At 42.3% G+C, this 72,089-nt stretch overlaps 1 protein-coding gene across 2 annotated transcripts; it reads right to left on the reverse strand.

Moving 5' to 3' along the window:
• Positions 1–19,115: 19,115 nt before the first annotated feature.
• On the reverse strand, positions 19,116–37,940 carry Tars1 (threonyl-tRNA synthetase 1). 2 transcript variants are annotated; one of them, NM_001399216.1, is made up of 19 exons: positions 37,779–37,940; positions 35,790–35,870; positions 32,885–33,075; positions 31,869–31,992; positions 31,524–31,645; positions 30,967–31,084; positions 30,707–30,771; positions 30,551–30,629; positions 29,816–29,962; positions 29,111–29,209; positions 27,618–27,784; positions 26,007–26,169; positions 25,788–25,925; positions 25,410–25,487; positions 25,182–25,282; positions 24,988–25,092; positions 23,568–23,640; positions 21,571–21,685; positions 19,116–19,566 (listed from the first exon to the last, which is right to left on the reverse strand). In NM_001399216.1, exons 1-19 carry the CDS (start codon positions 37,830–37,832, stop codon positions 19,418–19,420), a joined length of 2,169 nt encoding a protein of 722 aa, NP_001386145.1. In that variant the 5' UTR covers positions 37,833–37,940; the 3' UTR covers positions 19,116–19,417. The 2 variants fall into 2 exon arrangements, with proteins under 2 accessions (NP_001386145.1, NP_001006977.1); NM_001006976.2 differs by lacking the exon at positions 35,790–35,870.
• Positions 37,941–72,089: the final 34,149 nt, after the last annotated feature.

Here is a 72,089-nt window from a genome sequence, read left to right on the forward strand (position 1 = left end):
CACCTATGGTCACTTGATTTTTGACAAAGGAGCCAAAACCATCCAATGGAAAAAAGATAGTATTTTCAGCAAATGGTGCTGGTTCAACTGGAGGGCAACATGTAGAAGAATGCAGATCGATCCATCCTTATCACCCTGTACAAAGCTTAAGTCCAAGTGGATCAAGGACCTCCACATCAAACCAGACACACTCAAACTAATAGAAGAAAAACTAGGGAAGCATCTGGAACACATGGGCACTGGAAAAAATTTCCTGAACAAAACACCAATGGCTTATGCTCTAAGATCAAGAATCGACAAATGGGATCTCATAAAACTGCAAAGCTTCTGTAAGGCAAAGGACACTGTGGTTAGGACAAAACGGCAACCAACAGATTGGGAAAAGATCTTTACCAATCCTACAACAGATAGAGGCCTTATTTCCAAAATATACAAAGAACTCAAAAAGTTAGACCGCAGGGAAACAAATAACCCTATTAAAAAATGGGGTTCAGAGCTAAACAAAGAATTCACAGCTGAGGAATGCCGAATGGCTGAAAAACACCTAAAGAAATGTTCAACATCTTTAGTCATAAGGGAAATGCAAATCAAAACAACCCTGAGATTTCACCTCACACCAGTGCGATTGGCTAAGATCAAAAACTCAGGTGACAGCAGATGCTGGCGAGGATGTGGAGAAAGAGGAACACTCCTCCATTGTTGGTGGGATTGCAGACTGGTACAACCATTCTGGAAATCAGTCTGGAGGTTCCTCAGAAAATTGGACATTGAACTGCCTGATGATCCAGCTATACCTCTCTTGGGCATATACCCAAAAGATGCCTCAACATATAAAAGAGACACGTGCTCCACTATGTTCATCGCAGCCTTATTTATAATAGCCAGAAAATGGAAAGAACCCAGATGCCCTTCAACAGAGGAATGGATACAGAAAACGTGGTACATCTACACAATGGAATATTACTCAGCTATCAAAAACAACGAGTTTATGAAATTCGTAGGCAAATGGTTGGAACTGGAAAATATCATCCTGAGTGAGCTAACCCAATCACAGAAAGACATACATGGTATGCACTCATTGATAAGTGGCTATTAGCCCAAATGCTTGAATTACCCTAGATCCCTAGAACAAACGAAACTCAAGACGGATGATCAAAATGTGAATGCTTCACTCCTTCTTTAAATGAGGAAAAAGAATACCCTTGGCAGGGAAGGGAGAGGCAAAGATTAAAACAGAGACTGAAGGAACACCCATTCAGAGCCTGCCCCACATGTGGCCCATACATATACAGCCACCCAATTAGACAAGATGGATGAAGCAAAGAAGTGCAGACCGACAGGAGCCGGATGTAGATCGCTCCTGAGAGACACAGCCAGAATACAGCAAATATAGAGGCGAATGCCAGCAGCTAACCACTGAACTGAGAATAGGTCCCCTATTGAAGGAATCAGAGAAAGAACTGGAAGAGCTTGAAGGGGCTCGAGACCCCAAAAGTACAACAATGCCAAGCAACCAGAGCTTCCAGGGACTAAGCCACTACCTAAAGACTATACATGGACTGACCCTGGACTCTGACCCCATAGGTAGCAATGAATATCCTAGTAAGAGCACCAGTGGAAGGGGAAGCCCTGGGTCCTGCTAAGACTGAACCCACAGTGAACTAGTCTATGGGGGGAGGGCGGCAATGGGGGGAGGGTTGGGAGGGGAACACCCATAAGGAAGGGGAGGGGGGAGGGGGATGTTTGCCGGGAAACCGGGAAAGGGAATAACACTCGAAATGTATATAAGAAATACTCAAGTTAATAAAAAAAAAAAAAAAAGTGAAACATCAAAAAAAAAAAAAAAGGAGGAACTTTCTAGAAATAAAGGCTAATTAGAAGTCAAGCCTGTCTTCTAAATGGCAAATTCGAGGAGCTGGAAAGTTGAAAGCATCTTTGTCAACGATTTTCTGTTAATTAGCCTCATTGTTTTGCTTGCTACACTTCACTGTCCATATCACAGATATGGTGACAGTGTCTTCACAGAACAAATGACAATCTTTTGATTATTTTCCAGTATCTCTGGGTTAAAGGTTATAAGATTCCCATTCATATTAATCAACCAGGAACATTTCAGACTCAAGAAAGCACTTACCCCTTGAGCTAGGAGTTGTGAGCCCATCCTTGGTTCTTTGTGTTTGTTCATATGGTCCATTGGCTTTGAGTGACATTGAGAACCTCTATTCACCCCTAATTCTATCATGCCATCATCTACCCACCTCTCATTTGTCCTGGGCCAGTTTCCATTGCTCAGTGATCATTAACTCCCCCAATTTCCACACTGGAACTCCAGGAAAAGAAAGAACATATAAGTGGGCGAAAAGTACCCAAAAGTTAAATTTCTAAACTGAGATATTCTTGATGGTTTTCACTAATTGTGAACTAAGACCATCATATTTATTATTTACTTATGTGTACATGTGTGTATGTCGGAATGTGTGCATGTGCCTTGGGTTTAAGGAAACCCCTGGAGCCAGAGTTACAAGCAGGTATGAGGTGCCTGATGTGGGTGCTGGGAATGGAACTTGGGCCCTCTGCCAAATGAATCCATGTTCTTAACCATCGAGCCATTTCCCCAGCCCCACTGCTTATAAAAAGGCTAGCAATACCCAAAAATTAAGTTCCCAAACTCTGCTTTCACTAACTGTGAATGAACGGCATTGTTTAAAAGAATTGCTGCTTTTAAGTTGACTAACACATGCTGACCACATAGAATTGATCTATCTGGTCAAAGTGCGTCTTAGGAACCAATGCAATCCACCTATGCCAGCTGACAGCCTACAGCCCCATGAATGACAGGATGAGATGTCTTTTCCTCTCATTGAGCACTTGCACATAAAAGAGCTAGGAATCCATCCAACACCTCATCCCACTCCAGCTCACCAGAGGCCCCACTGCCCTTGTCAGAGCAGCTCAGTTTCTCTCACCTAAGCATTGTCATCTGCACTGTGAGTCCAGATATACGGTCCAAGCATCTCAATACGCCAGGCACAATAAGGTTCCCCATCCTTACCATTTATTAGGACACAGCTTTCGGCTGTTTGTTCTTTCCTGTCTGTTCTCTGACATGTGTGACATTTGGCTTTCAGACTAACATCCAATCCCCAAGACATTTTAAAAAATCTTACAACATACTGACTTCCATCAAGCTAGAGGGGCTAGTAGATCTTTGCACTTGTATGAGTGTTACCAGAATCAAAGTGGAGTCATCTGTGTCTATGTCAACCCTATCAAGGAAAAGTAAACACAGCAGGGGATTATAAGGAAGGATTCTTATCCACCATTGCCTGGTAATACCCATCACACAGTTCTAAAACCACAAGCTTATGTAGAGGTCCTCTGGACCTGTACACAAAGCACAAAGCAGAGAGACATCTGCCCACCAGCTGTCCAACTTCAAACTGACTGTACTCTTCCTATTACACTGTAACATTGTGGACAAAAACTATTGTTTCAAAATATCTGTTGCAGTTCTCTTCGTTTTGATCTTCAAAATGTTCACATCTGTAATCCAGCATTTACAAGGCTGAGCTGGGAAGACTGTTGCAAATTCCATGCCAGCATGAATACGAAATTAAGACACTGTCGAGAAAAAAAAAAGGTAGTCTTGATAGCACTTTACCTTTAATCTTAGCCTTCAGGAGACAGAGACAGGTAGATCTCTGTGAGTTCAAGCCCAGCCTTACCTACACACTAGGTTCAGAGCTAGCTAAGTGAGACCCTGCCTTAACAAACTTTTTCTTGCCGGGGGCTTCTTTAAATGTGGCTACAGATAATCCTGTCTAATGCCCTGCTATTTCAAAATGCCAGTATCCTCTGGGGGATGATTGTTTGTAGTATCAAAACAATGCCAAGATCTTTTTCAACCTTGTCAGTAAATCCTTCTACTCTCATTTCAAGTAACCTCCATTCAATGATTTTGCCACTCCAGGTCTGGAAGGTGTCAACGTTAGCAAGGAATGACTAAAGGTGAAGAATGTGGGTGTGGGCAGGAGGAAGCAGTGAGTGAGAAGGAGCCAAGGGAAGCTTTTCCCAGTTAGCTTTTGGTGCTCAAATTAGAGGACCTTGTCTGGAATTCCATCTCTGCTCCTTGTTCTGTGCTCTTAAATGTTCTGTTCCTCAGTTTCAGCACCTTTAAAATGGATATGTAACTACTTTATGATAATACTGACCTATTTATTAATATAGCATGTTATAATAAGATCTGAGGTCTACTGAACACTTGTTGATATTATTATTACTATTATTATTATTACTGTTATTATTATTACTACAACTATTATTTTTTTTTCTGTGTTACATTCTAAATCTCCAGGGAAAGAGGAGCCTGAGCTGGAACACTTTCTTGCAGTTGTAGAGCATTCCCTCTTCGGGTGTTGCTGTGAACACGGAACTCCCTTTGTACATGCATTTAAACCAGAAAACAAGCGAGAATAATCAGACAGTTCACCAGAAAGTAAACCATGTGGCTTGGAAAGCTATGAGAGCCAGTGCCCTGGGATGTCTATAAAACCAGCAGAGCTTGGGCACAATGTATATCATAGGACCCGGTATGAGGTCACTTGAGGTAATGTTTTCTAAGAACATTAGAAATGAGGCGGCGTGCTGAGGCTGTCGCTCAGCAGTGAAGTGCTTTCCTGACATGAGCAATACCTTGCGTTGAAGCCCCACCCCTCAAGGGGAATAGAACTCTAGTGAGGGAGCTGCTGAGATGCCATGAGAGAGACAGCTTCGGCATAGCCTGTTCTGCTTTCATCCAGTGCACTCAGGTCCATGCAGAAGACCCCAGTGAACGACTCTTGTTCTCATCAAAATCTGTGCAGAGCCTTGAAGGTTCCATCAGCCTTGGGGCATTCCTCATTAGGGTATCGGCTCCAGGGCTAGGCAGCTCTCAGAGTGCTTTGTGTGCCACCTTGAGAGATGCAATCTTCACGGGGAAAGAGCCCCAGAGGATAAGTTCTGTGCACTCTGTTGAATCGAGTTCCCCTGGCGTCAGCCCCTTCTCCAAAAAAAGAGGCCAAGTGACTATGAGACAGCAGAAAGCATGACTGCCTGCACTCTGTCACCCTTAGCAGACCAACCTCGTTGACCTTCAGTTAGCAACAACACGGATTTCTTCAGCTGTTGTCAAGAATAAGGACAAGTATCGAGCACTAACGCCTTGTATTAAATTTGGTTTGATTTCACTTTCCTCAGCAGGCTCTGTTTGCAGGAGAGCAGTGAGGGTGAGCGTGCTGGCTGGCTACTCTTGGTGGTCACCTTGACTCTATCTGGAATTAACTATAATCCAAACATGATAGGAACATCAGTGAGAGCATCTTGCCTGATAGAAGATAGGAAGATCCACTTCTAATCCATATCTTGAGGCAGAATGACACATACCTCTAATCTGGGCCACATCTTTTGCTGGAAGCCTATATAAGTACTTGGAAGAAGGAAGTTCTTGCTCCCTGTTTGCCTTCGCCTTGCTAGCAAGTTCATTCCTTCCCTGGCATTAGAGACTGCTTCTTTGGGATTCCAGTGTGTACTGAAAAACAGCTGAGATATCCAGCCTCATAAACACAGCAACTACTAGATTCTTAGAGTATTGGTTCACAGCCAGTCATTGTTGGAGCACAGCCTGTAAGCCATTCTAATAAACTCCCTTTGCCGAGGTCCAGTCTCAGAGTGAGGAGGTTCCTGGGAATGGGGTGGGTGGGAGCAGCGTTGATTCAATGATGACTCGAGTCAGTAGTGGATGCAGGATGTCAATTCAAGTGCTCTCTCATTGGCTGGTCATTCTCATTATTCTCACCCAAGATCCTGAACCCGGTGTTTCCTTTACTAAAGCTTCATCATCAAGGCTTTAACCATGGTTAATAGCCTTATAAAGCCCTTAATTTACAAAAGTTCTAAAAATCCCAGATCATTATCCCCAACCCCCAATTTCTTAAAATAAAACTGAACACAAGGCAGCAGCACATTTCCTCAAAGTCTTTACACAGCCTGCTCTTCCTCACGGGCAGCTGGGCACAGCACTTGAGTGTCCTGGTGCAGCAGACAGCAGACATCACAGTGACTGTTTTCATGCAAGAACAGAAAGGTAACAAACTGCTGAGTTTACAATAATGTCTTACGAAGTTTTAGAATTTATGAAAGTAAAGCAGCTAACTCACTCTCTGATATCTCTCTACACATTGTCATTCCCTTCAAGTAGCCAGGAGAGCGAAGTACTAACTTTTTATAGGCTTGTAGATCATCGTTTAAGTTCTCTAATCTTTGTTTCCTTATCCTAGCAATTCCACGGCCTCGTGTCCAAGATTGACAGTCTTGATAAACGTTAGCTTAGTTCACTAGCCCTGTCCTTTCCCACTAAACCATACATACTCCCTTTCTAATACTATTTGTTTCTTGGATCATATATAAGTCTTTCTTCTATAAGATAAACTCATTTATCATTTGCTTGGTCTCTGTTGTTAGTTTTTGTTTTGTTTTTGTTTGTTTGTTTTTATAGATTCCTCCTTCTTTTCTTATCCATGCCTTTTCTTCTTCTTTTTTTTTTTTTTTTTTTTTTTTTTTTGGAGCTGGGGACTGAACCCAGGGCCTTGCGCTTGCTAGGCAAGTGCTCTACCACTGAGCCAAATCCCCAACCCCTTGCCTTTTCTTCTTGAGTCCACTTTAACTCTCTAACTTTGATGTCCCCAAGTTCACCCTGGCTAATTGATGCAGCAGTCATTGGACTGGAGGATGTGTATCTCCTCATATAATTTCAAATTTAAGGCTGAGTCATTTAATGAGCAATTTCTATAAAGAGCCATCTTGGGGTTTTAGGGGTTTTGAGGTTTTTGGGGGGGTTTGGAGGGGGCTCTGTGGTTATGTTGTCTCGGTCCTTTCCCATGGCTCTAAGGGCCAAGCAGAAGGCCTGTTCCTCATCCCCCACAGCCTCATGACCACCTCCAAACAGATGAGAATCACATCTGTTTCATTTATTATGGAGTGATTAGGTCTGAGTAATGGGAGAGATATATTTCCCAGAGAGAGAGATTGAAAGCAAAACAAATAGAAGAGACAGCAGCTCCACTTCAGGGCAACAGCAACCATTAGTACACATGGGGCTCTACAGCTTGACAATGTTCCAGGGGCAGGAACTGCGTCATGCTCCCTGTTACACAGCCATGTCAGGCCCGGTGCCCCTTTCTATGTACACATAGATAGATTCATTCCGTAAGTTCCGTTTTCTGGAGAACCCTGACTAATACAGTGAGCGAGTGGGCATCTGGAAAGAGGAACAGCCATTGCGTCATCTCCCCAGCTAATGCATCTGTACTTCCTGGAATTTCTGTCTGCCTGGATGCAACATTTTGATTACCCTGACAAGTCTGCATTCTTCATGAACCTTAGACTAATTCATTCCAATCTTTGGTGCCAAATTAAATTGCCCTCATTATGATTATATAGAATGATAATCACAACTTGAAGAGCTGGGACAGTCCAGGCAGTCTGAAGGGTGCATCCTGTAGCAACATCCACTGGGATAGTAAGAAAAGTCGAGATATCTACCCCCAACCCAGAGCGCTGGATTAGTGGCCTTTGCAAGAGCCTGATGCCCAAAAACCTTTAAGAAAGGGGGTTTCTAAAGAGTTCCTAATGGGAAGAGTTGATGACGTACTTTCCTTGAAGAAAGGTGACTTTCAAGTTTCAAAAAAAAAATGCAATAGAACATGACCTTGACGCCCCACCCATACTGAGGAGTTGCTGGCAGTAGGTCATTGCTGGGTGAGGGAGATTTTTTTTTTTTTTGACGATGTGGACACTTTGTCGGTTTCCCACGCTTCATTACAAGGCCCCACATGTATATACCTCTGTGCAACACCAACTTAGTAGGTTATCAAATAAGAAACACATGAAGTCTAGAGGGGTGTGATGGAGATTTGGGGAGATTTGAAGGAACAAATAGGATATGATCATATTTCATTGTATTCATTGTGAAAAGTTCAAAAGTAAAGAAAAGTTTAAAAAGAAATAAATTCCAGTTAAAGACTAAAGCCCAGAAGTTGGAAAGCAATCCCTAATCTCAGTTCTAAAAAGACAATGATTTACTGGCTTAAGTAAGAGGCTGTGCTCTGACTGTGGCTATTTACCTAGAAAATTACTGAGCATTAATGACCACTAGGAAATGTTAGGCATATGAAACTCAAATGTATTCATAAAAGAAAGGTGTTTCACTGTAGAATTTGTGAGCCGAGTATCTATATTCCCATGTGAAGTAATTGTTTTGTTTTGTTCTGTTTTTTGTTTCTGTAAATGGAAGAAATCATGTAAGGACCTTGTTAAAAATAATTTGCAGAGTTATCTCCCAGATATTAATTTTTTATGTCAAGGATCAGCTTATAATTTGAAGAAGAATATAAAGTGATTTAGAAATGGTGGTTTAGGGGTTGGGGATTTAGCTCAGTGGTAGAGCGCTTGCCTAGGAAGCGCAAGGCCCTGGGTTCGGTCCCCAGCTCCGAAAAAAAGAACCAAAAAAAAAAAAAAAAAAAGAAAAAGAAAAAAAGAAACGGTGGTTTAAAGGACCACCATTTGGAAGACATTTGAGAAGGGCCTGACATTGTCCAGCCACCTCCCTTTGTCATCCCAAGAGCATCTCACTGATTAGCCTGTCTAACTGAATTCATAGTCAGGGACCAACTCTACGCTATGTCCAGTTTCACAGCAATGCTCAAAGCAAGGATTGTACTTTCCAGGTTGGATTTTTGGAAAGTTATTATTTACTAAGGGATGGTTGATGGCAAATTAACACAGGGTGACCCTCTGACCCAGGATGTGCTAGTTCAGGTGTGTGAATCAAGTGCATCCAGTAGTGTGTTGAATTTCAGTGTCCTGGAAGATGAGCACGTGTCCCATGTTTCTAATTCCATTGCATGTGCAGAGCCGGCCCAGACACATAATAAGACCTGGGTCTCCAGCTGGGAGTGGTTGCCATTTTCATAGCTTCTCTATGTGTTTCTACATTCCTCCTACAGATTGTGTCCTTTCCTCTTCTCTTTTGAAATTATTTATTTATTTATTTATCCAATCAAAGAAAGATTTGTGGCTTCAAAGTTGAAAAGAATTTCAGAACTAGCCAGTATTGGGAAGCAGAGCTGGGATTTTTTATTAAAGATATTTTAATACAGTCTTAATCATGAAGATTAAGAGAAAGAGAGACTCTTAGAAGAAATTAAGATGTGTCTGAGAGTTTGAGCTTTCCAATAGGTCACAGAAAGTAAGATGTGCCCCAGTGTGAGTACAGGTTAGTTTTTGTAAACTTGACACAAACGCTAGTCACCTGGGATATGGAAACCTCAAATGAGGAATTGCCTCTATCAGACTGACCTATAGGCATATCTGTGGTGTGCTGATTAATGATTAATATGGCTAGTCCACTGTGGGTAGTGTCATCCCTACGCAGATGATCCTGAATTATATAAGAAAGCAGGCTGAGCAAGTCATGGGGAGCAAGCCAGGACATAGTGTTCCTCAATGGCTCCCATCTCTTCCCCTGCTTAAGTTCATGCCATGAATTCTCTCAGTGATAGACTGATTCAACCTGTCAGTCAAATAAACCCTTTCCTTGCCACCCCCCAGTTCTTTTTTGTCATAATATTTTTCATAGCAATTGGAAACAAACCAGGAAAGAGAATAAACAGTTGTGTTAGCATTGGCCCCATATACCCTTTTGGCAGCTCACAGGTTCCTAAGATCTTTCCCTTCATGGTAAGAGGAATACAAGGTTGCTCCAGGAATACTTTGAATGGAATTAAAAACTGCCGAAATATAACTGGAAGGTATTGGGGTTATACAGGAGGTTTTAGTTCATGTCCTTTCTCTGTAAATAGAATTTCGGCTGACATTTCTAAACAATGGCAAGTTCATGGCTGGGAAGGGAAAGGGACCCCAAGCAGCTGCCGATTATTCTTCTTATACCAATGCCAAAGGTTTCAGTTAGATCCATAGAATGGTGTCTCTCTGCTTTTTCTCTTTTCATGACCCCCCCAAATTGCCTTTCTTTTTTTTTTTTTATAGCTTTACCCACTGTTATATCCTTCATTCTATACAGGAAATGAAAGGAAGGGAGAGGATCCAACTGCTTATACGTGGGACAGAGGGGGACTTGGGAGGTCAGATCTATACCCTCAGCTTCAGCGACCCCCCTTTTTTCGTGCCCATGAGACATTGACAGAATATGGCCTCCGTGAAGATTTAACCACGAAAGTGTTGGTTTCTTCCATTGATCTTTGAGTGATGTCAAGGCATGTTAGCATAAACATTGACTCATTCCAGATTACATAAGCAAAGGCCTTGGGCTACTGTTAACATGACCAGTTGTGAGTGCTTAGATCCAGATGTAGAAGCTTTCAAAATTAGTGGCTTCTAGGAAAAAAAAAAAAAAAACAAACCAAGGTGACATTTTGACCCTTTCAGCTGCATCAGCAGAACCACCCCTAAAGTCATCTCAATCCTATGAAGCACTAAAGGCAACAGGAAAGACAGGAGTGGGATAAGTAGTGCTCCTCAGGGAAGAGTGGGCCAACTGTTTATCCAATGCCAAACTGTAGGCTCCAAAAGCATACCTGTCAGTAACGTTCTACAAACTGAACAGGTTGTATTTAGAGATAAAGATGCATATATACGTATATATAATGTATGTGTGTATGAATATCCATATGTGTGCGTGTACATAACAACAATAAAAGCAGAGGTCATGAATTTGAAAGAGAGCAAGTAAAGGAATGATATGCAGCTGGGTTCAGAGAGATTAAAAAAGACGACTAAATGATGTAACTATTTCATAATCCCAAAAATAAAAGAAGTAACTATAAAAAGAATGGAACATACTCACTATTTACACCTCTGGGCTTGGTAAGGTCTTTCTCTTCAGAATGTTATCTTGTCTCTCTCCTCATCTCCTGCCTGGATCTTGACCTTCTGGTCCCAGATCTTCATTGTCTTTTTACATAGACTATTTTCATATGAATATGAAGAGAAAATAACAGGTGAAAAGGGGTGTCTTTGGAAAAAGAGAGAGTTAAGGAAGAAATAACTGGGAGGGCAGGAGAAACTAAAGCTCTCAGTTTATCATCTCCCATCCTTTGTCTTCCTTCAAAATGAAAATCCACTCTGGACATTTCCTATACATTTATAGTTCTAGAATAGGTATGTATGGTTTCTGCCTGTGCTACCCTATTACTGGTGGTCATTTTCCCTCTGTGTGCATGGGGTATAAAGTGACAGCTCTGTTAATTTGGCTCATCTGCAGTGACTCATGGTAGAACTGCACGGGGGTTGCTTAAATGGAAGGTCCTGACAGAAAGAAATATGGGCAGGGTTGGATGGTTACTCGAAGAGGGGCCAGGATGTCTTCAGTGGGCTGGTAACTGAAAGTACAAAAGCATTAGGGAGGGTCAGGGGGCTACAGGAGGCAGTTCCAGATGAATACATGCTATAATTATATACAAACTTATGAAAATGTTTCTGACCTGTGAGGTTGGTTGATCTGCAGAAAGCTAAGTGAATGTGCGACACCTCTCTCTGTGTGTGTGTGTGTGTGTGTGTGTGTGTGTGTGTGCGTGGGGTGTGTGTGTGTGTGTGTGTGTGTGTGTGTGTGTGTGTGTGTGTATGTGTTGGTTTCATGCCCAGGAAAGGGGGAGAAAGCAGTGATTTACTGAACTAGAGTCCATTGTGTTCTTATAAAACTCTCTACAGCTCCATCTCTATCTAGGTTGTCCCCAAACACTGATCCTATTAGCCACTTATTTAACTAAAGTGAACACACTGAAATATCCTTGCAAGTTCTCTGAGCAGTGGGGCATTGTGACCCCTCCTTAGAGGATGATGGTTTTTAAATACAGTCAATATTTTCTTCCAGTTAGCAGTATTATGTATCACAAACATTTGTACGACCTGCTATATTTTTCTGTGCAAGATGAAAATCAGCTGGCATTGTTCTTCTTCCAGGTGTGTGCCCATGTGAGGTGTGGGAGCTGCACACCAGGGTAGAGCCTGGTACCCAGGGTGTGTGGATGAACGCTCACATCCCGCAGTGTCCACCCAGGAGGAACCTCCTTACTCCACTAGGATTATGCCAGGCAGGGAGGCTGGGGACATAGTGCAGATCACTCCCTGTTGCCCCCCTTCCTGACAGCAATCCATCATAAATATCAGACTCTAAGAACAGCCATGTTCCTGACATCTCTTGTCTGATGATTGGAATTGAGTAAAAATAACAGAGAGACTTTTTTTTTTTTTTTGGACCAAATGGTTTCAAGCCCTAACAGATCAAGTTAAAACCAAAGCAGAGGCACTTAGACTAGATATTCCTTCACCTCTTGAAATTGCTTATATGGTTGTAGAGAAAATCAGGATTATCATTTAATAGCCAGTTTTCCTAAACAGATCAGAGGGAGTTGTCAGGGTAACCGAGTTCCCGCCACCTGAATCCTTACCTGGAAGGTAGTTTCCTTTTGTTCTGATTCCTATGCTGACCTTACAAGAAACTTAACACTGAGATGAGCCTTCTGTTTTCTGTTTCAGCCTTTGTCTGTCTATAGACTCGAGCCTTCCTCCTTGTCTTATTTATTCTGTTTTATGAAATGAACTGCTGCTAAGTCTAGACTAAAAGAAATGCTAAAATATCTTTAAATGAAATTTTTGTGATTTTTTTGTTCTATAATTGTAGTAACATATATACATTTCTGTCACTCAGCATGTTTGTTTTATGTCACAGTATTAAATACTTAGTGTAGGGCTGGAGAGATGGCTCAGCAGTTAAGATCACTGACTGCTCTTCCCGAGGTCCTGAGTTCAATTCCCAGCAACCACATGGTGGCTCACAACCATCTGTAATGGGGTTGGGTGTGTCTGAAGACAGCTACAGTGTGTTTATATACATTAAGTAAATAAATAAATCTTTAAAAAATACTTAGTGTAACTGGTTCTTGGTACCTTTTACTTCTGATTGGGAAAGTAGGTTTTGTTTGGGAAATGATCCATTAGTAGCATTTGTGAGCAAGTGGAACAAAGGCACTCTGCCACGAATTTATCAGACCATCTGTTTTAGTCACTGTTCTGTTCCCATGAAGAGAAACCATGACCAAGACAACTCTTAGAAAGAATTTTTTTTCTTTATTAACTTGAGTATTTCTTATTTACATTTTGATTGTTATTCCCTTTCCTGGTTTCCAGGCCAACATCCCCTAATCCCTCCCCCTCCCCTTCTCTATGGGTGTTCCCCTCCCCATCCTCCCCCATTACCGCCCTCCCCCCAACAATCTAGTTCACTGGGGGTTCAGTCTTAGCAGGACCAAGGGCTTCCCCTTCCACTGGTGCTCTTACTAGGCTATTCATTGCTACCTATGAGGTTGGAGCCCAGGGTCAGTCCATGTATAGTCTTTGGGTAGTGGCTTAGTCCCTGGAAGCTCTGGTTGGTTGGCATTGTTGTTCATAAGGGGGTCTCGAGCCCCTTCAAGCTCTTCCAGTCCTTTCTTAAAAAGAATTTAATGATGGGCTTGCTTACGGTTTCAGAGAGTTAGTCCATTAGTATCATGGTGGGGGCGCAGTGGAGCAGGGCAGCCCTCAGCTCTGGAACAGTAGCTGAGAGCTACATCCTTTGCAGGCAGAAAGAGCAAGACCAGGCTTAGCCCATCTCCAGTGACACACTTCCTCCACCAAGGCCACACCTTCTAATCCTTCTCAAACAGATGCAGTCCCTGATGACTAAGCAGTCAAATCTATGGCCTTATAGGTGTCATTCTTATTCAAACCGCCATATCATGTAAGATAGAGCTTACAAAACTAAAAAGAATGATATCTTTCTAACCTCGCAATCCCACTTCTGTGGAACTATTCTTTGTAAGTGAGGGGAATTACATAGGAATGCATGAAGCATAGTTTGTAGAGCAACAAAAGCAAAATCACAAAGAACAGGAGCCAAAAAAAAAAAAATGCCAACTTGAAGTTCCCAATAGTTTCTGAATTAAGCTATGATAAAGTCATAGAATAGAATTTTTGTGCAGCTAATTTTTAAAAACCCAGTTATATCCATTAACCTGAAAGTTGTGCCCTCTTTTACTCCATTATGAGAGCTGTGCCCGCAATGAGACAGAGCTCAATCTTAATCAACCATGAACAGCTTAGGGAGACCCTGAAAACAATGGTCCTCAAGGTTCAGCCGAAGCGTAAGCACACGCTCCTAGCCATCTGAGAGGAGGCTGAGGCAGGAAGGTTACATGTTTGAGATATGCCGTTGGTATAGAGCAAGCTCAAGGCTAGCCTCTGCAAGCTAATGAGACACTGTCTCAAAGCAAAAAGTGGGCTAGAGGATAGCTCACCGGTGCATGGGTAGTAGGCAAGGGGCCCTAGGCAAGGGGCCCTAGTTTCAAACTAATCCCACCCCCAAAAGGTGGGGTGGTGGTGTGGAAAAAAATATTTTATTCTAGTGGAGAACAGAGACCTTTGAACTTGTCATCTGAATGTTTCATTGTGTAGATTCCTATGTTTTTGCGGCAATCGGTACTACAAGTGCTCTGCTGGACAGGATCCAGATAATTCACTGTTAGCACTCCACAGACCTCCGAAAATAGGCCTCTCTGCTGGACTATTTTCACCGAATGACACAGCATTCTTCCTGGGATCCTTTGTCACTGTTAACTGTTGCATCTCTATATTCTGTGACAGCTTTGCTCCTATGAACTGAGCACCAGGTTTATTCTGCAGATGCATTTGCTTCTCTGCTTACAAACCACTGTCCCTGGACCCCTGCTATACCACTCTCCTTCATCCATGACACGTCAGAAGGGACAGGAACAGTCCCAGTGCCCTTACCTTCTCTTTGTTGCCTCTTAAGTGCTTTCCGTGGTTGATGATGGTGAGAGGCTACTGAGAGTGATCGGAGAAAGCCCCAATTCAAGCTATAAACATGATACAACGATGAGTCCGTTACTCATCTCCAGTGAGTGGACAAGGCAGTTCGAGCTAATTAAACTAATTAGGTAATTTTAAACTGATTGCACCAACCTTGTTTGGTGCCAGCATCTATCTGGCTAAAGAGGGCAAGACTGCCCTCTGCTGTCTGAAGGTAAGCTTTACATTAATTTATTTTTTAATACCTAATCGCTCAGGGTCCCTGATGCTGGATATCAGTAGCCAGAGTACAGAGTACTTAAATTAATTACAGCTTAATGTTGCTGTAGATACCTAACACACTTCAAAAATTATTCCCTGGGAAGCCAGCTTTACTGAAGCCTCCAGTAAAGAACTTCATGTTTCTAAATCAACACACATCCAGTCTGCCGTGAATCTGATCAGAATCACGTTTTCTCTTTGGCACTGAGCTCCCCATTCTTTTGCTTAGTCTGCTCATCCCACCAGACCCACGGCGGCTTGTGTTCCACTGGTCCAGGTACCTCTCCCCTGGACACCTCTCAGTCCATTCCTCCCAGCCTCCATGCTCCCACCACAGCCAACGCTCACTCCTGAGAACTAGGCCTTGGGATTGCAAGTGCTTTGGGGTCTTTTTCCTCCTCGGATGAGCAAGGATCACACCCAACTCGTTCACTGTCAAGACCAGTTCTGTTGTCAGAGCCTGAGCTTTCAGTGCAATGAACACACAGGATCTTTTGGGTCTTTGGAAAGCAGGGTTTGAGTGGTTTTTATGCAAGCTGATTTCAGAACGCTAACAGAAACTGAATGTACTAGAGAAAAAAGATGATAGTACTTTGAGTTCCGAGGTCAGCAGCAGTGGAGAAGCTGACATGCAGGGGAGAAGTACAGGTGCAGGAGTAACACACAGCTGGAAGACTTGTCATAACACTTACACGCCATAGGATATAGTGTGCACATCTGACAAGCGCTAAGAGCTCAGAGGAATGGATACAGAAAATGTGGTACGTCTACACAATGGAATATTACTCAGCTATCAAAACAACGAGTTTATGAAATTCGTAGGCAAATGGTTGGAACTGGAAAATATCATCCTGAGTGAGCTAACCCAATCACAGAAAGACACACATGGTATGCACTCATTGATAAGTGGCTATTAGCCCAAATGCTTGAATTACCCTAGATCCCTAGAACAAACGAAACTCAAGACAGATGATCAAAATGTGAATGCTTCACTCCTTCTTTAAATGAGGAAAAAGAATACCCTTGGCAGGGAAGGGAGAGGCAAAGATTAAAACAGAGACTGAAGGAACACCCATTCAGAGCCTGCCCCACATGTGGCCCATACATATACAGCCACCCAATTAGACAAGATGGATGAAGCAAAGAAGTGCAGACCGACAGGAGCCGGATGTAGATCGCTCCTGAGAGACACAGCCAGAATACGGCGAATACAGAGGCGAATGCCAGCAGCAAACCACTGAACTGAGAATAGGACCCCCGTTGAAGGAATCAGAGAAAGAACTGGAAGAGCTTGAAGGTGCTCGAGACCCCATATGTACAACAATGCCAAGCAACCAGAGCTTCCAGGGACTAAGCCACTACCTAAAGACTATACATGGACTGACCCTGGACTCTGACCCCATAGGTAGCAATGAATATCCTAGTAAGAGCACCAGTGGAAGGGGAAGCCCTGGGTCCTGCTAAGACTGAACCCCCAGTGAACGTGATTGTTGGGGGGAGGGCAGCAATGGGGGGAGGATGGGGAGGGGAATAGCTATAAGGAAGGGGAGGGGGAGGGATTAGGGGAGGTTGGCCTGGAAACCGGGAAAGGGAATAACATTTGAAATGTAAGTAAGAAATACCCAATTTAATAAAGATGGGGAAAAAAAAAAAAAAAAAAAGAGGCTCAGAGGAGTTACATGTGTTCAGGGTCATTCAGCTGGAAGTTGCAGTTAGAATAGCAACCTGCAGATCATAACTGTGAGTCTGTGTCATAAGGCCAGGAGCTTTCAAATGGTTAGCTTTAAAAGGATGAAAAGTAGCATCAGTATGAGCTACATTTAAGGCATTAAGCCAAGTCAGTTGATGGAGCACAGAAAGTATGAAGATTTGAAGATGTACTCCTCAGTGAGTCTTGAGCTATACCTGTGGGATATACCAGGAGCTGCTGGGAGTGGCGATCACCAAAGAAAGTGGCTTCAATTCTTCCCACTCCGTACAGCACTTTTCTCACCCAGGACTGGTCTCTTACCTTTAGGACGGGAAAAAAAATGATGACTATTTATCCAATAGGATAAGGAGGACACACACGCAAAATGAATTTTGGTGGAAAGGTCTATCGATAAGAAGAGCCAGGGGTAGGAAATGCTGAGAGGTGAAATTAGGAAGCTAAACTTCTGTGAGATCCAACAGCACATAAAAGCAGGAAGACAGAAGGCAGAAAAGTGGCCATCTTTAATGAAGCCGTGTGTGTAAGCAGGGACCAAACCAGCAATCTGGCCACAGTAATTTAATTAAATGGACTTCCCATGTGTTCCCTCTGCCCCACAGTTAGGCAGGCCACACAAGTTCATCAAGACCATCAAATACGTTGCCTGTTTTTAGAATCTCACTGTTGCCCACATGGGTCAAGCTTGTGCGGTCCTCCTGTCCCTACCCATGGGACTACACGCATGCACATGCCAGTGCACACAGCTGACCCAAATGCCTGTATCTCCTCACTGCATTAACATGCCTTTCATTTTCACAGCCAATTCAAGATTGCAACAAGTTTGCCAGACTACTTCCTATGCACACATAAGGCAGCAAGCATAGCAGGAAAAGGACAAATTCTTTCAAGTCTCACGCACAAGGTGGTAAAACTACTTATTGTTTTGGTGGGCAAGCAGCCACAAACAATACCTGAAAGGAGGGCAGTGTGCTATGGAGTCACACAGTATCTAAACTAATAAACACAATTGTCTTTATGAACGTCCCAGAACACTAGAAATCAGTGTTTCTTCTAGTTTCATGCCTATGGAAAATCAAGTAAATAAATTTAAAACCTGAGAACATGGAGAAGAAATTAAATGTCATCAGTTCCATTGGTAAATATGTATTTTCTTAATAGAGCTGAAACCGTACAAACAGAGAGCATGCTTAGGCCTACAAAACTAAGGAGTGTGTCAAGTTTTTAAAGTTCCACACAGAGGCTTCTGCTTTTATCTGGCCATCCAGATCATTCTTCAAGTGTTCCTCGGCACACCAGCTCCTTCGATAGAATGTAAGCTGAGGAAGTTGACTGTGGGAAGGAGTCTGACACACCACACTGTCACTCAGTCACACATGGAAGGGAAAGGGAACCAGTGAGCGCTCTGCCAGGCCCATAGAGACCAACAGCAAACCATTTGCTGGAAGGTTCACAACAGGCAGAGCAGACTGGTCCAGAGGAAAAGTGTGCATGCCCCCAGCATTCATCCTCAGCTCTGAACACCAACTTTTTAATAATCAGACTGAACAAAGACAAATCAATAAACAGACCAGAAAATGGTGGCTTCACACAATATGAAATGTTTTAAATGTTAAGTTTTGTCAAGAGACACAGAAATAAATTCCAAGCCAACCACAAGGTGACCGCTAAGGTACTTGGGAGTGTGGCAGATGAAGTTTCAAAGAACAAACTAAGAGCAAAGGTATTTTCTCCTTCATTAGGGATAAACCTGTGTAAAACAGCTTCCCTTTGACGTAACCATTACCAGCAAACTTTCTGGGGTTGCTATAGACCTGAACATCTTCGTTGACTTCTGAAAATGACTATAAAATCATGCAAGAAATCCCTTTCTTATGTTATTCTCCATAAAGTAATTTGCTAGTAAAGATATTTGAAAATTATTCACCACCATATAGATTATTTAACACGGAATAGTCTTCCGTACACAGCTATTTCATTGAAGACACATCCTTAAAAGTTTGAGTATCATTGTTTTAAGTTATTTTAAACCTGTCTTCCCCCAAAAGAAATAAAAATGTTACTAAAAAGCCACTACCCAGCTCCCATTTTGATTAGGGAACCAGCACATGCTATGACCTCAGACGGAGACTGAAGGGTACAATGGACCACTGCTTCTATAGAAACATGAGTACAGAGGTCTTGATACCTATAGTATCAAATTTAAATTCTTATCATAATTCAACTCTTTTTTTTTTTAGGCACATTTAAAATTTTTTTATTTTCTAATTGATTGAATTCATACAAAATAACCTGGGTACAGAAAACATCCTCCATGATTTTCCATTTTGGAGAGAGACATTTAATGGTTCTCTTCTTAGCCCCCATCTAACAGCATTCTCTAAGACTTGTCCAGACCAGAAAGGCTGATCCACAAAGACTCGGCAGAACCACTCCTTGCTCATCATGAAGCCATGTTTCCCAGTGCACAAGGTCACGTGATGGGCACCCATCTTCCTCTACACTGAGCCAGCTCGGGCCATGTGCCTGTTAAAACTCCTCCTCTGCCTGCTTACTGCGCAACTGCTTGAGCTGCTGCAGCCGCTCCACTGTTTCCCCCACAGTCCGCTCTCCGTGGACCTTGTTGTCTCTCGTGCGGATGTTCACAGTGCCACTGGCTTTCTCTTTTTCACCAACAACTGAAACAAAGACACAAAGCTCTGTGAGACTTAGGCTGATGGACCTGGGAGGATTTGTCCTGAGCAACGGAAGTGATCCCAATAAACCCACACCTCTCTGAAGAGACACTGAGATAGACAAATGATCACATACATTCCGGCTTATAACACATTCTAGTTATTTTTAAAACGGACCTACTGTAAGTACCTAAAACTTTTGTCCCGAGTAGTTAAGGGAGTGAACCTAATAAAAAAATCATCATATAAAGGCAATTCTGTGTAGGGAGACATCGAACTGCCCTTCAGCAGTTTTCCCATCCACAAACTGCCCTACCATGTAAAGTGAGCACACTGAACATTTAAAATCAATCTCACAGGAACCCAGCAAGTGCATCACTGGGCCCAAGTCCCAGGGCTGCAAAAGTTTAAGAAAAAAACACAAAGAAAGAGGAGCACTCCTCCACTGTTGGAGGGATTGCAGACTGGTACAACCTCTCTGGAAATCAGTCTGGAGATTCCTCAGAAAAATTGGACATTGAACTACCTGAGGACCCAGCTATACCTCTCTTGGGCATATACCCAAAAGATGCTCCAACATACAACAAAGACACGTGTTCCACTATGTTCATAGCAGCCTTATTTATAATAGCCAGAAGCTGGAAAGAACCCAGATACCCTTCTACAGAGGAATGAATTCAGAAAATGTGGTACATCTACACAACTATCAAAAACAATGACTTTATGAAATTCATAGGCAAATGGAATCAACTAGAAAATATCATCCTGAGTGAGATAACACAATCACAGAAAAACACACATGGTATGCACTCATTGATAAATGGATATTAGCCCAAAAACTCAAATTACCTAAGATGCAATCCATAGACCACAGGAAGCTCAAGAAGAAGGATGACTAAAATGTGGATGCTTCCACTCCTTGTTAAAAGGGGAAAAAAAATCCATAGGAGGGGATATGGAAGCAAAGTTTAGAGCAGCAACTCAAGGAATGGCCATTCAGATTCTCCCCCACATGTGGCCCATACATATACTGCCACCAAAACTAGAAGATTGATAAAGCTAAGAAGAGCATGCTGACAGGGACTGAATATAAATCTCTCCTGAGAGACACATCCAGAGCATGTCAAATACAGAGGTCAATGCTAGCAGCAAACCACTGAACTGAGAATGGGACCCCCTTTGGGGGAATTAGAGAAAGGATTGCAAGAACTGAAGGGAACAACAATGCCAACCAACCAGAGCTTTCAGGGACTAAACCACTACCAAAAGAGTAAGCATGGACTAACCCTGGGCTCCAACTGCATATGTAGCAGAGGATGGCCCTGTTGGGTACCAATGGAAGGGGAAGCCCTTGGTCCTGCCAAGGTTGGACCCCCAGTGCAGGGGAACGTCAGGGGAGTGGTGAGGGGGGTTAAGGGAGGGCAGATGGGTGGGAAACACCCTTATGGGGGAGGGGGAGGGGATAGGGGCTTATGGACAGGAAACCAGGAAAGGGGATAACATTTGAAATGTAAATAAATATATCAAATAAAAATAAGTAAGTAAATAAATAAAAAAGAAAAGAAAAAATACAAGAAGGAACTGTGTGGTTTTTGATTGCTTGGCCCCCAGGTAGTAACAGTGTTTGGGAAGGATTAGAAGGTGTGGCCTTGGAGGAGGCGTGTCACTTGAGGTTGGCTTTGAGCTTTCAAAAGCCAACATCAGCTGTCTCCCTCTCTACCCAACTTGTGGATCAGATTTAAGGTTTCAGCTATTGCAGTGCCTGCCTGCCTGCCCACCCACTCTTCCCTGCTCTGATGACCACAGACTAAGACTCTGAAACTGTAACCAAGCCTCTGGTTAAATGCTTTCTTTTCTAAGTTATCCTGGTCATGGTGTCTTCTCACAGCAGTGACCAGCAATAGTGCCTAAGACAGGAACTGAATAGATTCATGACAAGACTCATTACTCTTAAGTCTCAAGACGTCAGCAGGTTTTCCTAGGAGGTCAGGAACCTTTGATTCTTACCAAGGATGAAGTTATACTGTGCCAACTGTGCATTTCTGATCTTCTTATTCAAGGTACAGCCTGGATCCAGGTCAATGTCCACCATGAACTTAGCATCGTGGAATTCTTGCCGTACCTAGCAACCACCCGACAGAGTTAAAAGAGAAACTATATTTACTTTGTTACAGAACGTATGTCATGAATTTAATTATGTAAACATTAAAAATTTAATGCTAATACAAATACTGAATCTGGGAGCACAACATGATGACTCAGGTTCGCATTCTGAAAGCTACTGGCCATAAGTTTGGAGCTAGGGGTGGTGGAACACAGCTCCACAGCACAGACTTGATTCCCAGCACTTGAACTAGAAGGGGCATTTTTCTCTTGTGAGGAACATATTTTACAAAATCCTCAAAAGTCGGAACTCAGAAAATCAAATCTGCTTTTTAAAAAAATAAAGATAAAGAAGCCCCTTACAGTCTCATCCAGTTACACGGCTGTAAGGAAACCAGCTGCGTATCATCTGCATGTAAAACCCCACACGCAGTACAGGGAATGGTTTACTAGAAAGCTTTGTTCATCAGCTGATTTAATGGTTACGTGTTTCTTAAATATAGTTGGGATCAGAGGACACAGCCAGGCATGGTGGTATATGCCTTTACTCAAGGCCAGGCTGATCTACACAGAAAGTTCTGTGACACACAGTGCTACATAAGAGAGAGACTTTGGTTCCAAAAAAGAAAAAAGATTAAAGCATAATTCTGATAATCTAGAATCACAGTCTATTTTGACGTTGACGATACTGCTCAATGATCAACTTAGTTTTATTTAGAAAGTTTATTATTGTTACTGTATTTAGTCATGTACATGTATGGGAGCAGAGGACAATTTTCAAGACTTGGCTGTCTTTCACCTTGATTCTGGTAGGACAACTTGTGGCAATATCCTCTCTTTGCTCTAGAAGTTCCAGAGACTGAACTCAGGTCACAGGCTAGGTGGCAGGTGTCTTTATAGTAGGCCTCCTTGCCAGCAACTTCTACAGGGTCTCTCTTGTCTCTGCAGTCTGTGCCCTCTAGACTGTGAGGCCTGTGAGCTCGCAGGCAATTCTGCCTCTGCCTTCCATCTCACCACAGGAGTGCTGGGATTGCAAATGTGTGTGTGCACCTGGGCTTTTTTATGTGCGTTCGTTCTGAGGATTGAATTCATTTGCTAGGCTTGCTCGGCAAGTGTTTTGACTCACTGAGCCATTATGCCACTGCCTGCCCACCCCCCACCTTTAACACAGATTCACTATATACTCCAGGCTGACTTCGAAAGTGTGCACTCCTATTTCACCCACTCAGCGGTGAAAATATAGGCTTACCACCATGCCCAGCCTTCTTCACTGACCGGCTGTTAACATGTCTAATTCTTTAGTAGGAAGTAATCACTAATGCAGAATGACTATTCTGGTCTTTAAGGTGCAAAGTTCACACTGATGTTTACACACTTGTTAGAAGGGCAAGACACTGGCCAGTCGTTACAGTAAAATGAAAAAATTCAAGCCACTGAAGAAATTTACATTAACAAATGAATAAATCAGCACATATCAGGCACCTCAATGGGATATGCAATTCTAAGATAATACTACAGTTTAGGCTATGTTTCCGAATTCATTTCTTTAGAACACCAAACATTAAGATATACAAGTATATCTGAAACACTAAGCCAATACATGGTCACAGAACCATACAAAGCTCTAAAGATGTTAACAGTCAGGCCTACCAGACGTAGAAGTTCCAGTCTTTGATGTTGTGAGCCCTTGCTCTGACAATACGTGGCTTCAGTTCAACAGCTCAAAAGCACAGTGTGGCACACTGCAGAATGGGTGTGTGGCACACAGTGGCCATAACAACTACTGAGGGACTAGGACTAGAAGCTGAGCCCGAGGCCATCGTTAACTATATGATAAGATTCCCACTGCGAAAGCTTAAGAACAGATTCAAAGGATAAGAAAAACCCCACTTAAGGATTACCTTTTGGGCATATTCATCACAGGTCGGTCCCACTGGGACCACCATCACCTGGCGAGGAGAGAGCCAGAAAGGCCTAAGGGAGGAAGAACAACAGTGAGCGAGGGCCTGGGCACATTTACTAGGAAAGGCTGCGCTCAGCCTGCACCGTCCATTCCTGAGGCATGTCGGTTGCTCCAGCTGTCGTAACTTGGCTTTTAAAGGAAAACCATTAAAGTGAAGATGGCCTGGAAGTTGAAAACTAGTCCTAAGTATGTAAGTAAGTAAGCACTGTGCTGCCCAGCGCTCAGTACAGCAGACTGGTACAGGAAGGGCCACCGCAGAATCCCTGTGTCACATGGCTGACACAGCGGCCGTGTGCCGCCTCTGGCATCAAGTAAGCTGCAGCGAGCAATACAGTCTATATTAAACGTCGGCTTTCCCCAATTTACCCGAGTGTGGGTTAAAAATGAGCACACAGAGAATGTGCACAGGGCTCCATTTGAATTTTGTGAACTTTAACTGAAACAGGATCGTTTTGTTGACAAGTATGAAAAATGTAATACAGGAGCTAAGAAAACCCACTTTTTCTACTGAGTGACAGTAGCACACGACGGATCTTTACAGAAGCCTGAACCACACCTATTCACACAGAAGGCCGCACCATGACGCTGACAGCCCTGGGCTCACTTGAACTGCATCGCACATTTATGAAAATCACCGAGAACTGCCAGCTCGCTTGGCCTGTTTTGCTTCTTTTTCAATTAAAAAACTGCTTGGCTTCTTAAATATGGCAAAATATTGGCTTATTCTCACCAGTAAAATGAAACAAGATAATTCAAAATCTACTCACTCATTCAAGTGAAAAAAACCTACAAAGCCAGGAAAAGCTATCAAAAAACAAATTATGTATGGGTCTCACTGAACAGCAATTGCTTATAGCCAAGTTCTACAAATTCAATTTTTAATTAAAAAAATTTTAGACGTGTATGAGTGTTTTGTATGTCTACCCCAAGTGTACGCCTGGTGCCTGTGCAGGTCAGAAGTTGGCATTGGACCCCATGGTTGTAACCACTGTGTGGTGCTAGGAACAGAGCCCAAATCCTCTCCAAGACTAGCCAGGACTCTTAACTGCTAAGCCATCTCTCCAGCCCCTTATGCAATATTCAAATGCATCAAGTGTTTAATAAAAACCAATTTGCAAGTGTCCCGCTGTATGTGTGTGCTGAGGTTAACGTAACGTCCCACTCAGAACTACCAGTTCTCCAGCCCCAAACATGTACTCTGATTCTAAAACCAAGGGCTGGATTCTGATTCCTTCTAGTGAAGACGTCATTGGTTAGAAGTGATTGATTAGAATCCCCTCCCTTCCACCTTCCTAGGTGTATTTTAGGAGACGTTTCTAGATGGTTTAGCTGGTGGGAAAACAAACAGCAGGCCTCACCATTTGCCCCCATAGTTTTCCGTGAGGATGGCAATCATTCTCTCCACTGACCCCAGGATGGCTCGGTGAACGATCACTGGCCTCTTCTTATCGTCGCCATCATGGCTGTGGGAGAAAGGGAGTTTGTTTTACTTGTTTGATTACATATATGTATATGTAATCCTGAAGAAAGCCAGAGCAGACCAGCAGCTCACCTGACGTAAGTGAGGTTAAACCTGATGGGCAACTGAAAGTCCAGCTGGATGGTCGCACACTGGTGGTAGCGGCCAATAGCGTCCTTTATCTGTATATCAATCTGCAAAGCAAGTGCTGATCAGTGATGATCAGACATTCTCAACTTTTTTCCTTTTTCTTCTAAATTTAAAGTAATGTTTCTTACACACAACTAAAACTCTCATTACTTGAGTGTGCTGGGTACTAACCTTTGGACCATAGAAGGCTCCATCGCCAGGATTTAGCTCCCACTTCTCACCAAATTCGTTCAAACTGTTTTCAAGTTGCTACAGAGAAAGCAGAAAGGATTTGAACCCTTTGTTCACCAGCAACGTTCCCGCTTCCCACCTGATTTGGATATAATGTCTCTTGGGCATTTCACAGCCTCCTCCTATCAAACCAAAGCACGCTTGAAGGCTACGACTTGGTAGCCAAAGCATGAAAACATCTGGTCCTCTCTGAAGACCTTAGAAAAATCACCTGCCCACTTGACACCAGAAGCACCACCACTTTCCTTTGCTCATGTCTACCTCAGAAGGCCTCCTGGCGCCATGTAAGTTCTCAAATACACCAAAAACATCACTTACTTTCTCAGCTTGGTTCCATATTTCAATATCTCCCAGGAATTTTTCTGGGCGAGTAGAAAGATTCAGTTTAAATGAAAATCCAAAGACACTATATACCGTGCGAAGAAAATCCAAACAACCTTTGATCTCATCTTCAATCTTAAGAAAGAAAGAACAATGGTTATCTTCCTCCACTTTTTAGCCCTTCTGTAGAGTATTTTGCTCCACACGGCCTTGTACCTGCTCCATGGCACAGAATATGTGTGCGTCATCCTGCTGGAATCTTCGGACCCGTGTGAGTCCAGTGAGAGCCCCTGAGAGCTCGTTCCTGTGAAGCACTCCAAAATCAGCTAACCGCAGGGGCAGCTCTCGCCAGGACCTCGGCCGATGATCGAACATCAGGCTGAAGGAGAAAGCAAGGCAAAGCCTTAAGTGCCCAGGGTGAGGGAGCAGCCCCGTAGCAGAGTGCTTGCCTAGCGCCTGTGAGGCCTTCGTGAATCACGGGTGACAATAAAAATAGCAATTTTAAAACCTCACAAGAACAAAATTCCTCAAACATTACATGTTAGAACTTGAAAGGCTCCCAGAAAGCCACTGATCTTAGCCACGAGCAACATCTTTCAAGGCCCAAGCGTCACAGAGCAACAGAAGCAGCTGCGTGAGTTACAATGCAGCCAGCTGTGGCTAAGAGAGCATAGGCAACGTCCTGCCAAGGTCTAAGCCAGACCCTGTACTCAGCATCCCATTAATATGAAGACTACAGTCAATTACTAGGAAGACTTAGTGAAAGGCTCTTAATGAAGAAGTAGTTTTAGCTGTACACTAACACCAGACACTAATATCAGACTTGCTCTAGTCAAGGCCCAGGTGCTTCCAGTGCTGTGGAAACTGAGTGAACTGCTGTTTCCCTGACATGCACAAGCCGGTTTCTTACTGGCATTTCTCCTCTTAGCCTGAATCACCTGCCTGAATCACGGAGCTGCACATCCTCATCTACACCCCCAGACCTCCCTGAGGTCACTTTTCATCTGCCTTTCACAATCCAAGGCAGAGGCCTAGGGAAGGATTTCCAAGGACAGTAACTCAGCAACGTTGGGTTCTGCTGAAATATATTTCTCAGCAAGAAGGAAGAAAAGGTAGGAATATGTTTCTATGTCCCACTTTGATATACTCTGCCTGTTTGCTCCTATAACCCTGGGACCACTCCTGAATGTCTATCAAGGGTGGGATTTAATCAGTATGAAAGCTATTATGACACCAATCGTGCATGCAAGTCTTATTATGATCAGCAAGTATTCTGCTGTTCCTGTTAGCATCTGAACTGGGTTTCTATGACACTTTCAAAGGTAGAGGGCCCTGCGCTGTGTTCTCCCTCACATGTCTACCTCACCTGCCTTCCTCTGAGCATCACTTTTCCCTTCTTCTTTCATCACATGGATATTCCTGTTTTCTGCAGGCTCTTCAGACCTCTTTCTTAGTCTCCTTACTACACTGATATCATATATGTACATGTATGTGTATATATATATATATATATATATATATACACACACACACACACACACACACACACACACACACACAAAGGGCTAAAGCCACAAGAAAACCTTTCCTATGAATGCAATGCTGCAGGGCTGGAGAGACGGTTCACAGGCTAAGAGCCTTGCTACTCTTCCAGGGGACGCGGGTTCAGTTCCCAGCACCCACACAGGGCAGCTCACAACCGCATGCAACTCCAGCTCCAGCAGCCTCATCTGAAGCCTGCAGCAATCCAGACATTTGGCCTTTACTCAACATGGACACACAGGTAGGTTTAGCAAAAAGAAAGGAAAGCACAAAGCTGCTTGGTACCAGTGTCCTGGGCAGTTCATGGGCTTGAGGGCAAACTGCTCCTTCTCCACCTCAAAGGAGAACATGTTTTCACTGTAGTGCTGCCAGTGGCCAGAGGTCATCCAGAGCCGGCTATTGAAGATGTTGGGGGTGACGACCTCCTGGAACCCTCTTTTCCTATATTCACTCTGTTAGAGCAGAACACACATGCAAGGAGATCAGTGCTCACCTCTGCAGAAGGAATAAAAACATACAGAGCAACTTTGTCCCACTTAGGGACCGACAGTCACATATATCATGACTCCGGACTTCCGTCTGTAGGAGGTGCACTAATGCTACCACGGTATGGCTCCCAGTACAGGACCCAGGCTGTGGAGGGCTGTGCATTAGCAAGAGCATAAGCTGCTGTACTGGGAACAAGCGCTCCACAGTAGGCATGGAAGAATATGGTATGAAGCAAGTAGACACAGCTGGAGCATGTTATCTAATGTGCACACATGCGACCATTCATGTGGGCTGAAGTGCACACAAGTACAAAACAAGTTAAAGACAGAGAGATAGGGAGAGGTTAGGGACACAGGAAGAGGGCGTACCAACCTCACAACAGTTCCAAAGGGGTCTCTCTTAAAACACAGTATGTGTCCCTTTTTCTTTTTACAAAAACTGTGGACAAATATAGCCCAGTACAAATATATTAAAGCTGGCAACAAGCAAACGTAGCAGGGGTTATTGCTTTCCTTGAATACATGCTAGAAATAGTTCATAATTTAAGAAGAAAAGATAGAGGGTTCAAGAGACAAGAAACATTCCCAGGTGACGGCTACAGACCCCTCACGCTCAGCAGCTTTTCCCCGCGTGTCTCTATGAACGTGAAGAGAGCCACACTGGAATGACTCAGTAACTTATGAGACCTTTAACACTTGAAACGGCTTATCCGTGTGCATGTCTCTATGGCCGTGGTTGTGTGTCCGGCTTATCCGTGTGTATGTCTCTATGGCCGTGGCTGTGTGTCATCTGAGTGTGGGTGCCTGTGAGGACCAGGAGGGGCCACAGGTCCCCGGGAGCTGGGGCTACGTCTGTGTGCGCTGGTGACTGGGTGCTGGGATCAAACGGCAGGTCTTCCAGAAGAGAGGAAGTGACCACTGAACAGCCTCTCCAGCCCCAACTTCCTGGAAGCTTACTTTTATGCATGCATGTACATGTGCTAACTGAGTGAAGGCCATGTGTATGCAGGTGCCTGCAGAGGCCACCAAACGTGTCAGAATCGTTGAAGCTTGTGTTGGAGGTGGGTGAGGCATGTGATGTGGGTGCTGGGAACTGAACTTGGGTCCTTAGAAGAACAGCAGTCACTCAAACCAGAGCGACCACTGCCCATCTCTGCAATCACAAACTTCAACTTAAAAAAGCTTCTATTTCCTTTTTCTATCAAATGCATATTTATCTTCTTTTACCAGACCCTGGCTAATAAAATTATATCCTAACTCTTGAGAAGACAGTTAGCAAATAAGGCTTACCCTGATGAATTCCATCAGTGTATTATAAATGTAGGCTCCTTTTGGCAGGAAAAAGCAACTTCCAGGGCTGAGTTCGTGGAAGAAATATAGTTCTTGGTCCTGGATAAAACAGCGGAAGATTGTTTATAAATGTATAAATGATTGATGACTCTCAGTTCAGAGTTCTGCCACTGTCTTTCAAACTTCAAGTGTGCGAGCATTAAAGAAAACATGGAAGACAGAAGTAGCTAAAATCCACCTCAGGGAACCCCCCCAATCGCCATCAGCCACCTCACTGCTGTGGTCTATTGTTAGTGGTCAAAGCAGCAGGACAGATCTCAGGCCTTTAGAGTAAACTCCAGTTTACAGACAAAAAAGTTGTGAAGAATCAAATGTAACTTTAAAGAGGACAGTCACAGGCAGCTAGAGAGATATAGGACAGGCCGGGGCAAACGCACAGTGACGGGCTAACTGTCCTGAAGCATGAGTAGGCTGACCCCTCAGATTCAGACTCGGCAGCATCCCGGGGAGCCAGTGAGACGGGTTCTAAAGTCTACTTCTGCCAGCTCTGAAATGCTGCTTGCAGGAAGCCGTGGGTGCCTAGCACTGTTCTCAGTCGGCTCCTAGAGAGCACAGTCCTCTTCTAACTGAAACTTAGTGCTGTAGGCTCAACTCAAAGGGGCTGAAGGAAAACCCTAATGAGGCACTTGACTGGCCTTCACATACCCGCCCAATCTTCCTATGGTCTCGGTTCTTGGCTTCCTCTTGGAACTTCTCCCACTCTTTCAGTAGTTTGGGGTCGGGGAATGAAATCCCATAAATCCTCTGGAGCGTTTCCATGTCCGCTTTGCCTTCCCAGTACGTGGAGGAATTCTAAAAGCAAGGACCAACAATGACACAGCACTTAACTTGTAAACGTCTAAACACACAGTGCTAATAAATGTCTCATTGTTTTGCGGTCTACCCTGAGTGGGTAGACTCGTCCACAGCATGGTATTCTCTGCTTGCTTTTCTCCAGAAGGTTCTTCCCACAGATCACAATCTCATCAACACTATTCCAACCACCCGGGCTCCTCACAGATGGAAAGGAACCCATAAAAACAATGAAAGGCATGTGGAATTGACTGACTCTTGTCAGGACTCAGAGACAACTCTCCTAAGTACAGCATGTCAGCACGTCTAAGTTAGCATAAATGGGCAGGGTTTGCTTATGAAAAACCTGGATTAACTCCAACACTGAGTCTCAAGGCTTCTGAAGCTACCATGGCCTATGACTGCGGATTTTGTGACATCTCAAACCCCTGTCCCCATTTGCTGGCTCTGGTAATGAGAACTGGGGCACAGAGGACGCAGCTCTAAACACGAAACAGTGACCCTCTGTATAGGGACAAGAACACAAAGTGGGAGAAGGCAACGGGAACTGAGGCACCAGCACTCTGCCCTGTTCCCAGCATGCCTTACCTTGTGTATTTTCAGAGTCTTAATCTTGCCAGTGTGTCGGACGTGAGGACCACGGCAGAGATCTATCAAGGGGCCACATCTAAGGATGAAATTAAAGAAGGTCAAGGAAGGCAGACTAACACAGCAGTTGTGTCCCACAGCATTTCATACTCTCACCTATAGACAGTCGTGGTCGGAGTATTCACTTTCTCATTCAATATCCGGCACTTGAACTTGTTGTACTGGAAATGAGAAAGAAGACATCCCGATGGCTTCTCACGTTCATCTTTAAACATGCAGCTATAGTGCATTCAAAACACTTTCGAGAGCACACCGATATTTCATGTTCTGAAGATATTTCAGCTTTTCTATAGGAAACTTTGTACATTACTTGAAGGACTGGCTAATAAAATCATAGTGGTTATGACCGACATTACCTTGAACATTTCTAGTAATGTTTCCTTTTTAACTTCCAATCTTTCAAAAGTTTGTTTCTCTTTAATGATTTTCTTACACAAAGTTTCCAGGGAAGAGAAATCATTGCTGGACACACCCCTGAAGGAGAAAAAAAAGCGTAACTTTGCATATTCCATGAGTCAATGCAGGGACTGCTTTCCTAGTATTTACAGTAGAGCTTTGCACCATATATTAGAGTTCAACATTAAACTGTGCATCAATTATAGTTGTGTTTTCATTGGCTTCTACCCCGGCTGTTATGAAGTTTCTCACAAGCGACATCTGCCCAAGCTCCATCATAACAAAGGGAAAGGAGAACCTGTTTCAATTCTCAGCATGCCTCTGGGCACACTTCCATCTATCCCAGAGATTTCACTACATATAACTCTCAATATTTCAGTTTTGTCAGTAACTGTCACAAGCAGCTTTATACTGTGAGTTATTGATCCTTCTCCTTCAATGACAGTGCTTTAAAAGTAACATGCAGAACCAGACCTGAAGCCATTCAGATTTCCCCTTCCCCAGTTTCTTAACTTACCCTTCTTCAAGGTACATATCATAATAGAAGCCGTTTTCTATTGGAGGGCCGTAACATAAGCATCCACCGTAGACTCTTTCCATGGCCTCACCCATTATGTGGGCACTAGAGTGCCAATATACCTGAAAACGGAAAGCAAAATGAGACAGCTTCAGCCTCAGGAGATACATGGCAGTTGGGAGCGCACCCGAAGGAATCCCATCATGGGGAAAGATGTTCATAAACAATTGTGGCCTCCAGGTCCCACCTGAAACCCAGGGATCCACGTACACAGCACAATTACACCACGTAACCTGTCTCCCCTCATCAGCTCCTGGTCCAGTCTCTGCTCCAAGTTCAACTTACTGCCTGTGCTTCCTCGTCCTCAAACTTGAGCAGCTCCAGAGTGCAGTCTGTCTCCAGCGGGCGGTCCAGGTCCCAAACAACCTTGTTCACCTTAGCAACAACGGTGTTGTCAGCCAGGCCCTGGCTGAAATACAAGAACAACAAAGAATAAAGTCTTTGGCAAGACTTGATAAACGGTAATAACTAAAAAATACTGGTGTTAGGAGTGGAGGTGTCCACACTTAGCACTTCCTTCTCTAGTGTTTCCGGGCTGGGTACTGTAGGTATTAAAATGCAACACAGACCCTCTAAGCCAGGGCTCTACAAATGTACTTAGGGAGCAGTTAGCATTTTTCCACATTTAAATCTGTCAAACTTGAGGCAGGCTACAACCCTGCGCTGCGAGGGTACGAGAGCGCTACGCTGTGTGCACTTCGTGGTTGTGCTTCGTGGTTGTTCGTTTACTTCAGTCCCTTCAACAGAAGGCTGCTGCCGGTCATCAGTTTGCTGACAACTAGCTTTAGATGCATGACTATTTTACCCTGTCCAGATGAGGTGACCACCTATGCCTCTGATCAAGACTAAGAAAGTTTTCCCGCTGTCACAGAGCAGGAGTCCAGTTCTCAGCTCTTCCTACTTCTGCCAATTCAAGGAGCTTTAAGAATATAAAGTTCATCACTGCATTTATACACACAGAGCATACACAGCAGGTTTTTAACTTCCCTGTGAGGTTACCCACCTTCAGAAATAAGCTCGGATCTGAGACACGGAAGTCAAAGTTAGCGGACACCGCCCTGCCTCTGCAGCTTTATGACCCCAGAGTGACTACCAAGCTACGTCCTGAGAGAAGAGCAAGGTATGCACGCGCCTTTGCAAATTAACAGAGTCTGGATCACCCTGATTTTCAAGGATCTCAATTATGGCAAATGAAACGCCTTGAGCAGAAACATAAGAATACTATCAGGATGCACCGGGCAGGACAATGAACACTTAAATACTGTAGAAGCACAGAAGACAGAAGGAGATGTAGGGCTCACCTAATGCCACATGCAATCTGATACGGCGTGGTTTTCCAGGACTCAGCATCCACTTGCTTGCCGTCGGGCAGGGTGACTTTAATCGGCTTGCTGTCTTTTGCTGCCTTTTCAGCCAGGATGGAATCATGCTCTGCTTTGAGCTTGTGGTACATATCAAGGCGTGTGTTAATGTACTCCGGCCAGGGATTCAACTGTGAAAGAACAGACGAAGAAGAATCAGCACCACTTGCTTTGCTTTCAGAGGAAATAATAACACACAGCACAATAATCCACGATGACTAATTCAGATTGCTTCATGGATCCCAATAATCACTGGCATTGATCTAGCCCTAAATTACCGTAAAGAAAATGAGTCACTGCAATGCTTACTCAAAAATAAAAAAGCATAAACAATAACCTACACCTTGAATTAATAACCAATTACCACTTTGTAATTTAGTTTGTTCCAGTGACCTTTTCTCTCTTAGGATGCCCTCCTAAGGTCTCAAGGATGACCTTGAACTCATGATCTTCCTAACACCAAGAGGGCTAGGATTAAAGGTATATGCGTCCATACCTGGTTTAGGCATTCCTGGGGGTCAAGGTTTCGAGCATGCTTAACAAGCACACTATCAAAACAACTGCATACCCGGTATGGTCAGTTTCAAGGTCTTCTCTAACCGAGCGTGTAGCTTCAGCTAAGAGCAACAGTGCACAGAGAGACAATAAAGGACCACAGGCTTGAATCTTAATCAGGTCTGTGTGGCTGACGGGTTTTTATGTCTCCTCACAACCAACCAAAAATGTATTTGATTTAAAGGATCCTACAAAAGGAAATATTTACCCAATTCAAAGATGACAAAATCATCTTAGATTATTTAAATAAAATAGCACATATCACTTTAGTCCATATATGTGATATAATTAATCAGAATATCTTATATAAAACACCAAAGTTTCCCAAAAGTTTGACAAAGAATTAACCAAAAGACTGCTTCTATTGTCTAAGCAAATAGTGAATCTGATAACCACATCTCCAGATGACGGCAACACAGGTCATTCTCCCCATAGCACCTACCCCCTCAAACTCACTATGTAGCCTTCTCCAGCCTTGAACTCATGAACCTGGCTCAGCCTCCCAAGACTGAGAATACGGTTTTGCTGCACCATGCTCTGGTAATAACGTGGTCATTAACAGCAATAAAGAAGAAATGGCTTGGCTCTGCTACAACTTTCTACATGTGCGTATATATATAGATCAGCTACTATTGCTAGGCCTCATGGCACATGGCTACAATACCATCAGATGATCACAGTGGTCATAACTCCTGATGATGAACAAACACACTAACAATGGCCTCAGTCCATCACTGTAGAGAGACGGGCCCAACCCCGTCTATCCAGTGTCCCCGATTAGCTCTTCCCACCCAAACTTCCATGCCTTACTACAGCCTACTTCTGTATAGACTTGGCATTTTCTAAACAAAATAACTTAGTTACACTTACTCATTATTAACTGAGCACTGTGCTCCATGCCAGGCTCTCAAAGTACAGACGGGTAAAAATTTGCATTCTGTCCTTAGGCACCAAGACAAGTTTGCAAATGACCAGAGCAAGGTCGTGGACACATCATGTCCACTCTATACTTTGGTAGATAATTTAAAACACATAATAATCACAAGACTCACTTAACATTCTCTACTTAGCAGTCACTGGACTGCTTGTTTCCCTTTCTAGCCCATGTTTCAATCTGTGATGGGGCAATACACCAAAATCCAAAGTATAACAAGGAAATTAAGAGACAGCCATATTACTTACAAATCTTAGGATTCACTACCCACAGTTTCTCCACAGTGACATGGGGAGGACTGGCTGATCACAGGCTGTCATCACTTGTACGGCCAGCCTTTGTAAACTGAATCGGTTCTCAGCTCAGCAACTCGGCACTCATTATAAAAGCAGGGTTTGTGTTTTGTTTTTCTAAGACAAGGTCTCAATGTGCAGCCTGGGCTGGCCTAGAACTCAGCATTCTCCTGCCTCCAGCTCCCAAACGTTGGGATTGAGGGTGTGTATCACTACTCCAGCTTTATAACAACCCACTCTTTAAAGTCCATTTATTGGGTAACTTTTAAAAAGCTTAGTCCTTTGTGCTCCGACATCCTGGCAGCTTTCTAAGGTCCCCATAAAACTGCAATGACTAAATGCAAAAGAGCAAAGCCCAGTTCACCGCAGTTCGAATTCAAACCCAGCAGAACTAGGCGTACAACCACCTCCTCAAGCACCAGGAACAAAGTGCACTCTGGGACGGCTTTTAAACTCCTAGTTCCATGTCATGTGAGCCCAGAAACTATATAATTTTCTGGATACAAGTAAACCAGACCATAGAAACAGATCCAAGCAATAAAAGAGGAATGAAGGAACTGGATTGTTTGGTTCTGGTTGTACTTGTAGGAACCCAGATGGAGTCTCTACCCCTTAACCCCTCACTTAAGGGAGCAGAAAGTCAGCACCCAGTCTTGGCAGCTCAGTGACAACTGCAGCCCTTCCTGTACACTTGTCATCTCTCACATTTCTGTCTAGGTTCACCCTGAGGTCATCTTACCATCATACACACTTCCCTTTGCACTGGCAGGTACCTGCAAATCCTCTTTCCTTCTCAGGCTCTTTTAAAAAAAAAAAACCAAACTCTTTTTCCTGGGTTTTCCAACTCGTGCTACCTTCCTGTCTTCAGTGACCATTAGAACCCTTACATAGGGGACAGCAGGCCTAACATCTGAGCTCCATCTGTAGCATGCAGACTGCAGAGAGAATGCCCGTACGTGGGCACAGCTCGCACGTGCACTCCTCACGCAGAGCACGTCTGAGACAGGCCCCTGCTCCCTGGCAGCCTTCCAGACCCAAGCATCCATGAAGGGGCTTGTATTACCTCTGCTCGACCTCCGTCTCCACCTCCATCTTTGTTCCTCTTCTTGCCTCCTTCTTTTCGCTTCTCCTCGCTGGCATCCACCTGAAGAAGCAAAAGAGAACACTCATACTTCAGCCTAACTCGACATCTTCTCCAAAACTGCAGCTAAGAAAGTTATCGTCTTAAAAAAAAAAATCAAAAAGAACAATCTCATTTTGAAAGATTGGAAATTCCATTACTGGTAAAGTCAAGTTACACAACTTACAACAAAAACGAGCCCTAACAAAGGAGAGAACCGCCTGTCAAGGTGCACTTCCTCAAATTTATGAAGCAATTAGAAAACAAAAAAAGAATGCAACTTATTCAATAAGAGTTATTTCAAGAGGGGAGAGGGGATTATCTACCTACCTACCCAGCCACCAGCTATCTCCAGGGAGACTAAAGCACACATGTGGACTGGGTAATCACATGTTGGTCATTTCAGCTCTTCTGGGCTCAGTTCTCCCTCTTATGCTGTGAAGATTATGTGTGAAAGGAAAAAAGGTCTGTGACCCGTGGGGCTGAGGATGCAGCTCAACGACACAAGAACTCTGAGGTTCTGTAGCTCACCGAGTAAGCTTTCAAAGTTAAAGATGCCCGATTAGTACGGAGGCAGTAACACCACGTTTTACATTTCAAGTGATTTTATTCACAAAATCCCAGTCTGAAGTTTTATAAGCCTGCTCAAGGGTGATTATCTTAAGGAACTTCCAGCCTCATATAACTCTTCAGAACCCAGTGGGGCTCGGAAGTAACAGAGGTGGGTTTAGGAGTAGATTAAAGGATAGGAAGGAAGGAAGCAAAGGGGTACCCAAGTTATAAAACTGTAAAACACCTTAAAAAACATAAGGAAATAGAAACCAAGTCTATGTATAGCCATCATTCATCACCTTGGTTTGCCCTCTCGGGATGGAAACTCCTCTTGCTGAAGACCCTAGCAATGGTCACCTGGACTATTGAAAAGGTCTGTCATACAACCTCACCTCTTTCCCATGTTCCTTAACCCTAATGCCATGTCACTTTTGACAATACAGTCCATACCCAGAATCTTCCTACTTAAAACCCTGCCGTATGTAGAGAATACCGATACCCTCAATCCCTGTACTTCCTTCCTGTCTCTTCCCATATAGCTGAGGCGCAATTCATCCCCTGTACCTGGACAGCCCTGCCCTGCCCTGTCTGATTTACCTGACCTCATTTTTCCAGATCCAATAAATCAGTCTGACTGTACAAGTTCTGTGCTTCCTCTATAACTTAACTAAGATAATCAGATAACTATGACTTTCCAGTCTTGCACATTAGGCTCTCTGGGAGCCCCCAAAGTCAGGAATCGATCTCACTTGTGTCGATACCTGCGCTGCCTGGCTTAGTGCCAGGGCAAATAAATACACAGGGGACAAATACACAGTTGGCTGTAAAAGAGGGGTGGGGCAGAAAACACGTCAGTGTAAAACTGATGTTCCTAAGCAGTGGATGACAGCCCAAATCAAAGTTGAAAGGGGATGTGTATGAAGTTATCTAGGACGCTTCCAGCACCTGGCCAACAAAGGTTTTAATTTCAAAGCAGACTGTTAATGGGGTATCCAACCTTATAAAGCTCCCAATCTTGGGCAAACTGGATCTGATCTCGGGGACTGGCTTTTCCTTCCTAACTAGAGCTTTTTGCTCCACAAAGTTTTAGGATTAAAAAAGTTCTTCAATGTTCTTCATGCTTATTTTAGGGATAAAAATACAAGTGCGATAGTCTAAGCCCCAAATGCTTACTGTTTAGCTCTGAGCAAGCCACTCAGTCTCAATTCAAGATCTCTAGGACGAGGACGACCCTCTGACCATCCTGCCGGTAAGAGTTTCTAACTTACTACTCCAGGCCCCCAATACCGACGGCTCCCCGCTACTCTCCACTCCTGCCCCGCTGGGCAGTGCCGGCTCCCAGGACAAAACCACACTGTGGACCCCACCGTGCCTACTCACCGGCTTCTCGCCGTCCATCTTCCCCGAAGGGCTGCTAGCCTTCTCCTCCGACATAGAAGGACCGCTGAGAGACAAAATCCAAGAACTACACGGCACAAAAGACCCTAAAGCCGGCGGGGGAAGACTTGCAATTCTGCACTGCGCGTGCGCCACGTGGCCCAGGCGGAACCAGCTAACCAGCTGATGCAACGGGACGCCAGGCCCCGCCCGGCATGGACACAAGGCCAATGAACCACGCCGAGAGGCGGGTCCTCTCCTTTCTCAGCCAATAGAATAGCTGAGTGTCGAACCCTTCAAGAAATCCTATTACTCAGTTCCACAGTGTGTAGTGAGGCGCGCAAGCGCACTCTTGCTCATCTGACTGTCACTTGCAGGTCCTTATCGGCCACCGTAGGAATATGAGCCGTTTGAGCTGTGTTTCCGGGAACTACTGGACAACCTGGATAGGGGCTCCGGCTTATCTCAGATGCACTCTACCTGGCAGTGTTGGCTGACAATTTGAAGCAATGACTCAGCCTTCCTCATAGAAACGGTACTGATTTGGTGTTTGTGAGACAAGCGCCATTGCTCAAACTTTTCTCAGTGTCTCACGGAGTTTTCCCATAGACAGCACACAAATAAATTTAACTTTTTAAAAAAAGATTTATTTCTTTATTTACTATATATAAGTACTCTGTAGCTGTCTTCAGACATACCAGCAGAGGGCATCAGATTCCATTACAGATGGCTGTGAGCCACCATGTGGTTGCTGGGGATTGAACTCAGGACCTCTGGAAGAGCAGTCAGTGCTCTTAACCTCTGAGCCATCTCTCCAGCCCAAATTTAACTTTTTACTTGAGGAAATAACCTCTGACTGCACACAAAAGTCATTTATATCACGGGATCTCGAGATTAGCCTTTTACTATTTAAGCAAAATGCTTAACAAAAAGTTCTAGTTGGGCCGCTTATCCTAATAGCAACTATCACTTTTTGGGTGGTTCTTTGTTCGGGTTTGTTTGTTTGTTTGTTTGTTTGTTTGTTTGTTTCACTATACAGCCAGGGATAACATCGAACTTGCAATATAGACCTGGCTAATCTGGGAGCCTTCTTCGATAGCCACTTAAATTATAGGATTAAAGGTGTTTGCCACCATGCCCACCCAGGTGGAGTTGAGATGTGGTGAGACCCTATGTATAGCCCAGCTGTTCTAGAGCTCACTATGTAGACCAGTCTGTCCTCGAACTCAGCGATCCACTTGCATGTGACAAATACCTCCTGAGTAACTTTTCAAGGAGTAGCTTTCTGTTTCCAAGAAACATATTATCTTCCAACTCATATTGTTAAATTAGTAAAATTTTGCATTTGTCCCTCTCCTCCTCATTGCAGGCAACCTTTACCATTTTTCAAAGTACTTGGAAGCCATTGCTTCTTCTCCACTCACTGGTCTCAGATTTTAGAAAAGTCTCCGGATTTATTTTCAATAACAAATGGTGACTAGACTTAAATATGTTATTTCACCTAGGTCTCAAAAGCCTACGATCAGAGTTTTCTCAAATTCAGCGCTATCATATCTAGACTAAGTAACTGTTTGTGAGTGGTAGACTATTGTGTGCGCTAGAAGATGTTAAAACAACTCTCTAGCTCTAACTCGCACAGACTCAATACTTTCCTTCTCATAGTTTTGATAACCTCATATGCCAATAGCCATTAACAAATGTCTCGCTGGGCCAAAAATCACAACTGAGAATATTAGCATAAAGAACTAAGTCTCAGATGTGCAATCTTTGGACATCATCAAAGGAAAAATGGACTAGAGGTGCTACTGAAATATGGACCGTGCATGATTGTGTAAAGGAGGACCCAGTTTTCTTTGTCTGGTCACATCATTTTCTATCCTAGTAAGTCTGTCTGCACCCACACTGTTGATGAGCATTCATTTACTCCTGTATTTAGAGTGAGTTGTGCTTATCAATGAAAACATTTCTGTGTTTCATGTAGAAATATATGAATGATTTTTTAATATTTTTAAATTTGCTTTTTAAATTTCATGTGCATTGGTGTTTTTCCTGCATGTGTGTCTGTGTGCCGGTGTTAGATCCCCTGGAACTGGAGCTACAGAGAGTTGTGGGCTGCCATGTGGGTGCTGGGTATTGATCTGAGGTCCTCTGGAAGTGCAGCCAGTGCTCTTAACTACAGAGCTATCTTTCCAGCCCTGAAATACAAGAATGATTAATGTTGACCTAAGACAACTTTTTTCTTTTTTTAATTGGAGTTTTAAATTCACATTTCAAATGTTATCCCCTTTCCTAGTTTCCCATCCATAAACACCCTATCTCATTCCCTCTTCCCCAGCTTCTATGAGGGTGCGCCCCCACCCACCCACCTACCCCTTCCCACCTCACCACCCTGACATTCCCCTACATTGGGGCATCTAGCCTTGGCAGGACCAAGGGCTTCTCCTCCCATTGGTGCCCAACAAGTCCATCCTCTGCTACATATGCAGCTGGAGCCATGGGTCTGTCTATGTGTACTCTTTGGATGGTGGTTTAGTCCCTGGAAGCTCTGGTTGGTTGGCATTGTTGTTCTCTGGGGTTGCAAGTCCCTTCAGATCCTTCAATCCTTTCTCTAACTCCTCCACTGGAGACTCCATTCTCAGTTAAGAAATAGAATATACTTCATTTTTGAGTCAAGTATGAATGACAGTAACACAGAAATGTGGATTCAAGTTACACACAATGAAATGTCCCACCATGGAAAAGTTATATGAAGTTTATTTTATTTTATAAAACCCAGGGACCTACATATGCTAGGGAAGAAAAGAAAGTCGAGAACAATCTCTATTACGATCTGCACAGGGGCCTCCTCAGGTAGACCTGCTGCAGCAAGGCAGGGGATTGGTAGGGTTTAGACATTGTCATTATCCCAGTCTCACCTTTAGGGTTAGTGAAGGATAATCATCAAACTTAGAGACATATTCCAGAATGTTATCTAAAGTCATAAAGATGTCAGATTGGATGCAAAAATGGCTATAAAATGGCTATTAAAAGGAACCAAATACACCCCAAGAGAACTTTAGCCTTGGCCTATAACACTGTGAAATTCTTATCCAAGGAAGGTCAATCTGGCAAGATCTTAGGAGGTAAACTCTTCAGAGGAGCTCGTTTCACAACGACGTCTGTATTTGAAATTCCTTCTGTATTCATGAGAGTTTTTAATTGGAAATAAAATTTCCATGCAATGTATTCTGATACCACAACCCTTCCCAGGTCTTTCTTACCTCACTATCCATCCAAGTCCATATCCTTTCTTGCTCTCATTAAAAAATGATCAGGCATCTAAAAAAGGGAAAAAGAAAGACAGAAAGAGAGAGAGAGAGAGAGAGAGAGAGAGAGAGAGAGAGAGAGAGAGAGACAGAGACAGAGACAGAGAGAGACAGAGAGAGAGAGAGGAAGAAAGGAAGAAATAGAAAAGAAAAAGAAAGAAAAAAGAAAACAAAAAACCCGAATAGGAGAAAACAAACAGGAAAACAGAGAGCCAAGAAAAAGCATAAGAGGCACATATAGAAAGGAGACACACGGGCTGGAGAGATGGCTCAGTGGTTAAGAGCACTGACTGCTCTTCCAGAGGTCATGAGTTCAAATCCCAGCAACCACATGGTGGCTCAAACCATCTGTAATGAGATCTGGTGCCCTCTTCTGGCGTGCAGCCACATATGCAGACAGAATGCTGTAAATAAAATACATAAATGAATAAATAAATCTTAAAAAAAAAAAGAAAAGAAAGGAGACACACACATTGGCATGGCATATGGCATGCACAGAAAAATCCTCTAAAAACTCAAAACTGGGGATCAGAAATACAAGCAAAAGAAACAGGGAGTACGGTGGGAGATGCCTTGCCAAAGTATTAAGACCAGACCAAACCAAATCAAACAAAACTAAACAAACCTCCAACAATAAAAATTGATTTCATTTGTGTTGGCCATCTAGGGCTGGGCATGGGACATTGTCTTTTTTTTCTGACTTCATTTATTTATTTATTTATTTATTTATTTATTTATTTATTTTTATTAACTGGAGTATTTCTTATTGACATTTCGAGTGTTATTCCCTTTCCCGGTTTCCGGGCCAAAATCCCCCTAATCCCTCCCCCTCCCCTTCTTTATGGGTGTTCCCCTCCCCATCCTTCCCCATTGCCGCCCTCCCCTCAACAATCATATTCACTGGGGGTTCAGTCTTAGCAGGACCAAGGGCTTCCCCTTCCACTGGTGCTCTTACTAGGATATTCATTGCTTCCTATGAGGTCAGAGTCCAGGGTCAGTCCATGTATAGTCTTTAGGTAGTGGCTTAGTCCCTGGAAGCTCTGGTTGCTTGGCATTGTTGTACATATGGGGTCTCGAGCCCCTTCAAGCTCTTCCAGTTCTTTCTCTGATTCCTTCAACGGGGGACCTATTCTCAGTTCAGTGGTTTGCTGCTGGCATTCGCCTCTGTATTTGCTGTATTCTGGCTGTGTCTCTCAGGAGCGATCTACATCCGGCTCCTGTCGGTCTGCACTTCTTTGCTTCATCCATCTTGTCTAATTGGGTGACTGTATATGTATGGACCACATGTGGGGCAGGCTCTGAATGGGTGTTCTTTCTGTGTCTGTTTTAATCTTTGCCTCTCTATTCCCTGCCAAGGGTATTCTTGTTCCCCTTTTAAAGAAGGAGTGAAGCATTCACATTTTGATCATCCGTCTTGAGTTTCATTTGTTCTAGGCATCTAGGGTAATTCAAGCATTTGGGCTAATAGCCACTGATCAAGGAGTGCATACCATGTGTGTTTTTCTGTGATTGGGTTACCTCACTCAGGATGATATTTTCCAGTCCCAACCATTTGCCTATGAATTTCATAAAGTCATTGTTTTTGATAGCTGAGTAATGTTCCATTGTGTAGATGTACCACGTTTTCTGTATCCATTCCTCTGTTGAAGGGCATCTGGGTTCTTTCCAGCTTTTGGCTATTATAAATAAGGCTGCGATGAACATAGTGGAGCACGTGTCTTTTTTATATGTTGGGGCATCTTTTGGGTATATGCCCAAGAGAGGTATAGCTGGATCCTCAGGCAGTTCAATGTCCAATTTTCTGAGGAACCTCCAGACTGATTTCCAGAATGGTTGTACCAGTCTGCAATCCCACCAACAATGGAGGAGAGTGTTCCTCTTTCTCTGCATCCTCGCCAGCATTTTCTGTCACCTGAGTTTTTGATCTTAGCCATTCTCACTGGTGTGAGGTGAAATCTCAGGGTTGTTTTGATTTGCATTTCCCTTATGACTAAAGATGTTGAACATTTCTTTAGGTGTTTCTCAGCCATTCGGCATTCCTCAGCTGTGAATTCTTTGTTTAGCTCTGAACCCCATTTTTTAATAGGGTTATTTGTCTCCCTGCGGTCTAACTTCTTGAGTTCTTGTATATTTTGGATATAAGGCCTCTATCTGTTGTAGGATTGGTAAAGATCTTTTCCCAATCTGTTGGTTGCTGTTTTGTCCTAACCACAGTGTCCTTTGCCTTACAGAAGCTTTGCAGTTTTATGAGATCCCATTTGTCGATTCTCGATCTTGGAGCATAAGCCATTGGTGTTTTGTTCAGGAAATTTTTTCCAGTGCCCATGTGTTCCAGATGCTTCCCTAGTTTTTCTTCTATTAGTTTGAGTGTATCTGGTTTGATGTGGAGATCCTTGATCCACTTGGACCTAAGCTTTGTACAGGGTGATAAGCATGGATCGATCTGCATTCTTCTACATGTTGACCTCCAGTTGAACCAGCACCATTTGCTGAAAATGCTATCTTTTTTCCATTGGATGGTTTTGGCTCCTTTGTCAAAAATCAAGTGACCATAGGTGTGTGGGTTCATTTCTGGGTCTTCAATTCTATTCCATTGGTCTATCTGTCTGTCTCTGTACCAATACCATGCAGTTTTTATCACTATTGCTCTGTAATACTGCTTGAGTTCAGGGATAGTGATTCCCCCTGAAGTCCTTTTATTGTTGAGGATAGTTTTAGCTATCCTGGGTTTTTCTTATTCCAGATGAATTTGCAAATTGTTCTGTCTAACTCTTTGAAGAATTGGATTGGTATTTTGATGGGGATTGCATTGAATCTGTAGATCGCTTTTGGTAGAATGGCCATTTTTACTATATTAATCCTGCCAATCCATGAGCATGGGAGATCTTTCCATCTTCTGAGGTCTTCTTCAATTTCTTTCTTCAGAGTCTTGAAGTTCTTATTGTACAGATCTTTTACTTGCTTGGTTAAAATCACACCGAGGTACTTTATATTATTTGGGTCTATTAGGAAGGGTGTCGTTTCCCTAATTTCTTTCTCAGCTTGTTTCTCTTTTGTGTAGAGGAAGGCTACTGATTTATTTGAGTTAATTTTATACCCAGCCACTTTGCTGAAGTTGTTTATCAGCTTTAGTAGTTCTCTGGTGGAACTTTTGGGATCACTAAATATACTATCATATCATCTGCAAATAGTGATATTTTGACTTCTTCTTTTCCGATCTGTATCCCCTTGATCTCCTTTTGTTGTCTGATTGCTCTGGCTAGAACTTCAAGAACTATATTGAATAAGTAGGGAGAGAGTGGGCAGCCTTGTCTAGTCCCTGATTTTAGTGGGATTGCTTCAAGTTTCTCTCCATTTAGTTTAATGTTAGCAACTGGTTTGCTGTATATGGCTTTTACTATGTTTAGGTATGGGCCTTGAATTCCTATTCTTTCCAAGACTTTTTATCATGAAGGGGTGTTGAATTTTGTCAAATGCTTTCTCAGCATCTAATGAAATGGTCATGTGGTTTTGTTCTTTCAGTTTGCTTATATAATGGATCACGTTGATGGTTTTCCGTATATTAAACCATCCCTGCATGCCTGGGATGAAGCCTACTTGATCATGGTGGATGATTGTTTTGATGTGCTCTTGGATTCAGTTTGCCAGAATTTTATTGAGTATTTTTGCGTCGATATTCATAAGGGAAATTGGTCTGAAGTTCTCTTTCTTTGTTGGGTCTTTGTGTGGTTTACCTATAAGAGTAATTGTGGCTTCATAGAAGGAATTCGGTAATGCTCCATCTGTTTCAATTTTGTGGAATAGTTTGGATAATATTGGTATGAGGTCTTCTATGAAGGTCTGATAGAATTCTGCACTAAACCCGTCTGGACCTGGGCTCTTTTTGTTGGGAGACCTTTAATGACTGCTTCTATTTCCTTAGGAGTTATGGGGTTGTTTAACTGGTTTATCTGTTCCTGATTTAACTTCGGTACCTGGTATCTGTCTAGGAAATTGTCCATTTCCTGCAGATTTTCAAGTTTTGTTGAATATAGGCTTTTATAGTAATATCTGATGATTTTTTGAATTTCCTCTGAATCTGTAGTTATGTCTCCCTTTTCATTTCTGATTTTGTTAATTTGGACACACTCTCTTTGTCCTCTCGTTAGTCTGGCTAAGGGTTTATCTATCTTGTTGATTTTCTCAAAGAACCAACTTTTGGTTCTGTTGATTCTTTCTATGGTCCTTTTTGTTTCTACTTGGTTGATTTCCGCTCTGAGTTTGATTATTTCCTGCCTTCTACTCCTCCTGGGTGTATTTGCTTCTTTTTGTTCTAGAGCTTTTAGGTGTGCTGTCAAGTTGCTGACATATGCTCTTTCCTGTTTCTTTCTGCAGGTACTCAGCGCGTTGAGTTTTCCTCTTAGCACAGCTTTCATTGTGTCCCATAAGTTTGGGTATGTTGTACCTTCATTTTCATTAAATTCTAAAAAGTCTTTAATTTCTTTCTTTATTTCTTCCTTGACCAGGTTATCATTGAGTAGAGCATTGTTCAATTTGCACGTATATGTGGGTATTCTTCCCTTATTGTTATTGAAGACCAGCTTTAGGCCGTGGTGGTCTGATAGCACGCATGGGATTATTACTATCTTTCTGTTCCTGTTGAGGCCCGTTTTTTGACCAATTATATGGTCAATGTTGGAGAAAGTACCATGAAGAGCTGAGAAGAAGGTATATCCTTTTGCTTTAGGATAGAATGTTCTATAAATATCTGTTAAGTCCATTTGGCTCATAACTTCTCTTAGTCTGTCTACGTCTCTGTTTAATTTCTGTTTCCATGATCTGTCCATTGATGAGAATGGGGTGTTGAAATCTCCTACTATTATTGTGTGAGGTGCAATGTGTGTTTTGAGCTTTAGTAAGGTTTCTTTTACGTACGTAGGTGCCCTTGTATTTGGGGCATAGATATTTAGGATTGAGAGTTCATCTTGGTGGATTTTTTCCTTTGATGAATATGAAGTGTCCTTCCTTATCTTTTTTGATGACTTTTAGTTGAAAATTGATTTTATTTGATATTAGAATGGCTACTCCAGCTTGCTTCTTCCGACCATTTGCTTGGAAAATTGTTTTCCAGCCTTTCACTCTGAGGTAGTGTCTATCTTTGTCTTTGAGGTGTGTTTCCTGTAGGCAGCAGAATGCAGGGTCCTCGTTGCGTATCTAGTTTGTTAATCTATGTATTTTTATTGGGGAGTTGAGGCCATTGATATTGAGAGATATTAAGGAATAGTGATTATTGCTTCCTGTTATATTCATATTTGGATATGAGGTTATGTTTGTGTGCTTTTCTTCTCTTTGTTTTGTTGCCAAGACGATTAGTTTCTTGCTTCTTCTAGGGTATAGCTTGCCTCCTTATATTGGGCTTTACCATTTATTATCCTTTGTAGAGCTGGATTTGTAGAAAGATATTGTGTAAATTTGGTTTTGTCATGGAATATCTTGGTTTCTCCATCTATGTTAATTGAGAGTTTTGCAGGATACAGTAACCTGGGCTGGCATTTGTGTTCTCTTAGGGTCTGTATGACATCAGTCCAGGATCTTCTGGCCTTCATAGTTTCTGGCGAGAAGTCTGGTGTGATTCTGATAGGTCTGCCTTTATATGTTACTTGACCTTTTTCCCTTACTGCTTTTAATATTCTTTCTTTATTTTGTGCGTTTGGTGTTTTGACTATTATGTGACGGGAGGTGTTTCTTTTCTGGTCCAATCTATTTGGAGTTCTGTAGGCTTCTTGTATGCCTATGGGTATCTCTTTTTTTAGGTTAGGGAAGTTTTCTTCTATGATTTTTTAAAATTATTTATTTAGTTTTTTTTTCCAGAGCTGGGGGTCGAACCCAGGGCCTTGCGCCTACTAGGCAAGCACTCTATCGCTGAGCTAAATCCCCAACCCTTCTTCTATGATTTTGTTGAAGATATTTACTGGTCCTTTGAGCTGGGAGTCTTCACTCTCTTTTATACCTATTATCCTTAGGTTTGATCTTCTCATTGAGTCCTGGATTTCCTGTATGTTTTGGACCAGTAGCTTTTTCCGCTTTACATTATCTTTGACAGTTGAGTCGATGATTTCTATGGAATCTTCTGCTCCTGAGATTCTCTCTTCCATCTCTTGTATTCTGTTGGTGAAGCTCGTATCTACAGCTCCTTGTCTCTTCTTTTGGTTTTCTATATCCAGGGTTGTTTCCATGTGTTCTTTCTTGATTGCTTCTATTTCCATTTTTAATTCCTTCAACTGTTCGATTGTGTTTTCCTGGAATTCTTTCTGGGATTTTTGTGTCTCCTCTCTATGGGCTTCTACTTGTTTATTTATGTTTTCCTGGAATTCATTTTTGCAATTCCTCTCTGTAGGCTTCTACTTGTTTATTAATGTTTTCCTGTGTTTCTCTAAGGGAGTTCTTCACATCTTTCTTGAAGTCCTCTAGCATCATGATCAAATATGATTTTGAAACTAGATCTTGCTTTTCTGGTGTGTTTGGATATTCCATGTTTGTTTTGGTGGGAGAATTGGGCTCCGATGATGCCATGTAGTCTTGGTTTCTGTTGCTTGGGCTCCTGCGCTTGCCTCTCACCATCAGATTATCTCTAGTGTTACTTTGTTCTGCTATTTCTGACAGTGGCTAGACTGTCCTATAAGCCTGTGTGTCAGGAGTGCTGTAGACCTGTTTTCCTGTTTTCTTTCAGCCAGTTATGGGGACAGAGTGTTCTGCTTTCGGGCGTGTAGTTTTTCCTCTCTACAGGTCTTCAGCTGTTCCTGTGGGCCTGTGTCTTGAGTTCACGAGGCAGGTCGCTTGCAGCAGAAAAGTTGGTCTTACCTGTGGTCCCCAGGCTCAATTTTGCTCGTGGGGTGTTGCTTATGAGCTCTCCGTTTTGGCAGCAACCAGGTAGATCTGCGCTGCCGTTTCCGGGAGCTTCCCTGCATCAGGGTTCCAGATGGCGTTTGGTGTTTTCCTCTGGAATCAGTAATGTGTGCAGAGTGCAGTCTCTTCTGGTTTCCCAGGCGTGTCTGCCTCTCTGAAGGTTTAGCTCTCCCTCCCATGGGATTTGGGTGCAGAGAACTGTTTATCCGGTCGGTCCCTTCAGGTTCCAGCGGTGTCTCAGACGCAGGGGACCCGCTGCTGCTGTTCCCTTATCTAAGGGAACCCAGAGGCCGTATACAGTTTCCTCTTGGGCCAGGGATGTGGTCAGGGGTGGGCAGTGTTGGTGGTCTCTTCAGCTCTGCAGCCTCAGGAGTGCCCACCTGACCAGGCGGTGAGGGCTCTCTCCCACGGGGTTTGGGAGCAGAGAGCTGCTGCAGGCCGGGATCCGCCGGTTTGGGACTCCCGGTAAACCCCGGAAGTGTCCAGTCGTAGAGGAATTTTGCCTCTGTGTGTCCTGAGTTCACCAGGCAGGTCGCTTGCAGCAGAAAAGTTGGTCTTACCTGTGGTCCCGAGGCTCAAGTTTGCTCGTGGGGTGTTGCTTATGAGCTCTCCGCGGCGGCCGCAGCCAGGGGGACTTTGTCTTAAGAGGGCTTTGTATACCCAGTAAGACTTCACTGGAGAAAACTAATTTTTCATTTGGCTATCAATAGGAGATAGCTTCCTTGTTAGTGATGGGCACACACACCCACTTCTCCTTTCAGTTCTAGGCCCACATCTGGTCATGACCTGAGGAGGCACTGTACATGTTGCTGCAGTCTCTGTAAGTTCATATGTGCCTCAGCCCTGCTGTGTTCAGAAGGCCTTACTTTCTTGGTGTTCTCCATCCCCTCTGGGTCTTATACTCTTTCTGCCTCCTCTTCCACAGGGTTCCCTGAGCCTTGAAGGCAGGGAATAGATGAAGGTATCCCATTTAGGGCCCAGTATTTCAAGGTGTCTCACTCTCCACACCTTGTTCAACTGTGGGTTTCCATATGTATTTCCATATAAGGCAGGAGAAAGCCTCTCTGATGATGGCTGAGCAAGACATGGGAATATAAATACAGTGGAATGTCGTTAGAAGACATTTTGAAGGTAAGTTCCTGGAGCAGAATAGTATTTGGTTTGCCCCTAGGTCCCTGGCCTATCTAACCTTAGGTTCTTGTCCACCTGAGTAGAGTCAGTGATGGGTTCCATCTCACAGAGTGGACCTTTAATCCGATCGGATATTGGTTACTCCCTGAAGATTTGTGCTACAATCATACTAGCATACCTTGTATGCAGGTCACCGTTGTAGATCAAAGGATTTGTAGCTGAGCTGGTGTTTGCTTTTCTCCCATGACAGTGTGCAGAGTACCTTCCAGAACCATGAACAGTGAACAGGGGTGAGGGCTCTAGATTGACACCAGCTTCTCCATGTTTAATGAATCGTCTGGGTGCTGTCTTAGGCAGTAGGGCCTTACCATCCATTCACGGGGAAAACCCAGCAGCCTTATCAATGTCCTGGATTGTTTGGATGGGGTTTGGATGGTGCCCCTAAGGCATACAAGTCAATTGAATATAATCCTTTCCCAGTACTAGACACGATAAAAAGATGCCCAGTTGGGATTCCATCTCCTTTGTTATTTAGAGATTCCATTTACACCACCTTCCTACATATATGTAGGGAGTTTCTACTATATTAGGTTTCCATACAACCCCTCAAATGGACCTCGGTTTTAATTTTCTATCTTCAAATTCTTTCCCTCACCTCTTGTCCCACCCCTAGCCCCCTCATTTGATCCTCAATTCAGTTTCCTTCCCAACCATAACTATCTATTCTATTTCCCCTTCCTGGGGAAATCCATCCCTTACCTGATTCCCTTTCTCTATACCTAACCTCTGTGATTACATGAAGCATAGTCTGTTTGTTGAAAATATACAGCTAAGATCCATATATAAGCAAGTACACACTGCATTTGTCTTTTGGGGTCTGATTTACCTCACTCAGCATGATTTTTTTTCCATCCATTTACCTATAAATTTTATGATTCTACTTCTTTAATTCCTGAGTAATATTCCATTGTGGAAGTGTACCACGATTTCTTCATGCATTCAAATGTTGATGCATATCCAGGCTCTTTCCAAATTCTGGCTATTATGAATAGAGTAGCAATGAAGATGGTTGAACAAGTATCTCTGTAGCAGGATGAAGCATCCTTTGGGTGTATGCCCAAGGGTAGTTAGTATAGCTTGTTCTTGGGAATAGAACTATTCCCAACTTCTGAAACCTTCCAATTTGTCCAAATGGTAGTGACTTGTGCCATACAGAAATGTCTCAGTCTCATAAGGTTCCATTTACTGATTGATGCTTTTAATGCCTATGCTGTGTTCTGTTCTTCCCTGTGCCATTAAGTTCAAGATCAGTTTCCATTTCCTCTTCTAGTGTGTCTAGCTTGATGTTGATGGAGGTACCATTCAGGCTGTAAACCTCAGGATGTAGACAGCACCACCTGCCAAAAACAAAAACAAGAGATGTGATCCATCAAAGTCCATAGTTCCGGGAAAGTTTGTAAATGTACTATGCTTGCTTTTTTGGTTTCTGTAGCTCAACTTTTGGCTAACTGTTCTGATTAACTGAAATATATCAACTCGGGACTTGAAATTGAGTTTTGGGCATGAGTTATTGGGATTCTTTTACATGTAACCATCTAATTTGACCAGCACCATTCATGGAAGATACTTTTTAAAATTCCAGTGTTTATTTCTGACTTTTTTATATAAAAAAAATCAGGTCTCTATAGGTGTGTAGATTTATGTCTGGGTATTCAGTCCAATTTCATTGATTAAAGTACCTGTTTTTCTGTCAATAACATGATGATGTTTTTATTATTACACTCTGTACAATTTGAGTTTGTTAACAGTCCCCCAGACCATAGCACAACTGACTCCATGTTGGAAGTACCATTCAGACTGTAAAGATCAGGATGTAGACAGTACCACCCGTCAAAAACAAAAACAAAGACCTAATCCATCAGTCCATAGTTCTGGAAAAGTCTCTAAATATACTAACCTTGCTTTTGGATTTTGTAGTTCAACTTCTGGCTAACTGCTCTTATCAACCCAGGTCCTGATTCCTGTGCTTAAATGCTCACCCTGAAAAACGCTCAAGGCTACACTGGTATCACAAGCACCCAGTGTCATCACGAGCCAGCTAATAAGACATTTACTGGCTTAAACCCATGTTTGAAAGGCCTTCTTTGGTGTATATTCAAAATAATTGGTGACAGCGATACCTTCAACATTTTTCCTTAAATTCAAGATTGTTTCAACTATCAGGTTTTGTTTCCTTTGGGTTTGTGTGGTATGTATGTCTGGTGTGTGTGTGTGTGTGTGTGTGTGTGTGTGTGTGTGTGTGTGTGTGTGTTGTGTATCTAAAAATTAACCTTCTAAATTCTGTAAAGAATTGTGTTGTAAGTTCAGTGGGAATTGCTTTAATCTGTAGATTGCCTGTGGTAGGATGGCCATTTTCGTTGTATTAACCCTACTACTCCATGAACGTGGAAGATTTTTATGTTTCCTGAAATCTTCTCAATTTCTTTCTTCGATGTCTTAAAGTTTTTCTTACACAATATTTCACTTGTTTGGTTTGAGTTACCCCAAGATAGTTTGTGTTTTTGAAACTATTGTGAGCTGTATTGTTTCCCTGCTTTCTTTCTCAGCCCATTTGTGTGGAGGAATGTTATTTTGGTGAATTGATTTTGTATCCTGCTACTTTGCTCAAAGTGTTTCTCAGCTGTAGGAGGTTCCTGGTGGGATTTTTTGAGTCAGTTATGTATTCAATCATATCGTTTGCAAATAAAGATATTTTAACTTTCCCCTTCAATTTGTATGCCCCCTTTCTCCTTCAGTTGTCTTATTGCTTCAGTGATATATTGAAGAGGGATGAGAATAAGTGGACGACCTTGTCTTTTTTTCAATTTTAGTGGAAATCCTTTGAGTTTACCTCCATTTAGGTTTATGTTGATTGTGAGATGGCCGTAAATTGCCTTTATACTTTTGAGGTATGTCCCTTGTATCCCTAGTCTCTCTAGGGCTTTTATCCAAAAAAGGTTCTGGATTTTGTCAACAGCCTTTTCTATCTTCTATGTTTCGTTTTGTTTTTCTTGTTTGCTTATATAGTGAATTATATTTATCAATTTACTTATGCTGAATCACATCTGCATTTGGGGAGGTGAAGCCCACTTTATGGTGGATGACTGTTTTGATGTGTTCTTGGATTTGGTTTGCAAGTATTTTATTGAAAAATTTCATTTATGTTCATAAAGGAAATTGGTCTCCAATTCTACTTCTCTGTTGATTATTTCCATGGTTTAGGTATCAGATTAATGTTGTTCTTATAGAAATAATTGGTCAATGTTTCTTCTGCTTTTATTATATAAAATAATTTGAGGAACATTGGCATTAATATTTCTTTGAAAGTCCAATAGAATTCTACATTAAAACCGTCTGGCCCTGGACTCTTTGATTGAAACTCTTTCAACTGCTGCTATTTCAGTACAGGTTATGGGTTTGCTTAAATGAATGATCTGATATTGATTGAGCTTTGGTAGGCCGTATCTTTCAAGAAAATCACTCATGTCATGGGTTTTCCCATTTGGTGGAGTACGAGTTTTTTAAAGCATGTCCTATGATTCTTTGGATTCCCGCAAGTTATGTCTTCCTCCTCATCTCTAATCTTGTTAATTGGGATCTTCTCTCTCTGCCTTTTAGTTCCGTTGGCTAAGGGTATGCCAATCTTATTAATTTTCTCAAAGAACCAACTTTTTTGTTTCATTGATTCTTTGTGGGTTTTTGTTTGTTTCTATTTTATTGATTTCAGCCTGGAGTTTGATTATTTATTGCCATCTACTTCTTTTGAGTATGATTTCTTCGTTTTGCTCTAGAGCTTTCAAGTGGGCTGCTAAGTTGCTAGTATGGGAACTCTCCAAAATTTTAATGTGAAATTGCCTATTAGAATAGCCTTCATGGTGTCCTACAAGTTTCAGTATTCTGCACTTTCATTTTCATTCAGTTCTTAAAATGTTTTTAATTTCTGTTTTGACCCACTTTTCTTTTAGTAGTGAGTTTTTCAGTTTCTACAAGTTTGTAAGCTTTCTGTTGTTGAAATCCATGTCGGTATTCATGGTGGTCTGGCATGGTCATATCTGCTGCAAATGGCAAAAGTCATAGAGGTTTGACGCAGTTCCAGCAAAGCTGAGCCGAACTCTGCAATCTCTGTCAGTCTATCTCTCACGTTTAGGTTTTGTTCTCGGGGTGTTGCATTCTTGGGCTCTTCCTGCATTGTGATTCATTTTTTTATCTTTTCCTGAGAAAATTATATCTGAGTCTTTTTAGGAACATCCTAAGCTTACTGTCCCTTCTGCTTTTAGTGAAATAACTTTATCTGGTCATATTTGGAAGTCTACCTTGTTCCCTGGAAATTGTGATAAATTAACAGCTAGGATAAATAAGCAAAAGCTAGGAATTTCTAAATTAGGCAATGATTCCAGGAATCTTCTTGGGGTGTCTACCTGTAACCAAACTCAAACAATATAATTGGCGCAGGGTAAATAGGGATAATTGGCAAACTGAATGGCCACTGGAATGATAACAGATTCAAGACTTCCTTTCACAATAAACTTAAATCTCTCCAAAAATGTAGGTTAAAGAGAGGGGGGCATATGGGATACGCCTCTGGAAGAACAGAGCTCAGCAAATAAGATAGATTGACTATATAAGCCTCTCCTTCTTTGTAGTATAGATGATGAACAATATAGTAAAAAGGAGTAGGTATCAGTATTTGCTAGTCACAAAAAGACCAGCTCACATATTTGCTGTCTGTCTGGAGTGCTTTGAAACTGCAAACACTGCCAGCCTAAAACCAGGCGGTCATATAGTAAATGTGTTCACATTGCTGGAGACGTTCTTTAGATTGTTCTACATTTAGGTTACAAGGTTGAAAATAAAAATAAAATCTGTCCTATTGGTACTTTCTGATTGTGACTACACTTGTAACCCTGCACATGTCATAAAACAATCAAACCCATGCTCAGAATAATAAATAATGTAATGTGTACTTCTTGGATAATTATTAATCTGTCTTTGTTCTGTGAAGCCTCTATAAATCAAGAGATGACCTGATGACTAGTAATCCAGAGTTTCAAGAGTCTCCTGACTTCCATACCTGACTCACTCCTCCCTTCCTGTTAACAGCCAGGGAAGGGCCCCAATTGAGATCAGGGAGACTAAAGAGTGCAATATCAGTTTTCTTGTATCTGCTTAGACTTGTTTTATATCCAAATATGTGATCAATTGTGGAGAAAGGTCAATGAGATGCTAAGAAGAAGGTAAATTCTTTCTTTTATGTTTGAGTGTAATACGCTCTGAGAGTGTTGTAAAAAGAGATCTTGAATTCTAGTGGCCATCAGAGTTTGACAATTATCTCTGTTTACGCTGGACCAATTATACTGTTTGAGTTTGGTTTACTTAGTCATTTAGCTCCATCATTTCTCTACCTACCTATAGTTTGTTCATTGATGACAGTTTAATATTGAATTCACCCACTATTTCTGCTTGAGGGTCTTAGTTGTAATAGTGTTTGTTACTTTGATAAACCTGAGTGCCCTTGTGTTTAGTACATAGATATTTAGGATTACAACATTCTTTTGGTAGATTTTTCTTCAGTGAGTATGAAGTATCCTTTTCTATGTCTTCTGATTAGGTTTAGTTTGAAGTCTATTTTGTCAGACATTGAAATGGATACACCTCCTTGTTTCTGGGATCCATTTGCTTGGAATATCTTTTTCCATCCATTTACCCTTAGGTGATACATATCCTAGACGTTAAGGTGCATTTCTCAGATGCGGCAAAGGTGAATCCTGGTTTTGAGAGCAGTCTGTTAGTCTGTGACTTTTTATTGGGGAATCGAGACTACTGATGTTGGAAATAAGCAATGAGCAAAGTTTGTTGATTCCCGTTATTTCATTGTTATATATAGTGTGAAGGGTTTTGTTCTTGTTTTGGTTTGGCTTGGTTTTGGATTTATTTATTTAATTAATTTATTTATTTTTACCTTCCTTTGATATTCTGGTCTAAGATTACTTGAGTTTTCTTGGGTATGTTTAACTCCTTAGGTGGGAATTTTCCTTCTAGCACTTTCTGTACAACTGGATTTATAGATAGATGTGATGGTTTATATATGCTTGGGCCAGGGAATGGCACTATTAGGAGGTGTGGCTTTATTGGAGTAGGTGTCATGGTCGGTGTGGGCTTTAAGACCTTCATCCTAGCTTCCTGGAAGCCAGTATTCTGCTAGCAGCTTTCAGATGAAGATGTAGAGCTCTCAGCTCCTCCTGCATCATAGGGTTCTCCCTATACATCCCCTTTATTGCCCCCCATATTCCCCTGCACTGGGGAGTCCAACCTTGGCAGGACCAAAGGCTTCCCCTTCCCCTGGTGCCACAACAAGGTTATTCTGAGCTACATATGCAGTTGGAGCCATGGGTCAGCACATGTATAGTCTTTGGGTAGTGGTTTAGTCAGTGGAAGCTCTGGTTGGTTGACATTGTTGTTTTTATGGGGTTGAAAGCTCCTTCAATTCTTTCAATACTTCCTCTAATTTCCCCCAAGGGGGTCCTATTCTCAGTTCGGTGGTTTGCTGATAGCATTGATCTACAGAGATCCATGCTCTGGATGTATCTCTCAGGAGAGATCTATATTGTCTCCATCTACTGTGATTGAAATAATAGTTTGGACTAGCGTGTGTGCTTCCTAGAGTTTGTAGAGCATCCATTCAGCCCTTTTGGCCTTTGGAGTCTACAATGAGAAGTCAGATGTTATTCTAATAGGCTTGCCTTTATATGTTACTTGATCTTTGTCCTTGCAGCTTCTAATATTCTTTCTTCATTCTATATGCTTAGTGTTTTGAGTATTATATGTCTTGGGAATTTTTTTCCTGGGAAATTCTACTTGGTATTTTGCATTTTTCTTGTACCATGATAGGCACCTCTTTGTTTAGAACAAGGAAATTTCTTCTCTAAAAGATTTTCTATGCCTTTGACCTGTTTTTTTTTTAAATCCTTCTGCTATTTCTTATTATTGATTTGGTCTCTTCACAATGTCCCGTATGTATGTATGTGTGTATGTATGTATGTATGTATGTGTGCGTGTGTGCGTGCGTGCGTATGTATGTATGTATGTATGTACGTACGTATGTATATAAATATTTCATTTGACCAGGATATCCATTTTTTCGATCCTGTCTTCAGTGCCTGAGATTATCTCTTCCATCTCTCGCATGCTGTTGGTGAGGCTTGCTTCTGAGGTTCCTATTTGAGTTTTTATTTTCATTTCCAGTTTCCTTTGTATAGATTCTATTGATTCTATTTCTAGTTACATGTCTTGAATGGTTTTCTACATTTCATTCCACCATTTGTTTGGGTTTTCATAGTTTTCATTAGTGGATTATTCATATCCTTGTTAAGGCCCCTGATCATATTCTCGATAGTGTTTTGAAGTCCTTGTCTTGTGCTTTTGCCGTATTGCATTTCCCAGGGCCTGCTGTGGTAGGGTTTGCTGGGCTCTAGTGGAGTTGTATTGTCCTGGTTATTGTTGGCTGTGTTTTGATGCTGCTGTCCAGGCATCTGGGTTTGGGATGATTGTAACTCCTTGTGTTGATATCTGGTCTTGTTTTTGTAAAGTGATTTCTCCATCCCTTGGTTTCTGTTGTCTTCTCCGGATCTTAGGAGTATGTGGTAGCTGTGGGTTGCCTGGGAGGGAGTGTCCCTGCTGCGTGTGACCACTGGGGATCTCTAGGTATTGGGAGTGGACATTTAGGGGTGGGGATGGGCTAGAAGGGGAGGGGGAGGGTTAGAGGTCCCACTGAAGGAAGGAAAGCTTAGTCTGCTAGAAGGATCTGACTTCATGGCTACCATGGCCTAAGGGTTGTCCTGCAAGAGAATCCTTTTGCCTGTAAGGGGTTGAGACAAAGGTATGGCGTGAGGAAAAGATTGTGGGAGAGGCACTGCTTAGTTCCTTGGGAGTGGAACAGAGAGGAAGGAAAGGTGGCAGCTGGGGATGGAGAATTCCCCAGAAAAATTCAATAAAACCTGTCAACTGTACTCCCCGCCTCCTGCCCCCTCCAGAGAAGTGACACCAGTGTTAAACATTCTCCAAGGCTGAGAGACTGACTCCACCTTTGGTGATTGCGCAAAGCTGGAATGTTGCAGGGCCAGAGCGAGTGATCTTGAGCTTTGCTTCTGGATAGCCATTTATTGAGCAATTATCTGTTTGTCCTGTACATCCTGTGACTATCAGGTAAAGATCCTCTCTTTGCAATGTACAGACATGCTGACGGCAAAGTCGAGGAATGCGGACAGATGGTACCCAGGGTCTGTGATGGAGATTAACCTGTCTTGTTCTGTCCAATCTGTTTGATATTTCCACCAAGGCATTCCAAAGTATTTTCATTTATGATTTCTCTTGTTCTTTTATAAAATTTCATGAAACTGTCGTGTTGAGAACGTCATAACATGGTGTTTAGAGTATCTTTGTCTCTGAGCCACAATCACTCATATGTAGATCTAGAATAAATTGCTATTCCCTTTGAAATGGGAGTTGTTTTATGTGTGAACATATCATGCACACATCCAGACACATACACTTGTGTGCATTTATATATTATTCATGCCTATGTAGATGGAAGTGTACATTGTATATAATACATTATATAATATATTACAAATAATTTGCAATATCTACTATACAATATACAATTAAAATATATTATATAGTAATTATACAATTATATAATTAATATATACTATATTGTATATAATTAATATATGATATAAGATTGACATATGAGATGTGAGATGTGATATGTGATATATATGAGAGATATTAATATAAAGAATTGGTTCGTGTAACTATGCGGTTGAATAAACTGGAAACATGGGACCTCGTGGTGCAAGTTCCAGTACAAAAGCCAGTACTCAAAACCCAAAAAGAACTTCCGCTTCAATTCAAAACTTGAGGTGAGAAAAGGCAGGTGTCCTGGCTCTGTTACTCAAACTGAACTTTCCTTTCATTCAGTTCCCCTCCTAGGGTATCTTCCTTTGATTGCATGAAGCTCAGCTATATTAGTGGAGGCAATTTCTTATCCTCTACCTGCCTGATCTCGTCTTAAGCAAGCATTCCCTGAAAAATGGTTAGCAAAATATCTGAGAGCCCATGGCCCACTTGAAAGGCTGTAGCAGGCCAAGTATGGCAGACATGGAGCCAATCCTTTTCCTCCTCACCAAACCGTTGATTACATTCCTAAAGCCACCAAGGTCTGGCCCCTTATATGGCCACTGATTTATTCCTAAGACTGGTCATCAAGGTTCAGCAACCAAAACCCATTAATTTGACTGCCCTAATTAAAATACTCAGTCAGAACTTGCCAACAGGTCCTAGATCGTTCTAACAAATACCTTCACCTGTTAACATTAACACTTACAAAACCATTTGTTGCTGTTTCTGCCCGATTCAGATTCAGCACCCACTGTCTTAGTTAGGGTGTTATCGCTGTGAAGAGACACCATGACCACCACAACTTTTATAAAGGGAAACATTTAATTGGGGCTGGCTTACAGTTCAGAGGGTCAGTCCAATCTCATCATGGTGGGAAGCATGGCACTATGTAGGCAGACACGGTGCTGGAGAAGGAGCCGAGAGCTCTACATCTTGGTCCTCAGGCAGCAGAAGTGATGATGAGACACACTGGCCAGACGAGTGCTTCTTAGACCTCAAAGCCCACCCCCACAGTGACACACTTCCTCCAACAAGGCCACACCTCCTAATAGTGCCACACCCTATGGCCAAGCGTGCATACACAGGAATCTATGGAGGCCATTTCTATTCAAACCACCACAGCTACCTTGTCTTTTTGCCCTGATTGATAAAGGATGTCTTTTTTACATTTGATTTGTGCTTGGAATTGGTGTCTGGGTGTGGTCTGTGCCTAATACAGGGTCCAGAGAGGAACACCGAACAGTAAGCCGGTCTCTTCAACAGTCAAAGAGGCACATGAATTAGCCTTCACATCCCACTCTACTCCACTCCCATTCCATTCCCTCTACTGACTTTGGGCTACCTTTAATTATGTCCTTGATAACTAATTTTAGCAAAGTTGATGTGAACTTCAGTGGAGGATTGATATTATTCCAGGGTGCACATAGCTGGGGAAATTCATTAATGGGAGACAGATTAGAAGGTCAACTAGAGCCCTCTCCGGGTGAAACTTACTCTGAGCCCAACAGCACCCGAGGTTCTACATTTCTGCTATCTCCTGGCTAAATTAGTGCCTAGGTAAAGAGTTATAAGACACACAGAAATCCAGCTCATAAAATGTGAGTAGCAAAGCCTTACTTGCCATAGGAAAGGGGTTCCTAAATATAATATATTAAGGTAGATATTTAGGCTTTTTTTCTTGTCATTAACTAAAATGATTATTTTAGTGACACAATTTCCTTTTTATTCCTGTGCCACCTTTATGCCATTACTACTGAAGGAACTGACAAACTTTTTTTTTTCTGAAAGGGATAAAATACATATTCAGAGTTCTAGGACAACACAGACTATTATAAATATTCAACTGATGTAGTGTGCAAGCAGCTACAAACACGGAAATAAAATAAAAGTAGCTATGTTCCAATAAAACTTTATTTACAAAACAAAGACAATAGCTGCCAGATATCCCCCCTCCATGCATCAAGAAAAAGAAAGGTGTAGCAGAACTCACATCTCAAGCATTTTAAAGTCCAGACTCAGAAGGGCACATAGTGTCTTGGGGTCTCCTTTGTCAAATTTGGTTGCTAATGGTGCTTAGGAAGACCGTCTACCTAGCGGTTACACACCTTCATGGTTGCTTTCATTTTAGCAGATCAGATCTGGAGGGAAACTGTGAACCGTTGCCCAAGGGAAGCAACCCTGCATCAGATAACCCCGAAAGTCACTTGGTTCTGTCTCTTATTGCAAATTTCACTTGACCAAGGAATTCCTTACCCTTATTCTTGATAGTTTGGTGCAGTCATGACCTTAAAGGAACAAACATTTACTAATACATTGCCCAAGGCTTCTCTGTCATTTGTACTTGAGGGAGTTTCCAGTACACTTGAAGAAATAAAATCCTGTAACACAAAAGGCAGCAATGCATATACAATTACTGAACCAGAAGCTATATTTTATAGGCAACCCGAAGAAGTCAAAGATTACTCAGGTATTATATGTGTGCTTTTAAAAGACTATATATATATATATATATATATATATATATATATATATATATATATATACACACATTATATATAATATATAGTTTGTGCGTGTGCATACGTGTGTGCACAAATGTGTGTGTGTCTTGTGTGTGTGTTTGTGTGTGTGTCTTGTATGTGTGTTTGTGTGTGTGTCTTGTGTGTGTGTTTGTGTGTGTCTTGTGTTTCTGTGTGTGTTTGTGTGTGTGTATGTGTGTTTGTGTGTGTGTCTTGTGTTTGTGTGTCTATGTGTCTGTGTCTGTGTGTGTTCGTGTGTGTGTGTGTGTGTGTGTGTGTGTGTGTGTGTGTGTCTTTTTGTGAGGAACAAAAAAATTATAAACATGAAGTGCCCCTGATTTGGAGTCATTAAGCCAAGTAACTTCAAGGTGGACATCTATGCCGCCTGAGTTCTCAGTTTTCCCAGGCACAAAATGAGACAGTGTGCTCGGAGTTTGCTTTACATCGACTCAAAGGGATGAAACTAGAATCATCTGGGAACTTACTGAGAATATGCCTCAATCGCATTCACCTGTAAGTTGGGGGACACTTTCTTGGTTAATGATTGATGTGGGAGGACTCAGCTCACCACCCCAGGTGGGTAGTCCCAAGCTGTATAGAAAAGCAGGCTAAGCAAGTCGTGGAGCGTATCCTGCCGTGGCTCCCACTTCTGCCAGAGTTTCTGCCTGAGTTCCCTCAGGCACGGGCTCTGATTGTAAGACGAATAAAACCCTGTCTTCTGTAAGCGTTTTTTTAGTCACAGGATAGGAAGAAAACTACTACAGAAGTTTAGACTAGATCCCCCAGATACGTGTTAGTTACAGTCCTAAGTGTTAGCCTACATTTACTGTAACTTGGAGTGGATTTACTGGTAACTGTGGAGTGGATTATCCTGATGATCTTTAGTTAGGCCATTAGTTCATGAAGAGACCACTAGATGGCGCCCCTGTCACAGGTTATTTTGCTGTTCAGCCAGTATTTTAAATGTCAAAATACCTGACTAGTTGAATAAAAACTTAGGTTTTTTTTTTTTCAGTTTTTATGAATTAATTGTAGAAAATGTGCTATTTATATTAGGCAAATCAAAAGTTCTCAGAGCTACTTAGTACCAACACTTTGTACCTGGTACAAGACTTTGACTTGTATTTCACTGGATGTGCCTCTCTTTAAAGGAATGATGCTTGGAGAGAAATGATTGAGTCTGTGTGTAAGTTATCAAGTTTGATCATTTTACTCCTTTCCCCCAGTAATTTGGAAAAGGATTGCTCAAAATATCTGTGACTTAAGGCACTCTCCAGCCTTGCATGGTGGCAGGCACTTAGAATCTGGGCATCCTAAAGGCTAAGGTAGGAGAATTGACAGTTTGAAACCAGTTTGAGTTACTTGGCAAAATCCGGTCTCAAGCAAGCCAAAGCATCATTCAAATGAATAAAACAAATGAAACAAATGAAACAAATGGAAGGGGCTGGAGAGATGGCTCAGAGGTTAAAAACAAATGAAAGAATGAACAAGATCAAAGTAACACAGTAACAACGCTGGATACAAAAGTCATGCTATTCACGAATTACTCTTCTTCCTTGAAACTTGTTAGGGGCAAATTCTCTTGGAGATGCTAGGAATTGGCAGGATATTGAAATTGGATATTGAATTGAATCTCACAAACACCTGGTTAATCTGAGGTCTAGATTTTGGGAGCTTCTTGTTTTTTTGTAATGAGGCCATGGGTGGAAACTTGGAAAGGACTTTCTTTGAGAAAGGAAATACTTTTTTTGTAGTATTTCTTCATCAAACGATTTAACATTAGCTTTCATGCTATTCATCTTTTTAAAATAAATACAGGTATCTAATTTTGTTTCACAGTAATTTAGTGATATGATGGAATCTGAGAAAGTAACAGGACCCACAAACAAAAGTAACCTCAAAACAATAAAACCTCATTATCATCATATAAAGATACAGATGCTATCATTAGAACCTTGATATTGCAGACATGTTTAAGAATGTGTGCATCTGCACTGTCTGTCCTTTGTGATATGTGAGTTTTTATTTAGAACAATTTTATATGAAATGGTTAAATTGACGCTTTGGTATCCAAAGCAGGAAGTTTTGCTTATAGGAGAGTCATATAAACAGTGCATGCATGTGTGAATTGACAATAATTCTTTTCCCACAGTGGGATTGAGAATGGATCATGCAATAGAAACAATGAGTGCTAACACTGGCTTTATTATCTTAGTAAGCGGGGAATAATAGAAAAGTATACGGGGCTCTATGATGAATGAGTTACACAAAATGCAAAGTGCTGTATGGCACTGAAGCTCTTAGGGGATGACGGACAGAAAAGGGAGTGCACACGTCCTCCCGGGAAACCCTTCCCTGGTGAAGATGAGTTGAGAAAACTAAAGTGCTTAAAACTGAAGAGATAAAATAATGTAAGAACATCGGGGGAGTACATGAGGGCTCTTTTCCTTCCTCCCTTCCTTCCTTTCTTCCTTCCTTCCTTCCTTTTTTCCTCCTTTTGGGGCTGAGAGATGGTGTTGCTCTGTAGTCTGGACTGACCTGGAACTTACTGTCTAGGCTGACCTTGAACTCATAAAGATCCTCTTGCCTTCACTTTCGTGGGGCCAGGGCACCATGGAGCTGGGAGGAGCCGGTTCAGAGCAGGAGTGGGCTAGAGGTCAGTAGGGCACACATGCCCTCCACCCCACCCCATCCCCGCCCTCACTGCCAGACCCGTGTTTGTTCTTACTTTTACTCCACCAGAGGAGTTCATGTAGCCTGCTACAAGGCCATGTCTGGCAGCACCTGGGATCCCTCCTTATGTAAATGAGGTATGCCCAGCACCCTGGCCCCCATAGTCCCTACTCACCACCACCCACCCCAAAGACTGAAATAGCCTCTGTTCCCGCCAATTAAATGGGCTGTTCGATGAAGTCTGTCTCCTGAGCAGTTGTTCTGCTTCCTGCTCACTCACTCACTGCCTGTGCTCTCCACGGCCCAGCCATTCCCGCCTTGCTTCCCCTCTCAGGCCACCATGGACAATCGTGCTCTTAAGGGAGAGGGGACAGAGTGGGAACAACGGACTTCCTGCGTTCTCAGATGGCAGACGTGAACCACAAGAAGTTTCCTTGTGGTCAACTTCTCCGTGGATTGTGAAATTATAACAGGCCCCCAGAATTTAGAAGGCCCTCACGTCTTTAGCACCACGGACTCCATGGTAGACGTGCCATTCGGGCTGTAAAACAGCACTCAGACAGCATAGTCAGCCAAAAGAAATCAAAGCCCTAATCCATCAAAGACTGGACTTCTGGGAACATTTCTAAATGCACTAAGCTCTTTGGCTTCTGTATCTTCACTTCTGGCTACTTGTTCTTGTTAACTGAAGTACATCAGCCCAGGGCTTGATTTTTGTGCTTAAAACCTCACTCTGAGACAGCTCCGGGGGTACACTGGGATCCGGAAGACCTAGTGTCGTCGCCAGCCAGCTAATAAAGACTTTCTATTGGCTTAAACCTGTGTCTGAGTAGTCTTCTCCAGTGATACCCACAACAGAAATAAGACATTCTTCCATGGGTGAGAAAAGGAGGAGTCTTGGAAGCAATGTGGAGTTCCGGCCATGACTGTTCACGAGTGCATTTAAGAGCACAGATCTCCAGCTGCAAGGGGGTTTACGAGTCTAAGGGATCAGCTTTTGTGTTTCTTCTCCCTCTGTCTTGCTTTTCCTACTCAGTTTGCAAGATGAAGGAGGCCAGAACTTGAATAGAGACTTCACTGCGCTCCACTTTTATTATCAGTCTGTTCCCGAGGGGGAAACAGAGATGCTCAACTGTTTCTTTCTTTCTTTTTTTTCCCTTATGTCATCTGGCGTCAGGACTTTCTCCTTCTTTCCTTGATCCTCTCGATGAACTTAGTCTTTGGACAATGTAATTTGCGTGTAGCAGGAAGTTCCCAGTTGGTTTTAGAGAGCCAGAGCTAGAGAAATTCTCTATCACCTGTGTCCACATCTGTACGCCGATTGAATTTCTATATCCCCCTCAAGCCAAGCCTGTGTTTTGTAAAATTGTTAATGGAGTTAGAGACAATAAATAACCGGAACATGTGCATTTTTTCAATGTGAGAATTTCGTGTTTACTTGTTCATTGCTGGGGAACACAACACTTACATCCCACTTACTTTGATTACACCAGAAGGTCACGGGTCGTGTTACTGGGTTCAGGTGGTGTGTGTGTTCCCATAGTAAACTCCATAACACTTTTTCTATTTCGGTTGTAAAACTGTGTTTCAGGTCTTCTATTTCCCCTCAACTCCAGTCACTCAGGAAAGAAAATTACCTTATTTTTAAATGAAATAAAATGTTAAAGAATCAAAAAAGGGGGGGAGCTCTAATTCTTCAAATCTGGTTGCTGTTTGCAACCCTAACAGATAACCCATACGCGGCCAAAGGGAAGAAAGGATAGCGAGGGCTCCAGAGGAAGGGGCAAATGTTTACTCCAATATTGTTTGCTTCATCCTCAGAAAGAAAACAGCCAGGAGTCTTTTCCTTTCCACCTTTTATTTTAGTATAAAACGTGTTCTGCTAGTAGTCAACAGAAAACACCTACACCTTGACGTCAAATTCACAGTGTTTATCAGTAAGCAAACCAGGGTGTAGTGGAAGTGAACCTACTTTCTCTTCTTTTGAATGCCTTTCTGGAAAACGTTTAACTGTCAGAGGCCAGTTTGTTTGCACTCTTCCCCTTGGACCGAAAAGATTCCTTCTGAGGTAAGCTGAGTGCCCACCCAGGCTGTTGGTGAATTTTGAGTCAGGGACACAACCCCTCCAGGATGGTTCTCTATTCTCACCAACTTCTAAGAAAACCAACCTCAGATCGAAGGAAGTGAGATGGGGATCATTGGGCCAAGGTTTATGATTTTTAAGAAATATCTGAGATAGCAGTTTTAAGATGAACCACTGATAATATATGGTTCTTAGCAAATTTATTTTTAATTTAAAGACAATCGTGGAGAATATATATATATATATATATATATATATATATATATATATATATATATATATATATATATATATAGAGAGAGAGAGAGAGAGAGAGAGAGAGAGGTTCCTCCTCCCCCAACAAACATACTCCTTGAAGTTGATGCTACTTGTTGTTCTACTAGCATAGTTAAGGATTTGGGAATAAATTTGAGAAGAAGAATTAACCCCTTCTCCCCCAAACACCTTACTTGGTGATTCTAGTAGCAGTGCATACAGAAGACAGTAATTATTATATCAATACTTAAAATTTTTGTGTGTGTAGGAATTGGAAAACTTTATTCGTTTTCTATTTCATTGAAACAAGGTTTGATTGTATAGCCCACGGTGGTCTGGAACCCATGACCCTCCTGTCTCAGCCTCTCTAATGTGGGATACAGCTATGCACCACTATTCCAAGCTCGCACAAAACTTTCTGGAAATGAGAAGCTAGCAAACATGCAGGCTTGTAGAGCTCGGAATCTCTCTCACAGTAGCCAGCTCTGCCCTCAAGGCACAGAAGCAGCTCCACGTGGTAAGTAAAGGACTGGAGGTGGTTGACGTTCAGAACAATTTATCCATGGATGGTGCCCAGGCTGTTATTTACTGATTCCTGGTTTATCGCAAACTTAACACATCCAGTAACCGAACCCACTGCTTTAGCTCTAGGAACAGACAATGAGGAAGAGACAGTTACCATTGTCTATTAATGGATAAGGAAGATGAAGCTCAGAGAGAGGAGTTAATCTGCTTAAAGTCACACAGTAAACACAGATGAACTTTGGCATGCAAACCATCTGCCTCAGGCTGTGTCACGCTATGCTTTAAACTTGCTTTTCTATCTAAGAACTTCCACAAGAATGCTGGGAAACAGGATGAAAAACTTAATCACTCTAACCGGTGAGCGTTGTAAATTAAAAGATTTTTGACAAAGCAGGTTTTCTAAATGGTTCTTAGATTTAGTTTGATAGTATGGGTCAAAGTATCTTTAAAAAAATCTTACTATTACATTTTTATTCGTATTTTATGTCAAAGGTAGGATTTGGATTCTCTACTTTACAAATGGATTTAGTAGCATTTTCATTTCATTTATTCCCTTTGAAAGCAAAGACAGAAGTGTTCAGGGGCATTGACTACTAAAATCCCAGTCTCTGTGTCTCTGTCTGTCTGTCTGTCTGACTCTATCTCTGTGTCTGTCTGTCTGTCTGTCTGTCTGTCTCTCTCTCTCTCTCTCTGTCTCCCTCCTCTCTCTCTGTCTCTCTCTCTGTCTCTCTGTCTCTCTCTCTGTCTCTCTCTGTCTCTCTCTGTCTCTCTCTCTCTCTCTCTCTCTCTCTCTCTCTCTCTCTCTCTCTCTGTCTCTCTCTCTTTCTTCCCCCCTACTCTGGCATTATGTACTTATACCTGAGTGTCTGCCTCTCTGTCTCTCCCTTTCCTCATCTCTTTCTTAGAAAAAAAAAAGCCCTCACAGTGTTTACTTCCTGTTCCAACTATCCTTCCAAGCAATGAAATGAAAGAGTAGGGTTTTGCAAATGGAAAAAGAAAGAAAACTTAGGAAAGGGGCGTAGGTGGAGAATAGAAATGCATTGTGAATGCCATTCCCATACTCTCTATAGATCTGACAAACTCTCAGGGGCTTTACCTTTGGTTGGATGGTGTTCATAATGTGGAAAGCATATGCAGTCTTACAACACAACTGCTGGATCAGTACTCAGCCGGAACCATTCATTTGATCAAGGAAGGGATACTCACGCTTTGGTCCCTAGGTTCCAGCTGACCCTGCCTGATACTTCTGACTGAGGTTGAATGGAAGAATAGCTGGTCTGAGAGTTGCCCACATTTTCAATGTCGAGATTTTCTATGATGTAGGGGTCTTGCAAAACTCCCTTCTTAGATTCTCTAAGCCATCTCCACAGAAGGCTTCTGAAAGAATACAGGGACCTAAGGCAAGGCTATAGTTAAATATCAGAGATTCCAAATGAACTAGACCTAAGATACTTGAACATTTTCAATTCAGTGGTCACCTATTAATCGGTCAGATCTGAATGGTGCAAACACATGCCAAGTCCTGGCTTCCAGGATAAAACCAGGTATGAACTTCTAAGACGGAGCCTCGTATGTCATCTTCACGGTTGAGTCATTAGACTTCTAAAGCTTGCCCTAGGTTTTAGATTGGGTCACTTTTGTGGGGAGGGGGACATGGGCAAAAATAATCACATTAAAACTCGGTCTTTTGGATGAACGTCGTTCTGATTCAGTGAAACCAACATATGGCGTTGGTTTGGTGGTTTTGATGCAAAGCATGGTTGCCGCTGACATCACATCATGAAGGCATGTTTAGCTGGGTAGCGCACTGGAGACAACAGCTTCCTAAATATCTGCTGCTCTTTCTAGCAGCTCTCGTTCCTAAGAGCTCCCACATCCTGCCATCCTCTACCACGCTCTGAGTTTTATTGCCTTTCAAGCTCTGTTTCTCGGAGATTGTTTGTCTCCACGCCTCATTCACTTGTCTAACGCTGGGGGGCCCACACCACCACTTGTGTTTGGATATCGTCTTACTGCATCGCTTTAGAAAGAGGAATCTTTTTTTTTTTAAACTGCAATTAGGTCCAACTTGAGGGGGAAACTAGATTATGTTTCAGATACTACATTAAATTATAGTTCTCTGGGACAACCAATTAAATATATAAGATTAAGACACATGACTACATGGGAATTAAACTGAAGTTTTGAAAAGCAAATATTTCAAGGGAAACTCCTTGAAGTAGAAAGTGCAGATGAGTGACTGCAGGGTCTACAGCATGCTCCATGTGTAATCCATCTCCTCTCTCTTTAGAGACACCAGAGCAAAAATATGTGACATTTGAATCCCCAGATTGTCTGGAGAGTTGATCAATTATCCACTTATTGAATTAAAACTGATATTCTAGGAAACTACAGCACTAATTTTAATGATTATTCCCAGAGAGAGATAATTATGGTCTTCTTTGTCATTTCTGGCAAAATGGACTTTGTTGGAAAAAGCAAAACATAAAAAAAAATTGTAATTTTATACCAGCAATATAAATTTGTCAACTCATCTCGTGTTTTTTTTAAACTAGTTTTATTATATTTTTATTTACTTAGCTGTGTATGCACATGTTATGTGTGTGAGAGTGTATGCTTGCTTGTATGTGTGTGTGTACACTCGAGCATGCCTGTGTGTGTGTGTGTGTGTGTGTGTGTGTGTGTGTGTGTGTGTGCATGTGTCACAGCAAAGAGAAGAGCAGAGATCAGATAACATGGTGGGTAAATTTACTTCATCCACAGTTTAGGTCTCAGGGATTAAACTTGGGTCCCTAGGCTTGGCAACAAGAGCCTTTACTTGCTAATTAGAAACAGATTTCATTTTAGTGTATCATTTTGGCCTGGTGATCATCAAACCCACTTCTAGATAAAGTACAAAGCTAACATTTCCACAGAGGATTCATGCTGTCCAAAACAAATTGATGACAGTGTGACTACAACCCCCTTGTCGCTCCAAAAAATAAAAAAGTTTTTATGCTTCTAAATGTCATATGTGTTCACTCTAGAACATTTGGAAATAGATGACAGTCCATGAGGTTATATAAAACTTGGTTCATCCTAAAGCCATAAATAGTTGCTGTTATTGTTCTGGCATTTTTCCTCCCAGACTTATCCACACACATTTACAGCACTATTCTTATACCTTTGAGGTCATAATAAGAATCCAAACCAAAACAAATCTCTCCAGCTTGTCTAGGATTCTGTTGTGCGACAGAGGGCGCAGCTCCCTTGTACACTTCCTAATGTGCTCACAGTAATGGAGGGGTGCCTCCTACGGGGTGGGGGTGGGGGGAAGAACCACACTCCTGTGCTTTGTGGCATATTTTCTCATCCAAATTATCTGTCACTATGTCTCATAGACTTCCTCTGAAAAAATTTCCCTGAAGCTGTAGTTCCCTCTCCTCTTGACCCAGATGTGAGTCCCTAGAGTTAGGGACTGAGTTAGGGACTGGATCTTGTCTCCTTCAGGTTTGTGACCTTGCTCTCCTCTCTAAATGTGTTTATACAAGTGAAATTTGGCTACTGTAAGGACAGTTACATAGTTGATATTTAGCAAGCATTTTTAGATCACACACACAGTGAGTGTAGCACTATAATACTGTAACGTCTCAGAAAAGCCAGAGAAAGTGGTAAAGGCAAGGCATTTTACTTGCTTTGGAAATAATTGTACTCTCAGTGGCTCTACCTGATGTATTAAATCTGACTGTAGAAAATTTTGGAAAAAAATTTAAAACCTCAACTAGATGGTGTAAAGCTGCTGTCGTCTTCTTCTTCTTCTTCTTCTTCTTCTTCTTCTTCTTCTTCTTCTTCTTCTTCTTCTTCTTCTTCTTCTTTGTCTTCTTCTTTGTCTTCTTCTTCGTCTTCTTCTTTTCTTCCTCTTCCTCTTCCTCTCCTCCTCCTCATCTCCTCCTCTTTCTCCTTCTCCTCTCCTCCTCTTCCTTCTCCTCTTTCTTCTCCTCCTCCTTTTTCTTTTCCTCTTCCTCTTTTTTGTTTTTCTAGAATCTATGTTTGTCCTCCATCCTAAAATACCTTTTCCCTACTACCCAAGGCACAACATATTCATGTGTGTACACATCTATATACAGACCAGGTCTCTCTCCACCCACTCTTTTCTTTTTTTTTTTCTAGGCAATCTTGCTGAGAAGCTGCCATGATCTTTGAACTATCTCCTTTCTGCTCCTTCCTGAAGAAGACTGCCAACAGATTTCCTTCAGGGTTTTGAAGGAATCTGAGTGTTTTAGTTTTATTTACTTGTTAGTTTTGTGCGGTGTACTCACTCACATCATCAATATCAAATTTATCTCTAGTAGAAAGAAAAAAAGTTAGAGGACCAGGTGAAAGGAACCAGGACTTGTTTTACATTTAAGGTCAGAGGCAAAGGAAGAGTCTATGGATAAAACCTTGAATTCCATTCTTTTGTCAGTCATGGTTCTGTTCCCGGGACTTTTATGTGGGAATTCACAATTGCAGCATCAAGATAATGCCATTTGAGGATAGACAGCTTCATGATGAATGATCATGTGGACCTAACTTTCCAGCAAAGCCTCTCCTAAGGGTCTTCTCTGGGTCAGTAGGGAGTTCTGTGGTTGGAGAATGAGGTGGAAAGTAGGAACAGTACCCAGGGAAGTAAACTGGAATCCTTGCAAAGATTTTGGAAACCATCCCAAATCCTACTTGTGTTCTCTCCACAGAAGAATCTCATTGCTGGTTTGCATCAGGCATGTCTCCAGGCTTGGACTCTCCTCAGGTCATCCCCAGCTAGCACCAGACCTAGCCAAAGATACAAGAATGGCTTTTCAGACCCTCCTAAGCCATCTGTGTTCTTCAAGGCCTGGCTTAATTTCCTCCTTTTCCAGGTTTTCTCTTCACTATAATTTCTAGTGAGTTCTCTTTCCTTCTGAATACACCACAGTATTTGGCAGATAGTTGATATTCCATACTGGACAAAGCCATTGACCGAGGGTCAAGATACATACATGTTTTATCTCAGACTTTTTAAAAAGATGGTTGTCTTGGCATAGTTTGTCTTGCTTGCCTTACTTTCCCAGGTTTTGCTTTGTTTATATGAAAACCCAATGGAACCAACTGTGGCGCATCCATATGTGATACCAGCACTTCAGGAGGCAGAGTGGAAGAACTCTGAATTTCAGGCTAGCTTGGGCTACATGGTGAGTTCAAGCCTAGCCTGGGCTATAGAGAGCAATTATTGCAGAAACTGTGGAGAAGTGGGTAGAACTTTATTGTTCCACTTTTACTGTTTACTGTATTTGTCGTTTATATAAGCTTTCACCTAACATTTTATCCTTTCATGCCCAGGAGTTGGATGCAAAGAATAGAACAATTCGTGAATATTTAATGGTTGATTAAGATGCTCACAGATAGCAAATACTTCACATTTTACTTTGTCTATTACCAGAGGACTTACTATTGAACTTTTATTGTTATACTTTGGACTAACTTCAAAATAAGCAAGGGCTTCCTGTATTTGTGGTGTTTTGTAGGACTGTAAAACAAAGATCTGAAACTATACAATTCCAGTGTCTTTTCTTACGAAGAAAATGTTTACAACTGGGTATATGTTCTTCTCCACAAGTTATACACAGAAATGACTAACTAGACCAGAGGTTCTCAACCCATGTGTGGGCCATGACCCCTGGAGTCACATAACAGATATCCTAATATCAGATATTTAGATTATGATTCATAACTAGTGAAGTTACAGCTGTGGAGTATCAATGAAATACTTTTGTGCTTACAGTCACTACGACATAAGGAACTGTATTAAAAATTTGCAGCAATGGGAAGGTTGAGAACCACTGACTAGACCTTTCAGTGCTCATAACTGGAAAATTGAAGCTTGAACTTAGAGGATCTATGACTCTATGCAAGGGCGAGGTAAGGACTCTCTTTCCTCCCTGTACTTGGCTCTTGCACACATACATGTCTACACTTTCAGAGTGCCCTAGAGATCTCTATTAGAGGGACACTCCAAATGCCACACCCTATGACCCTACTCAGCTCTAAGAAGCTAGATAAATTCATATATCTATTCCCTAAATGGAAGTTAGGATTACCTCTTCAAAAGGGATTAATGAGAACAGGAGATTGGACAGGCCGCTCAGTTCAGGGACTCTCCTCACCCCCCAAGAAGCAACAGTTCCAGAAATGCCCTGGCTTTTCTAGTCAGAAATGTCAGAAG

Source organism: Rattus norvegicus, chromosome 2, assembly GCF_036323735.1.
Source record: "Rattus norvegicus strain BN/NHsdMcwi chromosome 2, GRCr8, whole genome shotgun sequence".
In the NCBI taxonomy this organism is placed as follows: domain Eukaryota; kingdom Metazoa; phylum Chordata; class Mammalia; order Rodentia; family Muridae; genus Rattus; species Rattus norvegicus.

Bases quoted from the DNA above. Each gene is read 5' to 3' on its own strand.
- Tars1 (NM_001399216.1), bottom strand. From the start codon at position 37,832: ATGTCGGAGGAGAAGGCTAGCAGCCCTTCGGGGAAGATGGACGGCGAG. The intron at 35,871-37,778 runs GTGAGTAGGCAC...TTGCTTCTTCAG, and splicing joins AGATGGACGGCGAGAAGCCG to GTGGATGCCAGCGAGGAGAA. The intron at 21,686-23,567 runs GTAATCCTTAAG...GGTGGTTGCTAG, and splicing joins GTGATGAATATGCCCAAAAG to GTACGGCAAGAATTCCACGA.